The sequence below is a fragment of the Eulemur rufifrons genome, chromosome 9, assembly GCF_041146395.1.
Source record: "Eulemur rufifrons isolate Redbay chromosome 9, OSU_ERuf_1, whole genome shotgun sequence".
Lineage (NCBI taxonomy): Eukaryota > Metazoa > Chordata > Mammalia > Primates > Lemuridae > Eulemur > Eulemur rufifrons.
This window is the reverse complement of record NC_090991.1, coordinates 33404658-33465605: the sequence shown is the minus strand read 5'-3', so window position 1 is coordinate 33465605 and position 60948 is coordinate 33404658. Positions and strand designations below refer to the sequence as shown.

Below are 60948 nucleotides of genomic sequence, written 5' to 3'. Positions count from 1 at the left end.
TAAAAGGTGAGTATCTGCGTGCGGTGGCTCACACCAGTAGTCCCAACTACTGGGGAGGCTTAGGTGGGAGGATGCTCGAGCGTAGGTGGTCAAGACCAGCCTGGGCAATATAGCTCGAACCCCGTCTCTAAAAAAAAGGCAGGGGGATATTCTGGAGATACATTTAGGTGTTTAAGCTGGTACCCCAAAGTGTCTGGGGGGTTCAGGGGGATATGGAAATGTCCCTGGAAGTCAGAGGGTTGATATAGATGATGGGGTGGAGTGGAAAAGAGATCGTTATGTCTAGCCCCCTGCCTCCATGCGGGTTCTCCTCCTTCCGTAGGGAAGAACATCTTCTGGATCGGAAAGGGAAGGGCGAGACGCAGCCCCGTGGCCTTGGGCCCCTACTGCGGCAGTCAACACGTACTAATGACGCCAGTTCCCAACCCGGGGAGGGCCGCTCCGCTGCCATCCCGCCCCCACCCCCCGCTCCGCCCGAACATTGCGCAGGCGCAGGGCCGGGCTGCAGCCGGCGAACGCGCCCTCTCGTGGCGGACTGACCAGTCGCACCCTTTGTTGTCAGGCTGGGGGCGGGGAAGGGGATGCGGGAGAAAGACGTAGGTGGAGTCTGGGAGGCAGATGCGGAATCAGATCACAACGACGACAGTCCTTTTCCTTTGTCCCTCACGACAACGTATGGATGCAGATAAAGAACATACGGCCCTCAGGCATCAAGAGACTTAGGGAGACAGGTTCCTAGAGACTGAAGTGGAATGAGACAGAATTGACGGAATTCACTCATTCATTCATTCAGCAAATATTCACCGGAATGGGGAGAGACAGGGACAAAGTACCAGAGGGTTAAATTTAGGCACTGATGGGCAGAGATGGCAAAGAAGCGAGGAGAGAGAACCAGCTCGCTCAGGGCAGGCTGGGTGGCAGGATAAGGCAGCTGCAATGGCAGCTCCGCCTGAGATAAGGCCGGGAGGGGCGGGGAGACCTGACCCCCAGTTCCCCCAGACAGACCTCCAGCTGGGGCAATTTGAGCACCAGGAGGTACACTTGTTGTAAAGGATTGAAGCCATCAAATATATTTAAACCACAAATTCATCATTATACTACTAGTGGGGAAAAAAACCTGAATTGGTTACAGTCTGGAGGATGCCAGGGAATCAGCTTATTTTGAAACTGACAAATATAGAAAAAGAATCAAGCATTTATCTCATCTTTCCTATGTGAACTATACCACTCAGTAACCAAATAGTGAGGAGCAGTTTCTCTGTCTAGAATTATTCTAGCTAATAAAGGAAGGAATGATTGAATTTTGAATATCACCGTTTTGGAGGAAAAAAAAAAAAAGCTAAGACCCCAGAAATACACGATGTGTCTCCAGATGGAAGAACACCACCACCACCTATGAAGTGGTCTCGCCAAAGACAGTCGAACCTAAACCTGATCAGGCTTCCAGATCCAACTACAATTTACAGGCAATAACAAGGTACAGGAAATACAGAGGTCGGAGGAACCTGTTAAAGAGCATCCTAGACATGCAATCAGCAAAATCCAGACTATGGAAAACTACAGAAGAAATGATCTGGTTCCTTCAGAGAGAGAGAGAGAAGTGAGAGAGACGGATGGGGAAACCTATAGATTTGAAGAGATTTAAAAGAGACCTATCAATTAGCTGCAATGTGTGTACCTTATTTGGATCCTTATTTAAACAAATACATTGTTAAAAAATGACATTTATGAGAAATTGGAAATCTGAACACTGAAACTTAGATATTAAGGAGTTATTGATGATGCTCATATGTGATTATGTTAAAAAAAGAGTCATTTTTTAAAGATACACACTGAAATACTGACAGATAAAATTAAATGAGAGGGAAAATTGGGGGGATATAGATGAAACTAGATTGGCCTTGAGTTGATAACTGTTGAATCTGGGTGATGAATACATGGGGACTCATTATATTATCCCATATACTTTTTTTTTTTTTTTTTTGAGACACAGTCTCGCTCTGTTGCCCAGGCTACAGTGCCGTGGTGTCAGCCTAGCTTGCAGCAACCTCAAACTCCTGGGCTGAAGTGATCCTCCTGCCTCAGCCTCCTGAGGGGCTGGGACTACAAGGCATGCACCACCATGCCTGCTCGGCTAATTTTTTTTTTTTTTTTTTCAGTTGCTCGGCTAATTTTCTTTTCTATTTTTAGTAGAGATAGGGTCTCACTCTTGTTCAGGCTGATCTGGAACTCCTGACCTCAAGCAATCCTCCAGCCTCAGCCTCCCAGAGTGGTAGGATTACAGGCATGAGCCACTGTGCCTGGCTTATTCATATACTTCTAAAATTTTTTTCAAAGTAAGAAGTTTAAAGACCTATGATACCCCCTTCCAGGTCCCAAGGCATAGAAGATGCTGCGTGTTACAGCAGCAGGTTGCAGTAAAGACAGCTTGGAGTAGGGAATGTCCTCCTGTGGGCTAGGGGCCTAAGAAGGCTTTTTGGGGACTTCCAGCTGGCTCCTGGGACAGTCCCTGGCTCCCCTGAATTGGGAAGGATCAGAGGAGGAGGTGGCTGCAGCTTTTCCATTAAGGAAGGCTGGTCTCCATGTGCCTGATGACTCTGGGTACAGGCATTGTTACCTTAAGACAGCTGAGGGTGTGAGTGGGTGGCTCCAAAAATAGCAGGGGAGGCAGAAAGGGGGAGGGAGGGAAGTCACACGGAGAAGCTCAGGGGTGAGGCCTGGGCAGCTGCCCCGGCTCTGGCTCCTCTGCCTGCTCCCCTAGAGCCCTCTGACGCACCCCCTGCTCTGGAACCTTTCTTCCCCCCTCCCTCCCTCCATCTCTGAGACTGCAGAGACATGCCAAGGTGATTCTGGGACAAATACCACCTTGTCTGAGAACCTGCGTGGACGCTGACTCTAGGATTTGGTGGCTCTCCAGGGATGGGTGGGACAGTCAGGTGGGGAGAGAGCGAAGAAAGGACAAGGACTAAGTAACCTTGCCACCAGTTACCCTAGTCTGTAGGCCAACAACAATACCACTCCGTGGTGCTGTGTGGCTGGGTCTCACACAGGGGCTGGGGGGTCACCCAGGGGCCGGGTCTCACACAGGGGCTGGGGGGTCACCCAGCTTGGCCTAGGAGAAGGAGGGCAGGAGAAAGGCTTCAGAGAGAAGAGGGATGTCTGTGTAGGGTCTGGAAGGGTGACTGGAAGTTTGCTGCTTAGATGAAGGCAGGACGGGAACCCCAGGCAGAGGGAACAGCTGGGCAGAGGCTGGAGGCTGGACCTTGCCCTCAGGCTGGACCCAAGGCAGGTCCCAGCCATCCTTGCCTGGGGCGTTTGGTTGTGGGGGCGAGGGGGCAGCACCCTTGGTCTCCAGGCCCTTGAGGAATGCTCGCACGGGCACCAAGGATGTGGGAACCCTGGCAACCGTGCTCCCTGGGCAGAGCACCCCTCTGCCTGCCCTGAGTGGGAGACCCTGGGAGAGGAGGGCACCCCACCCCGTTCACACTTGCACCAAGATCCTTGGCAGACTCAGGAAGGAAGGGGAAGTGGTGCCCACGAGTACGTTGACGGTTGGTGCTGATTGCGTGGGCACCGGGCTAAGCACTTCACGTGCATTCAGCTGCTCAGCAACGTGGCCCTGAGGGGGCTACTCACCCTGTGCCTCGATGTTACCCTCTGTAAAATGGGGACAATAATGATACCTGCTCATGGAACTGCTGTGAAATTCCTCATGCTGACCAAAGACCAAGCACTATTCTTGCCAGTGTGTAGCTGTGGCCAAGGTGACAAGTGTGCCCGCCTCCAGGCCCGTGTGCTTAGCCCCGACTCCATGGGCCAGAGAGGGCACCTCATCCGCTCACCTTTCTCTACCCAGCTGCTCCTGTCCAGGGCGGTCTCTCTTCCCAGACCTACATGCTGAGGGTGCTTGGTCTGGGGGTGAGGGCTGAGTGAACTGCACGCTCATTTGCTGTGAAGGAAGCTGTCATCCAGCCGCTACACCTGCTAGTCACCAGGCCCTGTGCCAGGTGACTAGTAGGCGTAGGGACATGAAGATAATAAGATCCCAGTCTCCAAGGAGCTGGGAGCACCGATACCACTTCACGGTGCTGTGTGGCTGGGTCTCACACAGGGGCTGGGGGGTCACCCAGGGGCCGGGTCTCACGCAGGGGCTGGGGGGTCACCCAGCTTGGCCTAGGAGAAGGAGGGCAGGAGAAAGGCTTCAGAGAGAATAGGGATGTCTGTGCAGGGTCTGGAAGGGTGACTGGAAGTTTGCTGCTTAGATGAAGGCGGGACGGGAACCCCAGGCAGAGGGAACAGCTGGGCAGAGGCTGGAGACTTCAGAGGGCCTGTCACACCAGGGAGGGGCAGAGCAAGGCTGGCGGGAGCCTGAGGTGGGTGTAGGGGTGGGGGGCGGGCAGAGGTGGGGTTCCAGACAGGAGGGTGGGTACAGGAAGAGTTGGAAAGGACGTGAGCTGAAGGGGAATGCACGACTGAGGTAGCCAGGTTGGGGGTTTAGAAAACGTACCGTGGCAGCCGGAGGGGATGACCGGAGGACATTGTGTGTGAAGAGGGTGTCCTCCCCAGATTCAGTGCTGCTCGGGCGGGCATGGGGCCCAGCTGCTCAGGGACTCCTCCTCTCCCTCCCTCCCGCCCTCCTCCCTGCCCCTGTCTCTGTCACTCACAGGCAGGGCCAGGCCGGCCCAGCCATGGCAGCCACGCTAACCTGGATCCCTCTCCTTGTGGGCAAGTTGGGGCCTTCCTCATGGGGGAGGTCCAGGATGAGGGAGGGGATTTGCAGTGGTGAGACGGAAGCAAGGAGGGTCCTCAGAGGAGGGTTCTGGGGTGGGTGAGGCAGGGGCCGGCAGGGGGTCCAGGCTGGGAGCGGGGCTCTGGGATGTGGGATGGGAGGTGTGGGGCTGGGAGCTCCGAGGGCTGGAGGTCCTAGGGCCCGGTGGGCCTGCCAGCCCAGGCCCAGAGGGTTGTGGGCCCTTTAATGGGCTGGCAGCCGCTGCTTCTGCCTGGGCCCAGGCTAAATTTGGCCCTGAGAGGGAGGGTGGGGCTGGCGGGCAGGTCCTCTGGTTCTCTTGGGGCTTAGGGTCCCCTTGGCTCAGCTCCTATTGGCCCTTGGGGCTGGCCCTGCTCCTCCTGGATGTTAGGGGAGGTAGAAGGGTGTTTCTGGGTCCCAGAATGGCTACCCCCTCCTCTGTAGGCTCCTGCCCATCCACCTCTCCTCCAGCCTCTCGGACACTCAGCGTGGGGTTCTTTTCCAAGTGTCCTTCACACACATGCAGACCAACATCAGTCCCTGCCCACTGTGGCCCTTACTTGAGCCTAAATTGAGGCGTGGGAAGGTTTTCGTGGGGGCGGCTGCCCCACAGATCCAAGCCAAAGGGAAGTCTGGGTCTTGTCACCGATGGCAATGTCCAGCGCGGCCAGGCCTGCCCCCCCACTGCGTGCTCCCGGCCATTCCAGGGAGCCAGCAAAGGAGCCTCCTTCTCCGAGTCCCAGAGGGGCACCAAGGACTTGGAGGAGAAGGCACTGAGGCTGGTCTGTGTGTTTGGGACTTGTGGGGTCCCCACAGGTCTCCTGGCAGGACTGGGGGGCACCAAGGCCCAGCAGACCACCCTACACCCCCTTGTGGGCCGAGTCTTTGTGCACACCTTGGATCACTCGACCTTTCTGCGCCTTCCCGAGGACGTCGGTGAGAGGGGCCTGACGGGCACCGGGAGGGCTGGGCTGTGCCTTTCGGGGCTCCTGTTGTGACTCGGATCCCCTCTCCTCTCTTCTGCCAGCTGTCCCCCCTACCGTCCGCATCACCTACCATGCCCACCTGCAGGGACACCCAGACCTGCCCCGGTGGCTGCGCTACACCCAGCGCACCCCCCGCCACCCTGGCTTCCTCTACGGCACTGCTACCCCAGAAGATCGCGGGCGCCAGGTCATTGAGGTGCCATCAGGGACCCTCAAAAGCTCACGGGGGTGGGGCGGAGGGAATCAGCTGTGGCCTCTTAGGAGCAGCCCTGCTGGCTGGGATTGAGTGTTCCTTCGTGGTCATTTGCATATCATTTACATGCCTCTCATGTGGCGTGGCATCTCAGTCCTCACCTACCAGGCTCCAGCTATGCCAGGTTTCTCTCCCCATCCCACCTCTTAGCTCTCCTTCCCATGCCCCAGGTCACAGCCTACAATCGGGACAGCTTCGACACCACTCAGCAGACGCTGGTGCTGGTGATTGGGGACCCAGAAGGTACTTCCTGCCCTGCCCCACCCCTTCCCCCGTAACACCAGTCTTGAGGGATCTGGACTGGGCTTCCAGGCCCCGGAGCTGGGGACAGCCTGTGGGGCCTTGGGCAAGTCAGTGAGGCTGTGGGTGTTGGGGAAGGGTTGTTGGGGCTGGCAGGTGATGTACCGGGCCTTGGAGGGCAGGAAGGGGTATGGTGGTGTGGGGGGTGTGGGGAGGAGCTTGGGCGAGGCTTGGGAAGGATCTAGGGGGCAGAGCTGGGGGCTGGGTGATGCCTGAGGTGCCCACCTGGCCTTCCCAGGTCCCCTGCTGCCGTACCAAGCTGAGTTCCTGGTTCGCAGCCATGATGTGGAGGAGGTGCTGCCCTCGACGCCTGCCAGCCGCTTCCTCACAGCCCTGGGGGGGCTCTGGGAGCCAGGGGAGCTCCAGCTGCTCAACATCACTTCTGCCTTGGACCGGGGGGGCCGTGTCCCACTTCCCATTGAGGGCCGCAAGGAAGGGTAGGTGTGCAACCCAGGAGGGCTTCCTGAAAAAGCTTGCTTTTTGTCTGGGCGGTGGGCGTAGAGCAGGGTCTCCCTAATTTCCATGTGGGGCTTTACCATGACCACCTCCACCTCCCGGCTTCACACTTCTGTCCACCCCCCTCCAGCCGCACCCCCATCTCCTTCCTGTCCTTGCTGAGCCCAAGCCCTGGTAACCCGGAACTGGCTACTTCCTGGTGCCCTGTGAGGACATAGAAGATCCGTCCATCAAAGAACATTCTTTGGGGGCTGAGGCCCCCCCAGAGCACAGAAGAGTGGGGTGCTCTGTGCACTCTCACCGTAACCCCAGATCTTAGGGGCCCTGCGACCTCTCCTGCCAGGCCCCAGCTGTACCACATTTCTTGCCTAAACCCCCTCCCAGGCCTCCTCCCCTCTCCCATCTCCAGGTCACAGCCTGCAATCAGGGCGGCTTCAACACAACTGGCAGAGGGATGCTTGGTGTCCCCTGCCCCAGCTCTGCTGACAGTGGCTTCTCTCTGGGCCCAGGGTGTACATCAAGGTGGGCTCTGCCTCGCCCTTCTCTACCTGCCTGAAGATGGTGGCATCCCCCGACAGCCATGCCCGCTGCGCCCAGGGCCAGCCTCCACTTCTGTCCTGCTATGACACCTTGGCACCCTACTTCCGCGTTGACTGGTGCAATGTGTCCCTGGTGAGGAGAGACCCTGGTTCCGGGGGTGGGGGGGGAATAGTTCCCATCACAGTCCCCCCTCCCTCCACACTGCTTCCCACTCCAGTCTCTAATTTGTCTAGTCCCCGCTTCTCTGATGATCTGTCTAGGCCTCAATCAGTCGGTGGTCTTGGTCTTGGCCTTTCTCACACAGCCTGAAGTTCTACCTTCTCCCACAAGAGGGCGACAGAGTCTGCACTCCACCCGTGGGGTCTCAAGCTCCCGGCGTCCCACATCTGCCCAGCCCAACATCTAAAACAATCAGTCACATCCTCTGGGCCGGTTCCCAAACCCTTTCCCCACCAAGGGCCTCTGCGTGACAGCTCTGTCTGCTTCCTTCTAAGGTGCCTCCTAGCAAACTCGCCCGCAGCCAGGAGCTGATAGCCCTCATATTATAACTCAGGGATGCTCACTGCGGCTCTGGGATACTGAGCTGAGGCACCCGGGGTCCCACTGCTAGTGTCCTCTGTTCCTGTGAATTACTGACAGAGCAGGAACTTACTCGGGGTTGACAGCCAGGGCCGGGTAATTGACAACATTCTTAAGCACCTGCTAGGCACTGTCCAATCAACATGTTTTATCCTCACAATCACTCCAGCAGGCAGATGCCACTATTACCTACTTTACAGGTGAGGAAACTGAGGCACTTAGAAGTAATTCATCCCAGCTAAGCGCTTGTCTGAATCGGGATTCGAGCCCAGGAAGTCAGACCCCAGGGCTGTGCGCTAACCACTGTGCTGCCCTGCCTCTCCGGGACTTTGTCTCTCCAGCCCCCTAGTCCAGTGCTTGTCCAGCTAGGTCACACGAGATGAGCGAAAGCAGGAGGAGCCCTGTGGTTGAATGAGGTGATAGGTAGGATGTCCCTGGAACCCCTGCCCTGTCCCCTGGGGGCCTCTGTGTCCAGCCAGCCACCCCTGGGCTCTCTGTGCAGGTGGATAAGTCGGTGCCAGAGCCTGCAGATGAGGCCCCAACCCCAGGCGACGGGATCCTGGAGCATGACCCATTCTTCTGCCCACCCACCGAGGCCCCGGCCCGTGACTTCCTGGTGGACGCTCTGGTCACCCTCCTGGTGCCCCTGCTGGTGGCCCTGCTGCTCACCTTGCTGCTGGCCTACATCATGTGCTGCCGGCGCGAGGGACGGTGCGTGCGTGGACAGAGGGCGGGAAGGCACCTTCTGATGCTCACACCCATGGGACACCCTATGGCACCTGTGCTGCATGGGGACCCAGGCCCCTCAGGCAGTGGGGTTCCCAGGCAGAAAGGAGTGTGGGGCCCCTTTCTAGGCAGCTCGGGGCTGGGGACCCACCTGGCCTGGCACCAGGAGGAGGTTGTGGGTAATCACACACAAACCACCGCACACGCTTGAGTCCCGGGGGTACCCTGGGCAAAGCCCAGAGCTGGGCTAACCTTCTCCCTCGCTCTTCCACAGGCTGAAGAGAGACCTGGCCACCTCCGAGTGAGTAGGGGAGCTGGGGGCTGGGTGGGGGTCCGCCCAGACGGCCAAACTGGGCCCTCCAACCTCCACGGGCAGCACAGACAAAGCAGATTACTCTGGGAAGATGAGCCAGCCTTGACCTCTGAGCCCTAGCCCTAGCCTGGTTGGTTGCTGGGCCTGACCTATCCTGACCTTGCTTTCTTATTTGCTGATTCCCATAGAAGAGTCTTTTGTATCACAGGAGAAGGGTACCTGATGCCACCCTGTGGGAAGGAGAAGCAACTTAAGAGGCTCCCAGCATGTGTGCGCGCACACACACACACACACACACACACGCACACGCACCCCATTATGAGTCAGACACCCGGGGTCCAGGCCAGCACACAATTGCTCCATCATCCTTTCTGGCCTCAGATCCTCCCCCTGCAGGAGGACGCGGTTGGACTAGCTGTGTCCGTGGATGCTTCCAGCACTGCCAGCCCTTCCCAAATCCGTCTCTCTTATTTTGCCGCAGGAGTCCCCTACCCCTCCTCTGCACCCCCAGTCCCCTTCCTCTGCTACTCCCCTGATCCCCAGATTCCAGGAGGCAGGTGTGAAATAAGTCAGGCTCCTTTTATTCCCACTGCACTGAGCCTGTGGCGGGCCTGGCGCCCCTGACCACTTGCTGGCCTGCCCCGTTAATTGCAGCGGCCTTTGGCCACTCGGCAAGCCCTCTTGAAAAGCCGTTTGTGCCCCTGTTTGGAGCCCAATGGCGACCCGCGCCGTCCAGAGCGGCGCTGCCCAGACCGGCGCTGCCCAGACCGGCGCTGCCCAGACCTCCGCTGCTGCCGCCGCCTTCTGTTGACCTTGAGCTTGGACTTGGAGGCCCGATTCTTGCCCATGCAGAAGGAGCCCGAGGCCCCCTTGCCAGTCACCTGCTTTAGCATGCCCGTGTCCACCAGCCCCTTGAGCACGCGCTTGAAGTAACAGGTGTTGCGTGCTACGTTGTAGCCCATGGTGGCAACAGCCTTCTTCAGGGTGACCAGGGACACACGTTTGCGTGCTCCCTTGTCTGCCACGGTCTTCAGGATTATCTTGGATATGGTGGGCTTCCGGTGGGATTTGGAACCGGTTCGGCGCCCAGCCTCACTCTTGCTAGAGACCCCTGACACGCTGGCCTGCCGGCCTCCACCCGCAGCAGTGTTTGAGGCCAGGGGCGCAGATGTAGGCGGCTGCGAAGTGTCTTTCTGCATCTCTCCCTGTGGTAGGTGAAGGGAGTTGGGTGCAAGGACCTCCAGGATGGCGGCTGGAAATGCTCTGCGCTGCTCCTCAGCGTGTGTGGGGGGAGATGCGACCCTGATCTGGTTCCCTCGGAGGTTTCCTCGTAGAGCTCCGGCCCACGCCTTCCCCTGGGTGGCCAGAGGGAGGACCGAGGATGATCACCCACGGTTGGCCTCAGCAGACTTGTGCTGCGGGTACAGGGGGTGGCAAGGTTATCTCTGTGGTGACCTCAGGGGGACATTGTGAGGCCACCAGAATCCTGTCGGGGTCACAGTGGCCCCTTTGTTTCCTCCTGGGAGGGGTGGACAGGAGATGCCAGATGGTGTGGGCATCTGACATGCCAGGTGTCCTGGGAGGGGGAGCTGTGGCTGTGTGGGCCAGATGGGTGGGTGCTCCTGGTGTGTGCGTGTGCGTATGTGCATGTGCTCGAGCCAATCTCGGGGTGTTCTGGGCCCCCAGTGTTAAACCCACCATTTTGACCCCACCGTTTCGACCCATCATTGGGTTTTGGGTTGAGGAAGGCAAACATTTTATTTTATTTTATTTATTTTTTTTTTTTTTGAGATAGAGTCTCACTCTGTTGCCCAGGCTAGAGTGAGTGCCGTGGCGTCAGCCTAGCTCACAGCAACCTCAAACTCCTGAGCTCAAGCGATCCTCCTGTCTCAGCCTCCCGAGTAGCTGGGACTACAGGCATGCACCACCATGCCCGGCTAATTTTTTCTATATATATTTTTAGCTGTCCATATAATTTCTTTCTATTTTTAGTAGAGATGGGGTCTCGCTCTTGCTCAGGCTGGTCTCGAACTCCTGAGCTCAAATGATCCGCCCACCTCGGCCTCCCAGAGTGCTAGGATTACAGGCGTGAGCCACCGCGCCCGGCCGGAAGGCAAACATTTTAGACATCAGAATTACAGCAACATTTATGGAATTTGGTGGGGAATACATTTTCCAGAGTGAACAGAGATGTAATTCCTTGATCTATGTTAAATCAATTTCATTACTTGAGCAACTTTCTACACAAAGCATTTAAAAGGCTCTGCATTTATTTTCTATTTTCATGTTTATTTTATAGAATTTTTCCCCATTGGGATCTGAGATTTTTCATGTAAATTTCACAAGTTGATTCCTTATTTTGCGGGGGCCACTGCCCAAATTTAATCCATCGTACCTACCGCTACGGAGGTTATTCTCTTGTGACTGATATTTCTGCCAGGTTCTGCTTTCCTGGGTCAATTTTGTAGCTCAGATGTTATCAGGAAAATCTGCTTCCTCCATCAATTTGAAATCAATAACCAATTTACCATGTGCAATGTTTGCCTTAGTTGGTTTGGATTTCGTGTTGATTTATTTCTACAAAACCCCATTTTTTCCGCTTGTTCCACGTCTGCCATTTTTTCAAATTTATCCGCAAGGGTGATTCTGCCGCCTGTTTTTCACCCAGATCAGATTTTACTGGTCACAGAATCCTCCAGGCCCCGACGACCCTCTCCCGTGGGTCTGTGCGCCAGAGGCGGTGCTTGCCGGGTGCCGGTGGCGCGCTGGGTGTGGGTGAGCCCAGGCCACGCGTGTGCACGTGCGTGTGCGGGAAGGCGGCCTGTTCGTGCGTCTGCCTGAGTGCTGATGTGGAAGGACTGCGGGGAAGGGACCGCGGGGTCTGGCTTTGGCTCTTGCTCTAGGGAAACAGCCCGTGAACGTTTTTCCACCTGTGTGTTGCCAGAGTAATGAGACCCAGATGTGGGGCTGGGGGTGAGCAGAGGGCGCACTGCCTGGGGCCCTTCCCCGCTGGGGCATCACCTGCCCGGCTGTCTCCGTCTCCGCGTCCACACACCGGTGTCCCGCTTTCCCCTCAGTCTCCCCTTGCCTGGGAACGGAAAATGGTGTTTTGGGCAACCCAGCTTGCCAAATTCCAGACTCAAGAGCTCATCTTGACCCGCCCCCGGCCCCAGACAATGACTCCACGTCTTCCCACTGGCCAGACAGGACTTGGTCCCACCCGCCCCAAGGAGTGCGGCCTATTCAGCGTGAAGCTGGGAAGTCTTTTCTGTGATCTAACCGGCCAGTCTCTAAGTGGAGTCCGTGTCCGCTGACTGAGACCTGGACACAGGTGGGGACCACGTCCCTACCCCATCTAATCAGTAACAGAGTGGCAAGTGGGGTCGTTTCAGCCCTGCCTGGGGCCCCAGCCCCTCTAAGAAAACCCAATTTGATTGTTTATCGTGAAAAGTCTCAGCTCTGTCTGACCTGGCAGCCAGGTAGTCTGGGAGAATGTCACCAGGCTGGGCCAACTCATATGGGTGGGTTCGTGGACAAGGGGCTTGGAAACACCCTTCCACTGGAGGCCAAGTTCACCAGTAGGCTCGCTATAGTAAAATAACACTGAAGATGAAAATAGCAACTGAAGGTTCCCAGGGATAATACCTACCACTTGCTATAAGCTTGACCAGGAGACGTTCTAAGTGCTTTTCCTATACTAACTCATCCAATTCACACAACTGCATTATAGTTGGGGAAACCGAGGCTCAGAGAGGTTAAGTAATTTGCCCAAGGTCACACAGCCAGGAAGCAGGGAAATCCAGATTCAAACTCAAAGCAAGTCTTTATGTTTAACTACTGTGCTACCCTGCCTGTCGGAATGAACTAAAGCTTGCCCCTGGACAGCAGAGAGTAAGTCCCCGGAAACGTCCAAAGACAGTGAGGCTGAGCCTTTTGAGGAGGAACTGGATCTAATGCTCAGAAAGGACTCTCTGTGGGTGGGGCCACTTAGTGCTGCTGGGACTTCCAGCCCCTTGGAAAATCTCAGGGTGGAGCTCAGTGCCCGGCGTCTAGGAGCCCTGGTCTGAAACAAGCCCAGGGAGACAAGGCTCTGTGTTGGGAACTGTCGGTGCTAGGGGTGGGCTGGGGTGGGGCCAGGAGGGGGTCAGGATATAAAGAGAGTGGAGGACACGCCTGAGAAGCCAAAGGATGAGATGCTCATGGCCTGGCAGGATATGGGGAGGGCGTTCCTGGAAGGGGAGACAGCTCGGGCAAACTGAGGAGGTGAGAAAGGGTAAAGGGGAAAGCAAGCTGACCCAGGGACATAGGGGCAGGAGCGGGGGTGGGGTGGGGAGAAGGGTTAGATGCTCTGTGGTTGGAGAAAGTATCGAGGGAGGAAGCTGAGTGCTAGAAGGGACGGAGAGGGTCACCGGAATATAAAAACAGAATACTGTATTAAGCCCAGCAAATGCTGGATTCTGGAAAAATATATCCACTGTGGATATCTATTCGTGTCTTGGTATCACATGAGCACTTACCGTTGCTGGGCACAGTTCTAAACCTCGAGGCACATTTTCTCATTTCATCTTCACAGCAATCCTAGGAGGTAGGTGTTATTATCCCCATTTTACAGTTGAGGAAACTGAGGCACAGAGTGGTTAAGCCACTTGCCAAGGACACACAGCTTTGAATCCAGGCTGTCTGCACCCAGAGCCCGTGTCTCAATCACTGGGCACAGAGCAGGCACCATAGAACTTCCTGTTTGTTCCCTGCGCTCTCGTCACGTGTTTGACTGGTGGGGAGGACAGCAGGGTGGCTCCTAAGCAGTGCCAGGCTGGACCCTGGGGCGACTGACTCCTAGAGCTGATGGCCCCCGACCCTGTGCCTCCAGCATCCAGATGGTTCACCACTGCGCCATCCACGGGAACGCAGAGGAGCTGCGGCAGATGGCGGGCAACCGAGACGTGCCCCGGCCACTCTCCACCCTGCCCATGTTCAACGTGCGCACAGGCGAGAGGCTGCCCCCGCGCGTGGACAGCGCCCAGGTGCCCCTCATCCTGGACCAGCACTGAGGGCCCGGCCAGGTGGGTTCAGTGGACACTGCCACCCTCATTTCTGGGAATGAGGTGACCTCTGTCTCAAGGCTGGGGCAAATGGTGGGGTATGGGGGGGTCGGGGGAAGGGGCACATGGACCTGCCTGCCCCTCTGAGGCAGCTGTGGGGGTGCCCAGCAGTGCCAGGGCTATGCCCCCAATGCCAAGCACTTAGGGGTGGAGGGTCAGGGTGGGGAAAACAGGAGGACCAGGGACTGGCCCTCTCAGCCCTCCACTGTCCCTCCCCCAGCTGTTCCAGGTCCAGCCCTGGCCTCACCCTCCCTTCTCTGTCCACTCAGGGAGCAGCCACGACCCCTGGCCGGCCGCATCCCACCTGCTGGTTCCAGCTCCTGGCCCAGCAGGACCCAGGCTCTGAGCAAGCAGAGAGGTGGGTGGGGCGCGGTGACGGTGTTCAGGGTCAGGACGCATGGAATAAATACCTGCTGCTCTGCCTATCTATTGCTGCCTTGGTTTCCCTTTCCGCCTTCTGGGAGTCCCCAGAGGCAGCCAGGGGCTGCCAGCCTTTGGACCCTTGGCATCTTGCTCTTTTCTCAAATCCTCTGGAAGGAGGAGGGAAGGACCTGCTCTATGTGGCCCTCACGTGAACTTGATTGCGAGGGATTACTGGATCAGTCTCCCCGTTTTACAGACAAGGAAACTGAGGCCTAAGGAGAGTAAGTGACTTATCCTAGGTCACAGAGCAAGCAAGTGGCGGAGCTTGGGTGCAAACCGGCCTGTGTGCTTCCACAGTGCCTTCTGGAGGACTGAGGGCTCTGGAAGCAGGAGATCCAGGCTCTCAGTGGGAGATTATTTATAGCTGATGCCTGTCGAGGTCCCCTGGAGGGAGAGACCCTTTGTGCCTGTGTTGGGAGAGAAGCCAGTCTAGGTATGGAGAGAGAGAGAGGATGGAACGTGGGACGCTGAATGCCCTGGGCACGAGGGCTCCCCTCCTTGTGGGCTCCCCTAGAGACAGGGCTGGGGTCCAGGGAACACCGCACAGCCCGGAGCCCTGCTGAGCAGAGAGGGCCGGCTCTGCCCATTCACCGCCAGCCTGGCCGGGCGCAGTCTCACATTTCCCCGCTCCCATGTGGGGACAGGCTGCAGATAGAGCCCGAGAGGGGACCCAGAGGAGGGACACACGGCCAGGCCCCTGCCCAGCCCTACTCTGGGTGGCAGCTCCAAGAGAATCCAAAAAGGGGCCAGCCACCCACTCCCTGGGCCTCTTCATCCCCCTTCTTCTGCAGGGAGCCCCAGCCCCCGAAAGCCACACAACTCCCCTCTTAGGGCGCTTTTGGTCTGTGCCTCAGAGAGGCCTTCCCTGTGCCCCTGCGGCCCCGGGCTCAGCTGCCCCCACAGCCCTCCTTGCCCTCTGGGAGGGTGTGCTCCCTCTGGGTTCACCTGTTCCCATCCTCTTCCCACACCGGAGTGCAGGATTCCGGCTGCCCCCAGGAGGCGCAGCGCCTGCACACAGTAGGTGCTCAGGAAAGTCCCGAAGGAAAGCAGGAAGGGACGCTTGCTCAGAGTTCTTCAGGAGGGTGCTGCCCCTGCTCCTCTCAGGGCAGAGGCGAGCAAGGCCTTTGCTAAAGCACCTTCCACTGCCTCCTGGTCCTCCTGGCCGTGCCGGGACGCCACAGGCACCGGCTGGTTACTGATTCGGGCAGAGGCGCAGTGAATGTGCTCAGCAAACACTGGGGCGGCTGCTCTTTGGGTGCCCACCCTCTAACCAAACGGGTTGACTGAAGGTGCTTCTGACATCTCATTTGCCATTTTCTCCTTTTTCCTGGTGGAAGCCAGGAGTTGCACGGAGTCTGCTCAGACTGGAGGCTGGAGCAGGCAGCCAGCTGTCTGGGTGGGTCCTCCCTGGTCCCTGCCCCGCCCCACCCCCCCAGGCCTCCTCTGAGCTCTTCCTGTGCCGGACAGGGACAGGGACAAGAGGGGGCGAGGCTAGCATCTCGCCTCCCTCTGCTTCCCGGCTCTGCCTTGGGGTCTTGGCAACGCCTTCCTCCCTGCTCAGCTCCAAGGAGCACACGGGAGCCTGGCTGCCGGCCTGAAAGGAAGTGGCCCAGACAAGTAGCGGGGAGGATGGCGTGCCTGCAGAGGACACAGAGCCGTGCCTGGGCACACGCGCTCCCGGCCCCGGCACAGACACACTCAGGCCCCCCTGCTCACTGGGCAGGGTTCCACCCGGCAGTCACGCCCCACCCCCCATAGCCTATGATAAACAGCAGCAGCCCCCCACACCTCCATCCCTACCCTGGGACAAGGGCACACTCTGTTCCACAAGTCCCACCATGGCACTGCCCACGCAGCCCCCACCTTCATCCTAAATGGTTCCCACGAGTGGCCTGGCTCTCCAGACATTTCCTCAGCATCTCTCCGTCCACCAGACCTGGGGACACAGGGCACCCCTACAGCTGGCCTCAGCCCTTGGACTCACAGTTCCCCGGAGCAGGACTCAGCCAGCTGACAGCTTACTCATAAGACGATAATCACAACTGCCTTGGGGCTGTTGGAAGAATTAGTGGGAACGGGGCTCTCTGGCAGCTCCCAGGAATGGAGACGTTACCACATGCGGGCACTCACACCATCCCGCCAAGGCCAGAGGTCCGTGGGGTCTCCTTGCCCCCTAAGATCCAGACTAAATAGGCTCCATTTCCATCTGCACCTTGTGAAAAGTTCACTCTGTCCCTGTAAATTTGGGGTGGAGGCCTAAATGCGTACGGTCCTTGGCACGGATCTGCCACCTGCTGCTGCTACGCTGTGCAGGACGGCAGCCACCAGCCACACGTGGCCCCGGAACACTCGCTGCATGGTTAGTCCACGCTGAGATGTGCCGTCAGCTCCAGGATGCAATGATCTTACTCTGGGACACATTGGGTTAAATAAAAGACATCATTAACATTAGTTTTACCTATTTCTTTTGATTTTTTTAAATGTTAGAAAATGGAAGGTTACATAATGTGGCTGTCTTTGTATGTTTATCAGGCAGTGCCGGTTGCATGGCTCCTCCCTTCTCCCCACCCCGACCAGCTCACGCCCACGGCTCAGCCCCTTCTCTTGCTGTCTGCAGAGCACCAGGCCTCTGCACGCGGGGTGCACCGCACAGCAGCGAGTTCACCTGGAACTTGAACACGTGGCCTCCTTGTTCTAAAATGTGCTCCGGTCCCCACCATGGTTCTCAGCCACCTCTTCCTCTCTTCTCTGTCCCTTCTCCTGGAGCACCCCCTTCCCAATTCCTCCCATTGTCTTTTGCAGAGAAAATCCCCTTTCTCCGCACCGGCACACACCCAAACCCACCTCCCTCCTGGCTTTGCCTTCCACAGCCTCTGCGAAGTGTTGAACTCGCCACATGCGTTAGGACCCAGCACCCTCCTGGACAGGGGCCCTCCCTCTCCCAAGCTCTTGCCTCCGGTCCGGCGACATGCCCTCCGCCTGACTTGGAGCCCTCTGGAGCACAACGGAGGAAGGGGACAGGGAGACACAGCCTGTCCCCAGCACCAGGGCTCCCGCTGGGTCAGGGACTTCAGGACGGCAGTGTCCTCCCACACCCAGCCTCTCCTCGTCTTTCCCACACTCCTCCGTGCTCACCCCCATCCGCCTCCGTTCACACAGACAGATTCTCCTCTGCCTTCTGTCATGCTTGTGACACATGTGTCCCAGATGCCATGATCCACGGGTGCTCATCGTTCACACAGCATCACTTCCACTGCCGTAGGCGTGCGGGGAAGCTGCCCTCACAGACGCCCGCCGCCCCCAACACACGCAAACACACGCTCACACGCGCCCCGGTGTAGGCCCCCTGTGAACACAGATGCGTTTGTTCACAGGTGGGGGGCACGTTTTCCTCCTCACAGGCACCCCCAGGAGACCCACGCGGGGACCACTCGGCGGCACTCACCTCTCTCCCCAGACGCCATCGCGCAGGCCTCCTCGTATGGGCACTGGCCCTGTGAGCAGCCACCCCGTCTGCCACGCGACCCCACGCGCCACACACTGCCCCTCGTCCCCCCACACGCCGAGGCACCCAGCCCGGTGCCCTCCCTCGACCTCTCCTCGCCTCCGCCCCACCCAGCTCCGTCCCTCCGCGACAGTCTTGGAGGGTTAAGCTGCTGAGGGCAAAAGATGGAGGGAAACTCCACCACATTCCAGCTGTAGAAAATCCTGCCAGGACCTGGGCTCCCAAAGAGCAGCAAAAACAAAAAATCCAAACGAAGCCTCCTCCCTTTCTAGAATTTTCCATCTGGATTTGACTGAAAACTCAGCCACAGGAACATGGTCCTTCTCCTCACAGAGGAGACAAAGGTGAGCCCGGCAGAGCGGCGCTGGGAACAGCAGGCTCTGTGCCACTGCGCAGGGGGCAGCGAGGGTCTCGGGGAGCCGGCCTGGGCGGCCGTATTTAGGGCAGCTGTGATGTCAGCGGAAAGGAGGGCTTGAGCCGGGATCGTGGCACAATGGCCCCTTTGTCCCCCTCTACTCCTGTCCTTCACAGGCACCGAAACCACATGCCAACCCACACCACGTGACACAGATGTGAAGCCGCACTCAGGGCACTGACACACAGGCTGTCACCGCCGCTGCCCCGACCCTCGGGCGTGCGCCCACCCACAGGCACACGTGTGCACACCCACACTCACACACCTGAGTGCAGATTTGTACGTATGTGGTGAGAAGCAGACTCACTCCTGTGTGTAGGACTATGCTGCCCAATCCGGTGGCCTCTGTCCCACATGTAGCTAGTAAGATTAATTGCAATAAAATTCAATAAAAGTAGAAATCGCATTCCTCAGTCGCACTAGTCGCATTTCAAGGGCTCCATGGCGGCGGTTGGCTGGTGGCTCCCACCCTGGACAGCACAGCTGCGGGACACCTTTGCTGCTGCAGAAAGCGCTGGCCTGAGCCCCGCACCGCCGCTGGCTCCCGCGTGGGCTGGTTTTCACCTGCTCTTCCTCGCACACTTGCTCACCTCTGTGTCCAAGGCACACGCAGCACCACACTCTCGCCTGAGGGACGACCCAGCTCGCTTTCTCTCTCTTTACGGTGACGGTGACGGTGACGGTCTCCGGGATGCAGGGCCAAGGTCAGCTTTGTAGGAATTTGGAAGGGCTGAGCTCAGCTGGGTTGGACGGGGGGATGGGGGATGGTGAGACACTTGAGCACTGGGCAAGCAGAGAGCAGGGATATCGTTTTAGGCACAGGACAGGGCATCCAGAAAGGCCTGGAAGTGGGGAAATGTGGTGCCTTTGTGGGAACTGAGGTCACCCTTTTTGGTTGGCATGACAGATGAGGACAGAGAGGGGACAGTGAGCCCGGATGGTGAGCAGTGTCCAGGGAGAGGCTTGGGTGGCTCAGCATGTTTCTGGATCCTCTAGTGGGGCAGGTGGGGATGGGGCCTGGACAGCCAGGGTCCCTCCCAGGGGCCCGGGGGCCCAGGTAGGTGGGGGTTACCTGCACAGTGTGTCAGGCAGCCATCACAGGCACTCCATGCATTAATCCACAGAGCAGTGGTCACAACATGACTTCGGTCAATTTGCGTATGAATAAGCCTTCATTTGTCTGCCGTAATTTCTTCTGCTCTGGACTAATTCCCTTTCCAGTGTCCTAAGTGTGGCAGAAGTGCTAATGATGAATTATTAAGGGCCATAATGAATAGCCATGAATACTTTCTGACAGCCATGGCGTCAGCACTGCCGAAGGACGGCATCCACACTGTCCCTCTCTCTGTAGACCTCAGGGAGGAACACGGGCTTTCCCTCCCAGTCTCAGGGTGCCGGGTTTGCTCTAGGCTTCTGATGCTTTGGATTCTCTGTCCCCTGCTGACCATACACCATTGTCCCCATTCCCTGAGATTGGGGAACCAACTGTCACCTTCCCTCTGGGGGCCTCAGGTTCTCAGGCAGGCAGGGAGGGGCAGCCAGAGGGGGAGCGAAAAGAGAGAGGAGGGAGAAGAAAGAATTTGAGAAGAAAGAAGGAAAAGGAAAAGGAGTGGGCAGAAGGCAGGGGCTGAGCCCCCCAGGCCACCCCTCCCGGGGGTCTCAGAAGGCCAAGAGGGACCCAGGCCATGCTGGGCAAGGCCTGGCCTCTGTCCTTCCCAAGAGCACCCTGTGAGCCCCTGAACCACAGCTCTCCAACTCACTGCCAGGGAGCTGGGCTCCCCACCGGGCTCAGCAGACCCCCTCTCAAGCTGTAAGGCTTGCTGCTCCTTCGGCAGGAGCTCACGGGGGCGAGAGGGAGCAGAGGCCAGATGGCCTCCACGTTTGTCCAAGGAGGGGCCTTGTCCTCCTCACCAGCTCTGTGTCCCTGACCCTCCCAGCACCCCGAGGCTCCCGGTGCCCATGTGCATTGTCCCCCACCACCCCCAGTTCTGCAGGGTGCCCACGGCAGAGGGGAGTCGAGGGGAGAGTGGGTGTGAGGTCTGGGCAACCCAGGATCTGAAGGGAAGGGTGCGTGTGTGTGTGCACGTGTGCGTTGCTGCACCCGTGGGCTGCCTGTGTGGCATCGCAGGGGAGACGAGGATTTGGGAGACATGCAAGAATGGCAAGAGACAGAAGAACAAAAGAGGAAAGGAAAAAGTTTAAGGCATAAGAAAGGCAAGAGGAAAGGGGGGCTATGGAGGGATCTAGAAGAGAAGGGGGAGAGTAAATGGGAGGCAAGCCCACCCCCCAACAAGCCCCCTCCCCCGACTCCAAGGAAGGAAATTAGGAGACCACAGCAGATAAGTTTGGGTCATTTCCACATGCTTTATTCCAGCAATCAAAATAATTAAAAACATCTCAAATTATTATACACATACAAAATAGGTACAGAGTCTCTTGCTTCCTCCCACCCCTAGGGGGAAAAACTGCTTTGTGCTTCGGGGAGTTGTCTCTGAAACCCAGCCGAGAGAGGACGCAGGACAGACCAGGAGCCAGGCGGTGAGGGTGGGATGCAGCTGCAGGAGGAGAGGGTTTCAGAGGAGAGAGAGGTGGGGAGAGCAGAGGCCTGAGAAGCCAGAGGCAGTGGAGAGAGGGTGGAGAGCTGGAGCCTCGGCACCCGCCCCCCATGTTAAATAGCACCTTTAGAAAATTCACGAGTCCCCATCCACAAAAAAAAAAAAAAAAGAAAAATATCAAGGAATAAAAATAGACTTTGAACAAAAAGGAACATTTGCTGGCCTGGGGGGGCATCTCCACTTTTATAGCACCAATGATTCCCTCCCCACCCCGCCCCGTCACAGAGATGTAGCACCTTTGATATAAAACGAGGCGGCTTCCAACCTGCCCCCATCCCCGCCCCCACGCAGTTGCCCCGGTGACACATAAAGACAAGAACGAGGTAGTCTTTCAGCAACACAATTACACAAGGAACAGAACAATCTCTCCCACCCAGCCCTGCGGCACGAGGGATCGACACGCTTTCCCCAAATCCGATGTTTCTGCTCTGTCGTGGCCCCTCCTGACTCTCCTCCAAACCTGGTTGGGGGTCGGTGGCTCCCCGGGCATGGCCCCCTCAAAAAACGAAGAGGGGTGTGTTGCAGGGGCCGTGGGGATGCCAGGTGGCAAGGCTTCTTTGGCAGTCTGAGAACTCCAGGTCCCCCCAGGGCTTGGGGGTGCTGGGTGGGCTGGGGGTGGGGCCACTGGGGTGTTTCGGCATTGCCTTTGGTTGATGGGCAGACAATGCATTGTTTCCTGTGTCTTTCGGGGAGACTTAGATTTGGGGAGCAGTGGCGGGGAGGCCCCAAGGTGGGGTGGAGAAAGGAGCAGAAAGGGCAGCGTTGGGGGATCATAAAGCCCAACGGGCAGAAAAGGACTTACCCCCTCGTGGGTCTTCAAGCAAGTGGACCAAGCTTCCTTTTTTAAAAAGTTATTTATTTATTCTTTTTTTTTTTTTTTTGGTAAGGTTGAATGCACTTTTGGTTTTTGGTCATGTTCGGTTGGTCAGAGATAAAAACTAAGTTTGAGAGATGAATGCAAAGGAAAAAAATATTTTCCAAAGTCCATGTGAAATTGTCTCCCATTTTTTGGCTTTTTGGGGGGTTCAGTTTGGGTTGTTTGTCTGTTTCTGGGGAGGGGGGAAAGTGGATTGGGTGGGAGGGAGCCAGATTGGGGTGGAGGGAGTTTACAGGAAGCAGACAGGGCCAACGTCGACTCCGAATTCCTGGTCTGGGGCGCCAACGTCCAAGGGGGCCACATCGATGATGGGCAGGCGGGAGGTCTTGGTGGTTTTGTATTCGATCACTGTCTTGCCCCAGGCTCCGGTGTGACTCTGGGGTGAGGCGGAGGCAAGGGGAGGGGGGCGTTACCAGGTGGCAGCCACGGAGAGCAGGCACTGCCCAAAGAGCCAGAGCCCAGAGAGGGGTCCCTGCCCGGGGCCTCGGGGGACTCACCGTGCAGCCGTCGGTGGTGACACTGTAGGTGAAGCGGCTGTTGCCCTCGGCCCGGATCTCGATCTCGTTGGAGCCCTGGAGGAGCAGGGCCTTCTTGAGGTTGCCGGTCTGCTGGTCCATGTAGGCCACGCTGTTCTTGCAGTGGTAGGTGATGTTCTGGGAGGCCTCGGTGGACATCAGGCGCAAGAAGGTCAGCTGGATGGCCACATCGGCAGGGTCGGAGTCCTTGCCACCGTACTCGAACTGTGGAGGAGGGCGCAGAGTGAGGAGTTGATGGCCATGCGGGAGCCTCCAGTCCTGGCCTCCCTGCCCGGGTTCTCCTGAGAGCAGCCCAGTGAACCCCTACATCAAGAAGGGGCATCGTGTGCCCACAGGCACCCTGTGTCTGAGCCAGTGTCTAGGACCCAGGACCCCTGCCCCCAGCTCAGCTCCATCCAGAACACTTAGCCGAGATGGAGTCCACCCCAGGCTTTCATGCCCCTTCCTGGCACTGGGCTAGCCCACCTCCTGACAGTGGCTCTAGGGTCCAGCTCACGCACCTGGAATCCACTGTTCATGCTCTCGCCAAACCAGACGTGCCTCTTGTCCTTGGGGTTCTTGCTGATGTACCAGTTCTTCTGGGCCACGTTGGGATGAGTGGGGTACACGCAGGTCTCACCAGTCTCCATGTTGCAGAAGACCTTGATGGCGTCCAGGTTGCAGCCTTGGTTGGGGTCAATCCAGTACTCTCCTGAGGTAGGGCGGGCAAGGGGGAGTCAGGGGGATGGGCAGCCAGCACCATACGGGAGGTGGGGCATGTGTGGGCATGGGACCCTGGCATAGGGACCCTGGCACGGCAGGAGGAGGAGGAAGGGGGCAGCCAGGGCAGGCCCTCACCGCTCTTCCAGTCAGAGTGGCACATCTTGAGGTCACGGCAGGTGCGGGCGGGGTTCTTGCGGCTGCCCTCGGGGCTCCGGATGTTCTCAATCTGCTGGCTCAGGCTCTTCAGGGTGGTGTCCACCTCGAGATCCCGGTCACGGACCACATTGGCATCATCGGCCCGGTAGTAGCGGCCAGAATCCTGAGCCTTCTCTTGAGGTGGCTGAGGCAGGAAGCTGAAGTCGTAACCGCCGCTGGGAGGACCAGGAGGACCAGGGGGCCCGGGAGGGCCGGGGGGACCCTGCACAGAGGAGGAGGAGAGTGGGGATTACCGGCGTCCGAGAGCTCTGGGGCTGGAGGGCTGTGAGGCAGAGGGGCTGAGGGGCTACGTACAACAGGACCAGCATCACCAGTGCGACCGCGAGGACCAGGGGGCCCGATGGGGCCGGGGAGACCGTTGAGTCCATCTTTGCCAGCAGCACCAGCAGAGCCAGGGGGACCCTGGAGGGGGAGACTGGTTAGAGGAAGCCCACCAGCAAGCCTGAGGCAACCCCAACTCCGGCAGAGAAGCCCACCACCCTCCCTGCTGGCCCGGGCTCATTCCCGGGGCTGGGCCAGCAGACATTGCGTGGGAGGAAGGAGCGGGGCGTGGGGAGGCTGAGGCTGGATCACACTTCTTGTTCAGGACCCTTCTTCCTTTCGCCCGTGCCCTGTCCAGAGAGGCGAGCGATGCCCGGGTCCCAGGCAAAGGGCCCCGGGGCCCAGGAAGAGGAGATCAGTTGAAGGTATGACGTACTCGGGGACCGGCAGGACCAGAAGCTCCAGAGGGACCTTGTTCACCAGGAGAGCCCTGAAGGACAGAGACAAAGGCAGTTCAGGCCCAGTGTGGGTCAAATGCAGCTGGGAGCTGGCTGGGGAGGCAAGGGGCAGTCCAAGCCGCCTCATTATCCTGGAAATCTAGCCCCGGGGTGTCCTTAGGCTGATACCCCCCATTCCCTCTCTGTGCACCCCTCGCCCTCTCAGAAGAGACTTGGAAATGCCCATAAATCTTTAGACCCCAGTCCCTACTAGGGAGGAGTCAGAATGACTACCCAGAGGGGGAAACTGAGGCAAAGGCTCCCCCCGACCATCACACACACAGCACGGGGACTGGGGAGAGGCTGAGCATACTCACAGGAGGGCCAGGGGGACCCTGGAGGCCGGAGAAGCCACGGTGACCCTTTATGCCTCTTTCGCCCTGTTCGCCTGTCTCACCCTTGTCACCACGGGGGCCTTGGGGTCCCTAGAAGAGACGAGGGGACAGGCTGTCAGGTGGAAGTTCTGCCAGCACCGGACAGGACACTGTCGACATCCTCACAAGGGTTCTGAGGGCAGGGGAGACACAGCAGGGTACTTACAGCGGGGCCACGGGCACCAGCGGGGCCAACAGGACCAGCAGGACCGGCAGGACCCTGGGGACAGCAAGGAGAGTGTTAGGGCCTGGCCAGGGGAGGCCGAGGCTGGGGTCCCGCACGGCTTGAGCTGTGGGATGAGACCAACTGGACCCTCTCTCCCCACATCCTTCCCACTGTGGCATCTCCCCTGGCCCCAGGTAACCTCCCCAGAGCTGGGCCAACTCCACTCCTCGGGGGAGATGGGGTGCTGGCTGGGACGAGGGCCTCGAGGCTGAGCTGTAGCTCAATTTTCTCGGGGAGGCTGAGGGCCTGGCCGTCTTGCAAGACCTCCCTGCTTCCCCAGCCTGGGGGAAGTCAGACGTCCATCCCTGGGCCTCTAGGCCAGGCCAGAAGCAGGGAGCTGCGCCCAGCTACTTACAGTCTCACCACGATCGCCGCTCTTGCCAGCAGGGCCAACGGGGCCGGGGGCACCAGGAGCGCCGGGAGCGCCAGGGGGTCCAGAGGGGCCTGTCTCACCGCGGTCACCCTGGGATGGGAGAACAGGGGGTGCAGGTCAGCCGTGGCCAAAGGCCGGGCTGGGTGGGGAAGCGGTGGGCAGGGCTGTGGCCCCTGGTGTGGCCATTTACCTTGGGGCCAGGAGCTCCGTCTCGTCCGGGGGAGCCTTCGGCACCGGGAGCTCCCTGCGGGGGAAAGAAGAGCGGAGAGTCAGCAGGGGAGGGAGGCGCAGGCCAAGGCCAAAATGGCCCTGCCGAGGGCACTGGCACGGGGGCTGGGGACTGCTCACCTCACGTCCAGATTCACCAGGGGGTCCAGCCAATCCAGGGGGGCCCATGGGACCGGGGGGACCACGTTCGCCACTTGCTCCAGAAGGACCTTGTTTGCCGGGTTCACCCTAAGGGAGAAGAAAGCGTCAGGCCAGGGCTGGGGTGAGGGAGGGCCCTAGAGCCTCCCAGGTCGTCTCCACTGAATCTGAGCTCCTTGGTGCCCCATCCCCACCCTGTGCCCTCCAAGTCCTGTGATGGTTTTGCTTGGGGTCCCCAAAGGTGAGGGGGCACTCACAGAGGGGCCAGGAAGACCGGGGAAGCCTCTTTCTCCTCTCTGACCAGGCAGGCCGACCACACCACGCTGTCCGGCAATACCCTGAGGTCCGGGAGTACCAGGAGCGCCCTGTGGGAGGCAGACGACAGTGAGGTGACTTACATCAGCACAGGGGACAACCCCTAGCTCAGGACGCCTGAGAAGCTGCAGAGATCTGAGCTGGCACTTACAGCAGGCCCGTCAGCACCAGGGGAGCCTTTCTCGCCAGCGGGGCCAGGAGGACCAGGGGGACCAACTTCGCCGGGACGTCCAGCGGGGCCAGTCTCACCACGGGGACCTTTGGAGCCTTCTTTGCCAGAGGGGCCAGGTGGGCCGGGGGGTCCAGCATTTCCCTGGATTGGGAGAGAGGGGATGTCAGACTCCAGTGGGTTCTAGAGCACCACCGAGGCCTCAGTTGTCCCCTTGACAGCCTGAGCCTGCCGCCCCTGACCCAGAGCAGTGGCCTCCACCATAGAGACTTACAGAGGGGCCGGGGGGACCAACGCGGCCAGCAGCACCAGGGAAACCAGTAGCACCCTAGCAGAAGAGAACACAGGGGCAGTCAGAGGGAGGACAGCTAACTCACCTGACCTGGCTGCCCTCACCGCCGGACGCCGGCTGGGGACAGACTCAGCAGAGAGGCGGGTGATACTCACAGGGGGACCAGCGCTGCCACGAGCACCTTTGGGTCCAGGAGCACCAACGTTACCCTGGAGGAGAGCAGAGAGGCGTCAGGCCTGGGCTGGTCCAGGGTCCCGGCCTGCAGCATCTCAGGGCCCAGACGATGAGCTACTCACAACGGGGCCAGGGGGTCCAGCGGGTCCAGCAGGGCCAGGGGGACCGGCATCGCCTTTAGCACCAGCATCACCAGGTTCGCCTTTAGCACCAGGCTGGCCGTCAGCACCCTGGGGGCAGAGGGAGGTGGTGAGTGAGGGAGGGAGGCGGGCAGCTCTGCGGGCTGGGGGAGGTGCACGGACTAGAGGCCGGAAGATAGGAAAAAACCCCTCTCCACCCTCTCCCCTGACTCAGGCTGACGCCTCTGTCCTCATTCAGGCCCTCAAGGTCCCTGGTCCCAGGTGGTGATGGGAGATGAAAGGGGTCTTGGTACTCACAGGGGGTCCAGCGAAGCCAGCAGGGCCGGGGGGACCAGGCTCACCGCGGTCTCCCTAGAAGCAAAGGAGGCAAATCGAGAGATGCCGTGACGTGGAGGAAGGTGGGATGGGTGGAATGGTGCGCCGGGGGTGGGGCAGAGTCAGGGCCAGAGGTCAAGGGGAAGGGAGAGAAGGGCCAAGTGTGGGGTCTTAACTGGGTGTTCTGTACTTACAGGGGCGCCACGAGCTCCAGTGGGACCAGCAGGACCGCTGGGGCCAGTTTCACCCTGAGAGGGAGGGATGAGAGACTCAGGGTCAGGGTTGTGCCCTGGTACTCCTGGCGGGTGACCTCAGGAGAGCCTCCCCCTCCTTCCTGGTCCCTCCAGCTTCCTGGGTCACCAGCTTGGTTTGGCAGGACCTCCCCCACTCTAGGCTTGCTGGGGAAGCTGTGTGTTAGGGAAGAAGGTGGGAGGTGGCCACCTCACCTTGTCACCAGCGGCACCAGCAGGGCCAGGAGGACCGATGGGGCCAGTCAGACCACGGACGCCATCTTTGCCAGGAGAACCGTCAGCACCTTTGGGACCAGCATCGCCCTAAAGACATGGAAAAGCCTGAGACTTCCAGTGTGGGGCGAGGAGGTGACCTACAGTGTTCTACTTATGTCTGGGACCACTTGAGGTCCTTTTCCCCAGAAAGGATTCTGGGGCTTCTAGGTTAGGAGGCCCCTGACTTGTGTAGCAGGATGAACAGGGAGCCTCCACCAAGGAGATGCCTCCACCTCTCATCACCATGGTAACTAACGGGGAGAGAAAGGCCTGGACCGCAGGTAGAGGATTCATCAGCACAGAGGCCAGAGAGAAGAAGAGGGAATTCAGAAGAGGGAAAGATCCAGGGAGAAGGAGAGACGCTGAGGGATCTAGAGCCAGGAGAGAAACGGGAGCATGAAGGGCTCAGGAGAGCGGGAGGCTGAACTTACTCTGTCGCCCTTGGGGCCGGGAAGACCAGCTGCACCACGTTCACCAGGCATTCCCTGAAGGCCAGGGGCGCCCTGGCTCCCAGGGGCTCCAGGGGCACCAGCATCACCCTATGTGACAACAAAGAAGACTGGAGTGAGGCCTGGGGTCTCTGGCGTGGGTCATAGCCCCAAGCCCCCTCTCGCAGGCTTGGTTCCAAGGCCAAAGACAGGCACCAGCTACGAGGGAAGACCCATAGCCCAGACTTGAGCCTGCATGTGGGCCCCCACCCTGGTCTTGCCTCCCGCCCTCCTGCATCTCCATGGCTTGGTCACAGCCAGCCATCCCCGCTGCAGGAGGGGCAAGACCTGGTCCCCAGGCTGCTTGCTGGAGACCCTGTCGTGCTGGCCTCACCTTAGCACCATCGTTGCCAGGAGCACCATTGGCCCCGCGGGGACCAGCAGGACCAGGGGGACCCTGCACACCACGCTCGCCGGGGAAACCTCTCTCTCCCTAGAAGAGAACGACAGGGCATGTGACAGCTGCTCCAGAGACAGGGCCAAGCACAAGGCATCTTACGGGAACACTGCAAGGGGTTCTACTTACTCTTGCTCCAGAGGGGCCGGGGGCACCAAGGTCTCCAGGAACACCCTGAAGGATAGGGAGGAACAGGCAGTGAGCAAACTCCACCTGGGGCCACCCCACTAGAAAGAACTCCTGTCCCTCCTCCTGGGGCCTGGCCCTCGGGGACCATGATTAGAAAGGGACACTCTCTCAGCACTGAACTGGGATTATCCTGCACAGCCCTCTATTCCTCCTTGGGGTGTGACAAAGGCCCCTCTCCCCAAACTTTGTACCAAGAGTTGTGATCAGAAGGGCGGAGGCAAGTCACAGAGTATTCCAGCAGCTCTGGAAAAAAGTCACCCAGACTAGAGCCATGCAGCATCCTGCTTCCCTCTGTGTAGCTCCCTTCATGATAGGAAGTTCTTCCTGGTGTCTAACCTTGATCCCTCTAGTTGATGGTTGTCTGATTAGCTAGGAGCAGGGGCCTGTCCCTCTGTGTGCCCTGCATCCCCCACCCTTCTGGGTGGTGGCTAACTCTTACCTGTTCACCAGGTTTGCCTGCTTCACCGGGAGGACCAGCGGGGCCAGGGAGACCCTGCAGGTGGGAAATGGGGAGGAAAGAGGGAGGGTTTAGGGTCTGGAAGGGAACAAAGAGGCGTTTCTGTGCCCCCACCCTCCCCCAGCACCCTGACAGCCATGAGACCTCACCTGGAAGCCGGGGGAGCCGGCAGGGCCTTGTTCACCTCTCTCTCCAGCGGGACCCTGTGTGGAGAGAATGCTGTGGTCACAGCAAGGCCGAGAGGAGGGACAGGGGGTGTCTGCCTATCAGGGACACTTACAGCAGGGCCGGGGGCTCCCTGAGCTCCAGCTTCTCCGTCTTTGCCAGCAGGACCCTGCGGGGGAGAGTAAGGAAGAGCTCGGTGGGGAGGCCCAGCGCAGCTGGAGGCAGGGCAGGTGGCAGGGCAGGTGGTGGGGCCGGGGACAAAGCCAGGGCGGCTCCTGGTGCCCTGCTGAGGGGCTGTGGCCTCTTGCATCCCTCCTGTGTGGAGGGGGATATGTCAGGGGCAGGGGCAGGGGCAGGAAGGGACAGGGACCAAAAGGAGATACTTACAACAGCGCCAGGGGGTCCGGGAACACCTCGCTCTCCAGCCTTGCCGGGCTCTCCCTGCGGAGGAAGGGTTAGGCTTCAGGGAGCTGAAGTGAGACACTGGGGCCTCCTGGGTCCCTCCTGTTTACTTTAAGTGGAATTTGGGGGGGACTTTGTTTTCCAAAGACTCTGCAGGCCCCTGGGGATGCTTTTGCTGGCTTTTCTTGCTTGGCCCCTTAGCCTGTTCCTGAGCCCTCTCCTCCCAAGATGCCCCTTCAGGCTCCTTCTCCCATCAGCCTCTCCCCATCCTCCTCCCTGTCCTGTGCCTGCTGTGACCTGCACTGCAATGGATTCTCACCTCCTCTGGTATCTCCTTCGGAACCTCAAAGAATCCCCCAAGATTTGGGGGTGACTACCATATGAAAGGCCCATCCGATCCCCATGTGTGGGGGGAGTGCCACCGACAATGCCCACCCCCAGGGACAGGGCAAGGATCCTGGAGCCTGGAGAAGTGTCTCATTTTGCGGATAAGGAGACTGAGACCCAGAAAGGGACAGTAAGTCACTGAGCCCAGAGCCCAGGACTCTCGCTCGCCTCCCAGCAGTGTCCGTCCCGGCTCTGCGTCGCTGCTCACTGACTACTCACAGCAGCACCTTTGGGTCCAGGGAATCCCATCACACCAGCCTGACCACGGGCACCAGGGGGGCCTGGGGGTCCGGGACGACCGTCTTGACCAGCGGGACCCTGCAGACGGGAGACACGAAGGCGGTGGTGAGGACAGAGGGAAGGCAGAGAGGAGAGCGGGAGGGGCGCGGGGGCAGTGATACTTACAGGGGGGCCAGTTTTGCCATCGGGACCAGGGCTGCCGGGGCTGCCAGTCAGACCCTAGAGGGGAGCAGGGAGGTGTGAGTCGGGCGGGGGAGGAGGCAGAGGGAGGAGCGGGGAGGACTCCAGAGGGCAGATTCCTGGGCCTGCTCCAGAACACTTCATCCCAGACCCCACGCAGGACGGTCCGGGGTCTGGCTGAGCCGGGCCGAAGGGCTGGGGTCTCACCTTGGCGCCGGGCAGGCCAGCTTCACCGGGGCGGCCAGCTTCACCAGGGGAACCTTTGGGGCCAGCAGGGCCAGGAGAACCACGTTCGCCAGCGGGACCCTGGTTGGGGGGAAGTCACAGGAAGAATTAGGGTCTCAAGTCTGGGCCTTTCCCATGGGCCAGCCTCTTATTTCTTCTGGGGAGACGGGGCAGCTGGTTCAGGTGGGCTTTGAGGGCCGTTAGTGGGGGTGGGACAGTCCAGGTGAGGCCAAGTGTGAAACAAGAGACACACACATCTGCAGCCACAGCCCGGAGCACTAATGACTAGGGCTGGGGGTGACTGCGTGGGAAGAGGAAGGTGACGCCCAGGGAGCGGCAGGGTCAGCCTCCCAGCCTCAGAGAGACGTTACCTTTGGACCAGCAACACCATCTGCGCCAGGGAAACCACGGCTACCAGGTCCACCCTGCGGGAGGAGAGGCCAGTGAGCTCAGGGACACATTGGTGGCAGAGAAGGAGGGAGGGGTGGCTAGGGGGCACTTACACGCTCGCCAGGGGGTCCAGGCAGGCCAGCGGGTCCGGGTTCACCTCGGGCTCCACGCTTTCCTTCTTCGCCAGCAGGGCCAGGGGGACCTTGAACACCAGCAGGGCCCTGGAGGGGGCAAAGTGGGGGGCGACCTGTGTTGAGGGCCCATCCTGATGCCAGCCCTGGAGCCAGCCAGAGGCTGGGCCTCCAGTGCCAGGGGCTCCCCCAGAAGACTAGGGGCTCCCATTCCTCCCTGGAGCTCCCTCAAGGAGCCCCCAGGGCAGGGCGGGCTGGGCTGCAGGGAGGGTGCCACGGGACTTACGGGCTCTCCCTTGGCACCAGCGTCTCCTTTGTTGCCGGGAGCACCAGGTTCACCCTGCGAGGGACAGAAGACAAGCCGAGAGTCGGGGGGTGCTCAGTTGGCCTACATCTTCCACTCTCCAAAAGAGGGCCACACTGGAGCCAGTGCACGGGGTGGCAGAAGGGAGAGGTTTGTACTTACGCTGTTACCCTTGGGACCAGGAGGGCCGCTGGGGCCCTGGGGACCAGAGGGGCCTCGGGCACCAGGGAAGCCAGGAGCACCAGCAATACCAGGAGCGCCCTGAGGGAGGCAGAACAGACAGCTGAGCCCAGGAGCAGAGGGCACGGAGCAGGGGGAGAGCGGGCTCCAGGGCAGGACTGACACCTGGCCGGATACTTACATTGGCACCTTTAGCACCAGGCTGTCCATCAGCACCAGGGTTTCCCTGTGCCACAGAGAAAGGATGGTGAGTGACAGGTAGGAACTCTGAGGTTGGCAAGTGGCACAGGGGACACTGAGAAGAAGACACTTACAGCAGGGCCAGCAGCACCAGCAGGGCCAGGGGGGCCGGGCTCACCACGCACACCCTGGGGACCTTCGGAGCCTCGGGCTCCTTGGGGACCAGCTTCACCCTGGATCAGAAGGAAGGACGTGTCAGAAGCCACCCCAGGGAACCCAACCTTATCTCTGGATGGCAGGAGGAAGGGGAGACAGCAGCAGGAGACCAAGAATCAGGACTCTAAGATCAGAGGACAAAGGTGTTGGAGGATGGGCTCCTCTCTTGCCACTCTGGGTCCCTCCAGTTTGGGGAGCGGGGAGACACCCGCCCCTTGGCCTGTGCAGGTCATGCCCAGAGAAGGGGAGGGTCTCACCTTAGCACCAACAGCACCAGGGAAGCCAGGAGGACCAGCGGGACCAGTGGGACCCTGTGAATGAAATGGGGATGTCAGCAAGAAGGAAGGCGCAGCTTCAAGTCACACCTGGGACAGAAGAAGTCCTGGGGTTCAGACCAACATGGGCCTCCTCCCCTCCATGTCAGCCCTGAGAGCTGACACTGAGACCCCTCCCCACTCCCAGGCACGAGGTCCAGGGGTCACACTCACAGGGGGGCCAGCAGCACCAGTAGCACCATCATTTCCACGAGCACCCTGCAGGAGAGAGGGGAAGCCTCGGTTATGTCTGCTGAGTGCTGGACAGTCCCTGCAGCTTCTGGGGAACCCCTTCTGGAGCCCAGGGATCCCCCAAGGGGCTAGAAGTACTTACAGCAGGGCCAGGGGCTCCAGGGCGACCTCTCTCACCAGGCAGACCACGGGGACCCTGCCAATCAAACGAAGAGAAGTCAAATGAGAGGGGAGACAGCCGCTTCCCCCAGCCTCCATCTTGCCCCTGCCCCCTGCCCCCCCCTTCCCTCTGGAACCGGGCACACTCACCATCTGACCAGGGGCTCCATTTTCACCAGGGCTGCCAGGCTCACCCTACAGAGCAGAGAAGACAGTGAGGAATTCCTTCATGTGGGACAGATGGAGGACCACGCCATTCAGACAGCCTCTTACCTTGGGACCGGCAGGACCAGCATCTCCCTTGGCACCATCCAAACCACTGAAACCCTGAGATAGGAAGGAGGAACAAGGTGAGACCCTTCGGAGTGGAGGACCACCTTGACATCCACCCAGACCTGAGAAAGAGCCTTGGGAAGTCACCACTGCCATCCCCATCTCCGAACTAGACTAAACCCCACTGGCCCAAGATCTCACCCAATCCCTTTATAGGGACTTCTTTGCCAGGGAGAGAAGTGTTTTTGGATGTCAACTCTATATCCCTTGGGACTTCTGTAGCTGCCACCCGCCAGGATGCATACCAGGATCCTTTGGGGAAGGGGCTGGAAAGGTGGGATGCTGGGGACTTTGGGATCTTAGATGACTCAAAGGGGACTTACTCTGTGTCCCTTCATTCCAGGAAGGCCAGCTGTTCCGGGTAATCCCCGAGCACCCTGGAGAGAAAAGGAAAGGAAAACAAGGAAGGGCCATTAGAATGCACCACTGTGGCCCCAGCTCCCAGATGAAGCCCCAGTGCTGCGAAGCCCGGGGTCCAGCCGCAGCCCCTGCTCACCTGAGGCCCAGGAGGCCCACGTTCACCAGGACGGCCAGGTTTTCCAGCTTCTCCCTGTGAGGAAGAGAAAAGGCCATGATGCCCACATGCTCTGGGGCTGTAAAAAGTGGGCAAGGTCTCTGTCTTCTTGGGATTGTTGCAAGTCAGGTTTAGGAGCCCAGAATCTTATCTTTGAGTCTAGAGCTCAGTTTAAATTTGCTGTGAAACCTTTGTTTGGTGAAATCTGAGTCCCTCCAAGGGAATTTCTGTTGATTTCTGTCACCAGCATTTTAATCTCACCATCTGTACACCAGTTTACCCTGAGGGACCAGTGGGGATTGCTTTAAGGTGGCTGGGGTGAGGGAAGGAACAGTCTTCCTGTTGGGGAGCTGGGGGAACACACCCCACTAAGGGTGAAGGTCATTGTTCAAGGGCAGTGCCATGCATCAGGGAGAACTTGCCCTCCTGCCTCTGGGCATCACCCCCAAAGGTGGTGGGGGCACTGGAATGGCCATTATGTGATGCAACCATGGCGTCCATGGGGTCACATGGTATCTTCTCGTTGGGGCTACTTACATCATCTCCGTTCTTGCCAGGGGGGCCAGGGGGACCACGGGGACCCATGGGACCCTAGAGAAGATAGGAGAGGTGGTTAGAATCCCCAGGATAAGGAAAGAAGAAAGGGAAGGCTGGGGCTGGAAGGAGTTGAGGAAGACCCAGGGTTGGGGGGGTCCTTCAATAGGAGAAGCTGTGTTTGTAGAGGGAGTATCTGTATAGAGAGTGCTTACTGAGGCTCCAGGCTCGCCAGGCTCACCAGGGGGACCTTGGAAACCTTGGGGACCCTGGAGAACAAGGAGAGAGGTGTGGGGTTAGAAGGGAAGGCCATCCTTTTCCTATCACACCAAGAGATCTATGAGTACCTTCCCTTCCCTTGTCCCAATCTTCCCTCCAAAAGACCAAAGCCCAAGGAGATACACGAAGACCTCTCAGATACTCACAGGTGCACCAGGGGGGCCAGGGAGACCACGAGGACCAGAGGGACCCTAGAGAAGGAGAAGAAAAAGGGACCATGGTGATTCCCTTTGCAGAAAAGCACAACATGGTCTAGTCTTGTGACCTCCCATTTGTGCCTGTTGGGACCACTTAGTTGTCCTACTTCCTCTTGGGACGCTAAGGTCCCAGAAGTGGTCTTTACTGCCCAAGCCATCTATGCCAGCCCCGTATGTCAACACTGGCCAGTCTCCTCTGGAGCCACATCTACTTCTCCTCCATCACTCGCGCTCCCCCTGGTGGCTCACCATGGGGCCAGGCACGGAAATTCCGGTTGATTTCTCATCATAGCCGTAAGACATCTGGGGAGCAAAGTTCTAGAAAAAAACAAGGGTCAGACAGAAGATCACTGATAATGGAAAAAGCTGATATCATGTTCTTCCTGATGTGATGTACAATAACACTGGACAACAATACTGCTTGTGAAATAGTCCCAGCAAAAATGCATCGCCTGAATCTAATCAGACAATCCCAAATTGAGGAACAGGCTACAAAACAACAGGCCTCTATAGGACAACTGGACTCTTCAGAAACTTTCAGTGTTGTGAAAAACAAAGAAAGTCTGAGGAATACTCCACATTCATGGAAACTAAAGCGACGTTACAATTAGCTACAATTCATTATCCTGGATGGGACCATGGGTCAGGAGAAAAAATTCTATAAAGTACATTATTGGGACATTTTTGAACTTTGAATATGGACTGTACATTAGCTAACAGTATTGGATCAATGTTAAATTTCCTAAATTTAATTATTGTGCTATGGTCACTCAAGAGAATGCTCTTGTTCTTAGGAAAAACACTGAAATATTTAGGAGCAAAGGGGCATGATATCAGCAACTTACTCTTAAAAGGATCAGAAAAAAAATAATGATGTGTACACATAAACAGAGGCTCAAAGGAAATGTGACAAACTGTGAAGGGTATGTGAGAGTTCTTTGCACTACTCTTGCAACTTTTCTGTAAGTTTTAAGTTATGCAAAATGTTAAATTATGCCATCTGGCAAAAACCAAAAACAAAACAGGGGAGAGAGGACACACAAGGCCTCCCATGGGTGTCCCGACCCTCCACTTACTCCTCCGAGGCCAGGGGGTCCGGGAGGTCCGGGGGGTCCGGGAGGTCCGGGAAGTCCAGGCTGTCCGGGGATGCCATCTCGGCCAGGGGGGCCTGCGGGTCCCTGCAGGGGAGAGGGCGGGCCAGGGTGAGCGCTGGCCAGGAGCCACGCCCACGTGCAGCCCCCCACAGCCGAGAGAGCGCAAGGCTTACCCTTGGGCCTCGGGGGCCAGTGTCTCCCTTGGGTCCCTATGAGGTTGGGGAAGAAGAAACAAAAAGAGGCTGAGTTAGAGAAGGGAGGACGGTAAAGAGTCACGGGAAGGTTGGTAAAAGTCGAGGACAGAGGATTACCTCGACTCCTGTGGTTTCTTGGTCCGTAACTGACTCTAGGGTGACAAGAGATGCGGGTCAGAGGCAGGGTTTGCTACAAGACGCAGGGCGCAGGAGCGCCCCGACCTCCCCCACCCCAGCCCCGGAGCTGAGCTGTACCTGCGCCGTCGGGGCAGACAGGACAGCACTCGCCTTCGGGGGGTTCGACGCCGGGGCAGTTCTTGGATTCGTCACAGATTACGTCATCGCACAACACTTTGCCGTCGTCGCAGACACAGATCCGGCAGGGCTCAGGTTTCCACACTTCCCGGTCATGGTACCTGAGGCCGTTCTGTACGCAGGTGACTGGTGGGACTGGGGCAAGTGGGGAAGGGGTGGGCTGTCAGCAGCGCCCGAGACCCCCGCCTTGGGGCTCCAGGGACCCCAACCCTATCTGTCCTTCCCCTCTGTCTAAGACACACACTTAGATTTTCCACTTCCCTCCCCTCCCCCCTTTTCCCATATCCTTAAAAGCTCGTCTGCTCCTCATCAGCCCCAGTGACAGCGCCGAGGCTCCCGGCCAGGGCGGCTGTAACTCTTTCCAGTTCCCAGGAATTTAAACAAAGCTTTAGGCCGCGGTTGCTTCCAACTCCAACCTCAGCCCATTGGCGCTGAAGCCAAGTGAAATAAAAAGCCGTGGGGGGGAGGAGGAGGGAGAGAAGAGGAGGGGCCCCATCGGGAGAGAGGCTCGCAGGGAGCGGTGGGAGGAGAGAAGGGCGGCCCAGATGTCAGTCCGCCCCCGTTCGTCGGGCAGGTGGGATGGCGTGGGCGGGGCTACGACAATGGGCGGGGCTGATTGGAGTGGGGTCCCGCCCAGAGACTTGAAATATACCTTGAAAGTAGGGTACGCCCTGACTTCCAGCGCCCAGACATCTTAAAAGCCTGCTCTCGGGGCTACCCCCAGCCCCCTCAAAGCCATCCAATGCCTCTTGGTCACTTCTTAGCCAAAGAACCAAAAAGTCCGCAAATAGTGATGGTTACTTAGCCACGCCCACCGCGCTAGCAGCTACCCGCACGGCCACGAGGTGGCGGGCAACGCTAAGCGATGGGGACGGGGCGGGGCCAAGTTCGCCGGACTTGTCATTTCTTTTAGAGGCAGGGGCTATCCCATCCCCAGCTCTGTGTCCCAGATCTAGAGGTGGGGTCCACGCCTGGCAATAGCCAGGCCTTCCCGCTCCAGCTCCCGCGCCGGGAAGCTAGGGACGGCGAGGCGCAGTGCTCAGTGCGGATCAGCAGGGGGCGCAAGGACCCCGCCCTGCCCGGTCCGCGCCAAAGTTCTCATCTCCAGCCCGCCCCCTCTCCGCGCCCCCTCCCCCCCAGACCAGCATCCCCGCAGCCCCGGGAACGCTGTCTCGCCTGCAGAGAGGGCAAACAATCTTTCCTTATGAATCATCCCACTGCCTTCCTGATCGCTTTTACAGCTTGAGCTCCAAATCCCCAGCTCGGCGCCCCCATCACATCTTCGACGTACTTTCCCCCTCCCCGCGCCCAGATCCCCACTTTCCCGGTTGCGCGCTCGGGACTCTCAGGTACCAACTCAACGCCGTGCTCCATCTTCACCCCCCACTCCTGGGAGCGTTCATCACCCGCGCCCCAGGGTGAGCTCCCTGCTCGCCCAGGTCGTTAAGGAAGAGCCTTCGCCATCTCCCTTCCATCCCCGAGTCTCCGGAGCGTCCCGAGTCTGTTTAAGCCGCAGCCCCGGGACCAAGCGCAGGGCGCGATACCAAGTAGCCCTGAACTCCCAGAAGTTTGGGACTTACTGTCTTCGTCTTGGCCCTGGACTTGGCCTTCCTCTGGGACGACTTGGCCTTCCTCTTGGCCGTGCGTCAGGAAGGCGGTGGCCGCTAAGAGGAGCAGGAGCCGGAGGTCCACAAAGCTGAACATGTCTAGACCCTAGACATGTAGACTCTTTGCGGCTGGGGTGGGGGTTAGCGTCCGCTCATGCGTGGCCTCACACTCCGCGTGCCTCCTGCTCCGACCCCGAGGAGAAACTCCCGTCTGCTCCGACGACTGGCCAGGGCCCCTTTTATACCATCCCAGTGGAGGGCAGGGAGGAACCCTGCCCCTCGGAGAGGGGGAGCCGGCCGCCCGTCCCCCAGCCAATCAGAGCTGCCTGGCCCGGCCCCCAATTTGGGAGTTGGAACGGAGAAGAGAGGAGGAGGGAAGGGAAGGGAAGGGAATCCACCCCACATCTCCCCCCTTCGCGGTGCTGCCTCCCCAGCCCCCTCCCCAGCCCAGCCTGGGCCAGAGGTGCTGCCGCCGGGGTGCAGCTGGGTCCTCAGTATAGCGTGGGCTAAAGCGTGGCCAGGGGTGTCCTTCTGCTTTCTCCCTGGGATCTCCAATCTGGAGGTGGAGTTGGGGAGCTGCGTGGGGAGCCTTCAAACTTGGAAAGGTTGGGGGTGATTGGGAGAGGGTCCTCCTGGCCACGCTTCATTCACTTTCCTGACATCCTTGGCAGAAGCTAAGGAATAGGTATAAAGAGGTCAGCTGGGGACCTCTCCCAAACAGGACGACCAGGGCATTAAAAATATGTGCTTGTTTGGGGGTGTCTTCTGGTGTGGCTGGGGTATGGGGCTTAGTAATATTTGGGGAACAATTTAGAGATTCCTTTATAGACATTAAAGACTCAGATACTTAGGAGGAGGGGTGCTGGCAAGGGGGCTTTTATTTTGAGGATGTCAATTCTTCTGCCATGCCTGAACTCCAAGAGAGACTCAAATGTCCCCCTCCAAACTCCAGGCCTGATTGAGAGAGATGGTGGGAGAGTGGGGGGCCGTGAGGCACAGGGTGAGAAACTTGACTAAGTGGTCTCCCCAGAAGGAAGCTTTGGCGGTGGGTGATGGGGCATCAGGGTGGGGAGGAGGATTGCTAGAGGCTCAGAGGTGTCAATGGGGGTTCCAATCCCCTACAAGCTTATTCCCCAAACTCTTCTACCCCAGAGTTGGGGAGTGAGTTTGTAGGGAGAGGTCTGTGATCACTGGTGACTTAGAAAAAGGTTTTGCGTCTGCCATGGCTGTGGCTAGGGGCTAGTTGGAGACCCTCCTACCCAGCACAGTCAAACCAGAGAGAACTTGGGTGGAGGTTACTTGGCCAGAGAGGGTGTCCTTCTGGGAGCTGCATAAAGCCCTTTTTCTGGTTGTACCTGGACTCAGGGCTGGGGATGTATGGGAGCGTTTGGCTGTCTGGGTGAAGCTTGCCTTTGGGGGTTTGGGATGGAATTGCACAGGGGGTTAAGCGACCTTATTGTAGAGCCTGTTTCCCACGGCCTCTCCTCTTCCCTGAAAATCCAGGTCATTGCTCTCTGCTCCTGGAACCAGGCGAGAATCATGTGTACTCTGAAAGGGGATGGGGACCCCAAAAACAGCAGGCTGTATTTGGGGAAGATGCCTCTAGAAGTCAGTGTCCTCCCTTCCCTCATGTCCTAAACCCCCAATAGTGCTCTGTCTCAAGCCCAATCTATCCAGGACCCTCATTCCGCCAAAGTGGGGGTCTCCTTGCAGTGCCCCATTCGTTCCTCTCCCCCCCCCCCCCGTGCAGCTCCCCAACCCCCATTGCTCCAGAGCTGCAAACGTGGAAGCGGGGAGTCCCGCCTCCCCCAAACCATCCAAGATTCCATTGCCTCCCCCCGCCCCTCTCCACGCCCTCCCCCAGCTGGTTTTGTGCAACGAAGGCAAAGGAAAAAAAAAGACCAAGGGAACAGAAGGGGAGGGAGCCACGTCGCCGGCCGTGGGCAGCCAGGATGAGCGGTGCGGGTGGGGCAGCGGAGGGAGACTGCAGGGGCTATAATTAAAGGGAAAATATAGAGTTTCCAGAGAGGCAGGGCTGGAGACGGCAATAGAGGGACGGGCCTTCATCAATTATCACGACCATGTGGCAGCAACTTGTGGCCCAGGAGCTGCCCCCGCCTAGTGCCAGCGACTGCAGGGCAGGACTGGGGGGCTGAGGTGCTGAGATGGCAGTTCCTGGACCCACCAAAGTCCTGTCCTCAGTGGGTCAGTTCCAAGGAGGCCCCTGTCCCTAATAGGGCACAAGGCACCTGTCCCTCAGAGGAAACAGATATTTGTAGTGGTGGCCTCAGGCGGGGTGTCACAGGCCTCGGTGTGAGGGTTGGTGGGACCTGCCCACCTCCCTGCTTGTTGAGTTTTGGTAGCAGAGGTAGCTCCTGCCTGCAGCCCCTCCCCGCGTGCTACCAGTCCCAGCTCTCCCTCGTCCACCTTAAAGAAGAGACGAAGCCACTGAGGTGTGAATTGGGGGTTGCTACATCACGGGCTTGGGGCTCCGAAGACTGTTTGGGACCCCTGGGATTGGGGCTTTGTGTGCGTGGTATGTGACGGCCACCACCCCAATGTCCAGTTCCAGGCCTTCATCCCAGAGGCTGAGGCAGACGGTTTCCAAGCATCCTTTACACGTGGCATAGGACTGAGGCTCAGGGCCTCTTCTGCTACTTTTCGACTTGAAACGCTTGGCGGACTCCCAGCCCGAAGATGTGTCTTTAATTTCAGCAGCATGACAGTGAGAGGAAGAATGTGCTTGGGGTCTCCTCCCAGCCTGGCTGGACCTCCCTGGCCAGGACTGAGGGCTGGAGACTGGGGGCGGGCGCTGGGAGGGAGGAGGAGGGAGCTTGGGCCCGGGAGGGGAGGAGATGCCACCTCATCTTTAGGAAACTCTGAAGCTCTGGCTTCTTGTGGAATGTAAGACTCTGTCCGGCACTTATAGTGGGGGGGGGGAACAAAAGCCAAAATCTCCTCCCCCCACCCCCAAGAAATGGTAAAGTCATCAGCAGTTAGGGAAAAAAAAATTCCTCAAGAAGAAAAACAGAAAGAGGAAAGTGCTGAGCTCTGAGTTCTCTCCCTCTCCAAATTTCCCCAAGTGCCCCCCCAAAGAAGGAGGGGAAAGGCCTGTGCTCTCTAGGTCCCCCCAGCCTCCAGAGCTCCTCAGGCCCCCAGTCTGGACTCCGTGGTGTGGGACAAGGGAGAAGAGCACAGCTGGAAGAGGTAGCCCAGGTGCTGGTGCACCTGGGGAGGCATGCTCCCCTGCCCCGCACATCCGGGTCACCCTTTCCCGCTGCTATGGTCCCCAGTGGAGATTCTGTTGCCTTTCCTCCCCATGCCGACCCTCCAGAATGCTTCTCTGCCTCCAGCCCTGGCCCCAGACTGGTGATGGAGAGAGGGTCCCCAGGAGAGGGCCGAGGAGAGAGAAGGGGGAGGGGTCTAAGAGAGAGGCTGCAGCAAAGGCCATGGGCATGAGGCTCTCCATGTGTCCCCATCACAGAGCCTGGCATGGCTCCTGTTGAGGGACCCTGGAGCAGAGTCTGGGGACAGACCCCAGGTGCGTGGGGGCCCCACCTCTTCCCTTTCCTTGGCATTGGACAGTCTGAGCCCATTGCAAAGTTCCTTAGCCTCCTGGTGCAGCTCTGCGCTTCTCATGCCTTAGCCTCCAGCCCAAGTCTTTAGCCTGCTGGGGTCTCCCTCCATCCCTCTCTCCCTCCCTCCATCCCTCCTTTCCAGGTCTAGGGAGAAGATGATGCATTCAGTTTTGTCCATGTTGCATGTTTGATGCCTGTGAGACATCCAGTTGGAAATATGGAGGAAGCCCTTGGGTGCCTGGGTAGGGAGTTCAGAGGAGAGACAAATGTGGACCCCACCCAGGATGTTGGTAACTGAACCTGTGGTGTGGACAGCGTTGTCTCTGGGGAAAGCATGGAGGGAGGAGGCTGAGGGGCTGGCTCCTCAGGCTTGGGTAGAGGAGGAGGAGCCCGCACAGGAGACAGGATAAGGGTGGCCAGAGAAGGAGGAGGGCGAGGAGGCCAGGGATGGATTGGGGTGTCCAGAATACAGAGGGATGAAATTGTTCTAGAAGGAGGGAGAGTTCTGTGCTACAGAGAACTAGTAGCGTGAGGCGTGAAACGTTCCCTGGATTTAGCAACATGGCAGTGATGGATGCCCTTAGTGTGAGCTGTTTTGGTGGAGAGAGGGACCAGGAAGCCAGACTGAGGTGGCCTGAGGAGGTGTGGGAGGCGGGAAAGTGGGGTCAGAGCACAGGGGACTCCAAGGAGGAGACCAACTGTGCCAGGAGTAGGGCAAACCCAAGCCACCTCCTCCTCCTTCTCTTTCTTTCCTTGCACCCCCCACCCCTGTCCTGTCTTCCTTTCTGTCCCTGCCGCCCTCCCCTTTCTCCTCCCTGTGACTTTGCTCCTCTCTCCATCCTGCCCCTCTCTGGAGCTCTTTTTCTCATTTGACTTTCTTGCTCTCCCTTCTTCTTTTCTCTTCTTCCCAAGTCACCTGAGCCCTGGACTAGCCACAACCAGGCCCTGCCTCCCCCTTACTCCAGCTCCTGAAGATGAGGCTTGCTTCCTAGTCCTGGCCAGAACCTGTCCTATTCTCTGGGACCCCCAGCCCTAGGGGCAGAGCAGCCCAGGAAGGAGCTGTGATGAGCTGACGAGAGAAGGGCTGGGTGTGGCCCAGGGTGACACCAGGACTGTCATGCCAGGGCTGCTCCCCAGGGCCCCTGCAGCCACCCCACCAGGTTCCAGCCAGGTCGCAGCTGAGAACGATGCACTGGCTGTGGGGTGTCTGGGGCTTGGGGACCCTGGGTCTCGCTGCCGCTCTGTGGTGGTGAGAAGTGAGGGGCGGCCCGTCTTCCCTGCTGGAGTGTGGGCTCCCCAGGCAGCACCTGTCAGCTTGGCCACTGCGTCTCTAGTCCCCCATGGGGTCCGGAGGCAGAGCAGCTGTTCCTTAAAGATTGGCCGAGTGAACCAATTGAATTTCCATTTACCCTTTTCTGTTTTGGTTCAATTCCATGCTTGTTTTATCCCATTTCCTTTCCTTGATGCCTCCCTGCCTTCCTTTTTTCTATTCCTTTACCTCTTCTCTTCCCATCCTCTCCCTTAACCTTTTTCCTTTTCGTGTGTTTTCCTTCCTTTTCTTAGTTCTCTTTCTCCCCTTCCTTCCTCTCCTCTGCCTCTGGCCCAATGTCCCACCCCCTCACCCCCACACTCTTTTTCCTCCCTCCCTCTGTTTCTCTCCTGTTCACTTCCGGTCTCTTCTTCACGATCCTGGTGCTCTGGTTGTCCGCCTGTCCCGGGGCCAGCAGGCTCTCCTGATGCTATGGGCGGGCGGGGTGGGAGGGGCTGGACAGGGGGCCAGGGCTTGCATCACAGCCAGAGGTCTGGTGCCGTGTTTGAGAGATGAATGCAAAGCTTCTTTTCAAGCCTGAATTTCTTCTTTAAAAGGGAGGGGGAATGAAGGGGCAGCCTCTGTGGGACGGAGATACCTGTCCCAATCCTGCCTTCCTTGCTCCACACCCCCCCACCCCCCTTCCCGCAGGTAAGCCTCAGCCACAGCCGGCTCCTGTCTTCCGCCCCTGCACCAGCCACCAGCTCTTCCCCCTGGCAAACCTGGGATTCTGGAGTTTCTGGGACGGGGGTTTGGGGGGGTCCCCATCTGCTTACTTGCACCAGTCCTGGGCAGAGAGCACCTTTGGACAGAGCCCAGCTTGGACACAGAAAGGATCCAATATGGATAACATGGCCCTGCCTTCTCCCCCCAAAGCCCCTGCCCCCATTTTGCTGAGTGGCCACATTCGTTTCCTGGTGTATTCATTCAACATATTTATACGCCACGCACTGTGCTGGGCACTGAGCAACACAGACCCTGTGCCTGCCCTCGTGGAGTGTACGTGTGGCACAGAGACAGACATTAATGACATCACATCAATAAACGTTCAACTGTAAAGGTTACAAGGGAGTGGCAGGCATGACAGAGGGTCTGCTCCAGTCCTGGGGCCCTTGGAAGCTTCCCTGGGTGGGTGGGTGGATGAGTGGAGACAACTTAGGTAGGGGTAGGAGGCAGGGTGGGCCCTGGTGGAACCACACGTGCCAACACTCAGGGGCAGGGGGCAGCATGGTAAGTTCTGGGGGGCCACAGAATCCAGAGAAGGCCAGCGCGGCTGGAGTGTCATCAGCCAAGGCTGGGCAGGCCATAGAAGCCACACCAGGGGTTTTGGTCTCTATCCTTTGAGCTGTGGGCCCCAGTAGAGGCACTGAAGCAGGGGAAGATCACGGTCAGGTCTGCCTTTGTGAAAGGTCCCTGTGGTCACTCGGGAGAGTAGGTGCTACTAGGGGAGAGCTGGGAGGAAGGGGAGGACCAGCCGAGACGTTCCCGCCCTCACCCAGGTCTGGACCAGGTCGATGGCAAAGGAAACAGAGAAGAGAGCAGACTCCAGAGCGCTTTGGGAGGCAGAATTTACAGGGGTGGGGGTGGCTGGAGAGGAACAGGGATGACCTCTGCGCTTCTGACAAGGACTCTGTTTGGGGAAGAAGACCCTGAGTTTCATGCCTGTAGCAGACCTTCCAGTTGATTCCATGCAATAAGAGGTTACTTCAGGCCGCCTGGGGCCAGCCCTGTGCTGGGCAGAGCTTTGGGGACAACAGCTCCGGCCCTCAGAGAGTTGAGAGCCAAGAAGAGCAATAAAATACTCACAAAAATGTGTCTCACCCAAGGCAGCACTGGCTGTGGGGTTTTCAGTGAGTTCCGTCATCTCCCTGAACTTCATTTCCCCAATCTGTGAAATGGGGTAGTCATAAGATCACCTTGCTGGCCTCTGTCTTGCTCAGTAAATGGAAGCTTCTGGAGACACAAAGCGTGCTGAGAATGCCAGTGGGAGATAAGGGACGCTTCACGGAGGAGGGTGGGCCGTGGGGTCCGAATGGGAGGGAAGGCGCCGCCAAGCCCGGCAGGCCCCACGCAGGCTGAGCGGCAGACGGACAAGGCAGAGGCAACATGGAAGATAAGTCTGGAAAGGGAGGCTGGGACCACCTGCTAGAGGCCCGGGGTTCTGGGGCTGGGGGGGAATTTGTGCTCAGCCTGGCGGCCATAAGAAGTCAGCAACTGGCTTTGAGCAGGGCATGGCTGTGATCCTTTTGCCAAGGACTTGCCCAGTGGGCTTATGCCCTGATGACAGCAGGACTCAAGTTAGAAGGCTGGGGCCCTTGGGGGGCAGGGGAAGGTTTGAGGAAAGTGGGGGGACTTGTGGGCACAGGGATCAGCAAGAAGGCAGGGCTCGGCAGCAGGCAAAGAGAGAGAACAGGTGACTCCCTCAAGATTGGGTGCAAGCTCTGTTGGATTCCAGAACTTTAGAGCCTCTAGGTGGAAATATCACAGAAATAAGAGATATTCAGTTGGAATGAAATTTGGAGTTTATCCTGTTCTCTCCTTGTACAGATGAGAAAACTAAGGCCCAGAGAAGGAAAGTGACAGCCTAAGGTCACCCAGCTGGGCTTAGGGGTCAGAGGTTAAGAAGAACCCTGCTGTATTTTGAGACCCTGGGTGGCAGGGGCTGGGGAGCCACCAGGGGCAAGGAAGCCACTGGGGACAGCAGGGCGGGGTGTCTCGAGGGAGACATGGGCACCCCATATAACACCCTAGGGGGGACAGCCCAAGAGAGTTGCTCCCCAACTCTCAGCGGAGCCATGTGGCCAGAGGGGGAAGGGAGCCTGGTGGGCAGGGAGGGACTGCCACATGGAAAAGGCTTGATAGGAACCATCTGGCCTGGGCTGGCGGAATGTGGGCTGCAGGGAGGGGAGGAGCAGGAGACGGGAAGGAGGCTGTGGTGGGCGGGTGGATGGCGGGTTGGGGCTGGGAGTGGCCCGACCCGGAGGCCCCTACCTTCCAGACTGCTGCAGCCCAGATGCCTTCGCTGCCTTCACAGCAGCGTGGCCTGGCCCGTCCAACCCGCTGACCTCATTCCCAGCTCCCCTCCCGCGCGAGCCCCCCCTTGCCTGCCACGTAGACCGAAGGCTTAGCTGCATCTTCTGCTGGAGGGAGGAACAGCAGAACACAGGCACCCTGAGCCAGAGCCCTGCCAGGACGGGCAGCCTGTGCAGAGCAGTTGTGGTCCTTGAGCCCCCAGACCACTCTGGGCCTCAGTTTCCCCTCCTCAAGCATGAGGCTCAGTAAATGGAGGGGGTTGGGGTCATGGGAGGAGCATGCCGATGAAGCCAGCTGGAGGGGCAGGGGTCAAGGGTGCTCTCTGAGGTCATCGCAGCCATCCCCCTGCCTCCCCAGGGCAGGAAGGTGCCAGCCTCAGACCCAGGCTGAGGGGTCTGGGGTAGGGGCAGGACATTTCTCCTCTTCTTACACTGTTCACAAGAAGCAGAGTCCCCCGATGGTCAGGGGAGGGGTCCTCTGTAAGACCTAGCCTTCCTGCCATGCTGTCTCCCCTCCCTCAGCCCCTCTCAGAGACCTCCCTTCAACCCTGTCTCCAGGCCCTGCCTCTGACCTGCTTCCCTCTCCTCCCTGCCCCCCAGGTCCCTGGTCTCCAGCTGCCCCAGCTGAACGGGGGGCCGTCCCTGCTGGCTCCCGAGACGTTCCGGGGCTGTGAGTCATCGGGAATGTCTGCTCTGGTTGCAGCTTCCCTCTCCTGCCACGGACCCTCTTTCCCCTCCTCCCGCAAGCTAAGGGCAGAGGGTGCCCCTCCTGGCAGGGGGCTCTGCAGGAGGGGAGGAACCCATGTGCCAGGCTGTGATGAGGCCTTGCTTCCCCACCACAGTCAGAAGGGGGCTTAGAGGACTTGTGTGCCCCCCACCCAGACTCCAGCTCCCCATTGCAGATGAATTTTCTGTCCTTTCTCCCATTTCCCAGGTGGAGAAACTGAGGCGGAGCAGGGAGGGGGCCCAGGCGCCACCCCTCTGTTTTAGGGCTCAGCTTTGCCAGACTAGGCGCTTGCCCAAGCCTCTTTCTGAAGGGCCCTCCCCACGTTCAAGGCTGGGTCTGGCAGAAAAGCTGGAGAGAGGCTCCGCTGCTGCCTCGGCTCCAAGGATGACACGTCCCGGCTGGGGTGGGGAGTCCACGTCTGCAGAAGGGGGAGGCCACGTGCCTGGACCCTTCCCACAGAGCCCCTGTGCCAAGCCTTGCCAGGCTGCCTCTGCCCCTCCCCCTCTCCCTTCCTTCCCCAGCAGCCCCGTCCTGCCTCCTCCCTGAAGCATGAAGAAGCAACTGGGTGGGGGGCAGGGGTGGCGGGGGGAAGGCCAGGAGAATTTCCCATCCCCATCCTCTCCTCCTCCAATGTGTCATTTCTCTTCCCATTGCTGAGCCTCAGTTTCCTCATCTGTAAAATAAAGGGCTGGACACAAAAAGTCCCCACCCACGGTCGCTGTAGGATTCTGTCTCTTCCCAGTCACAGAGACAGACTCTCAGGCGCGCATACAGACACTCACCCGCACACTGACCCTCTGTCACACACACACACACACACACACACACACTCACACACGTTTGCATGCACACGTGGCTCTCTGCCTATCATGGGTGCAGCAGACCCCCACAATTCCTGTTTCCCTCTTCCTGAGAGCCCCCTATTTCTTCCTTCATTCCTATCATACCACCCCCCCCCCTTCGCCACCTCTTTACATCTTCCTACTCCTGGTTCTCCTCCTCCTGAGGTCACTGGCAGGGCAAGAGCAAAGAGCAGAGGGACGTGGGATTTGAACTTCAGAGTGTCAGACCTCTGCCCCGCCGAAGACCACTCCCACCACCCCCTGGGGCTCTTGGCTCCTTCTGAGGTTTTGGGTGGGAGGGAGTCTCAGAAGAATAGAGCCGAGAAAGGCTGTTCTTTCCACCCTGCTGAGGACCTGCGGAAGGATGCCCCTCGCTTCTCTTTCCTGAATATCATTAACATTCACTTTCGGAAACATCTGTCCCACTGACATCCTGAGACCTCCTTTTAAGTGTGATCATTTTAGCAGCTTGCCCTGGCTGTTGCCCCAGGTTGCACCCTTCTAGGAACTTCTGCTTAAGGGAGACTGGTCAGAACTCAGAGAGGACTGTTCCAGGGGATGAGATATCTGCTGGCCAGAAGAGGCGTGGGAATCGGGCAGCAGAGCACACCCTTCAGCCCCGGCCGACTGGCGAGCAACAGCAAACGATTGTACCAGGCTCTGCCGTAAGCACTTCACGCATTTGTACTCCTCCAGAAGCCCTCTGAGGTGGGTGCTACTATTGTCTCCAGTTTCAGAGGAGGAAAGAGAGGCACAGAGAGGTTGAGTCAGTTGCCTGAAGCCACAAAGCTAGGAAGTGGCCCAGCTGGGATTCAAACTCAGGCAGCCTGGCTCCAGAGCCTGCATGCTTATCTGCTGCTCTGGTCAGGTCCAAGACACCCAGGATGGGTGCCAAGGGCTGCCCTGCCGCCTAGTCTAGAGAGGAGGCTGTTTGCACAAACGGGCTCCTACCCGTGTGTGTGCACGGGAAGGATCGCAGCGGGACGTGGCTGGAAACTGACCACAGGCACCATCAGTAGTTGGAAAGATCTCGGCAGAGCTGCCTCCCTCCCATTTGCGGAGAACTATCGTGCGCTGACCGCAGCACACGTCATCTCATTTTAGCCTCACAACAGCGCTGGGAGGGCGGTCGTAATACCACTGTTGTACAGCTGGAGGCTCAGAAGGGCCGAGGCTTGCCCAGGGCCCCCGTCCTAGAGCTCAGCGAGAAGCCAGGTGCCCCGACGGCCGGCTCAGGGTTCTCTTCACCACCCCTCATGCTCCCTATTTGCAAACTCCTGTCAGCTAGGCACACACAGCCGCGTGCAACAGACTGTGTACAACGCTGGAGGGAACGACAGCTCTCAGTCGTGTCTGAAGTGGCGCTTTGCTCCTTCTCACTGCCAGTCCCCCAGAGGGTCTTATGCCCATTCTGTAGCAAAGGGAAGCCCCTTGCTGGGGATCCCCCAACCAGGAAGTGGTGAAGCTGTAACTAGGCTCCATACCTGCCTGTCCCTACCACACGGCCTGTCACCCTCACTGTCATCCAGCCCAGAAGCAGCCCCTGCACACACCGCATCCCCACTGAGCGCACATACACGTAACAGACACAGGAAAACCACACTCGGGCTGCCCCTGCGCGACACAGGCTGAGGGCTGTTTGCTGTTTCCCGCGTGCCAGGCTCTGCCGTTAAGGGCCATATGGGTGTTCGCTTGATGAAAGGCCACAATGATCCTGTGACGTGGGTTCTGTTAATATTCTTATCCTCATTTTACAGATGAGGAACTGAGGCTCAGAGAGGGTAAGTAATTTGCTCAAGGTCACACAGCTAGGCGGTTGCAGGGCTGAGGTTTGAATGCAGGTCTCACCACCATGCTATAGCCCATCCTGTAATAGTGACTGGGTGCCACTCATTCAGTCAGTCAGCAACCATTACGGATGCCCTCTGTGCCCAACCCGGTGCAGGCCCCAGGCACGGATCTGTCCTGCCCTACTACCTGCCCAGCCCAGCACACGCCGCACGGTAGATGGGTGCTGTGCCCGCTCTCGCTCTCCTTCTTTTCCAGAGAGCCTCCTCCCCAGCAAGCACTGGACACCTAGTGAGGGGGAACACCCAGGTAGTGCCTGAATGCGGAGTGCAAGGGAGCTGCCAGCTGGGCCCGGGCAGGGGAAGGTAGTCGCGGGGAGCATGGGAGGGAGGGACGGCTCCCGCGTCGGCCTCCATTTTGGTTGTGCTCACATCTGTATCTCTCCATCTCAGATCTTCTCTCCATCCTCTGTCTCCCTGTGTGCATCCACCTGTCTGTCTCCTGTCTTTCCCTGTCCCTTCACTGCCATCAGCCCCTGTGGGGACAACAGGTCAGGGCGTTGTCACCTACAAACAGAGTGGACATCCCCATCTGAGCAGGGGCTCTGTCAACTCTGTCCCAGGACCCTTCATAGTGGCCTTCTCTCCACAAAGGACCACAGGACTCTCCTCAAGCTTTCCTCACAGGCTCTCCTTGTCCCCGAATACTAATTTATTTTCTTTTCCTTTTTTTTTTTTTTTTCTTTGAGACAGAGTCTCTGTCACCTGGGCTAGAGTGCCATGGCATCAGCCTAGCTCACAGCAACCTCAAACTCCTGGGCTCAAGTGACCCTACTGCCTCAGTCTCCCAAGTAGCTGGGACTACAGGCATGAGCCACCACACCCAGCTGATTTTTCTATTTTTAGTAGAGAAGGGGTCTCACTCTTGCTCAGGCTGGTCTCAAACTCATGACTTCGAGAGATCCTCCCGCATCAGCCTCCCGGAGTGGTAGGATTACAGGCGTGAGCCACCACACCCAACCCCAAATACCGATTTCTAAGCCCAGGCACCACCAGTCTGCAGGTCTGGGCCTTGTCTCCATCAGACTGGGGAAGAACTGTGTCCCTCCCATCAGACAGGGGGCTCCTTAAAGGTACGAGCTCTATCTCCTCACTCAGACAGAGAGCTCTCTGAGGGCAGAGACTGTGTGTCCCACACCACATTGGGTTCCTCGAGGGTGTAACGTGGGTTTCTCCATCAGACTAGGGGTAGGGCCCGTGTCTCCTCCTTCCTCTGGACTCTCCTGGCCTCCAGCTTGGGCTCTGCATGAGGAAGTATTTAGCAGGAGGCTGACTCACTTCCCACCCTCCCTCTCTCCCTCTAGACCTATTCAAAATTCAGTGCTTTCCTGTCTACCCCACTCCAGTGGCCCAGTTTCCTTCAGTCCCTCTTTAGTCCTGTCCCCCTCCTTCCCAGATGGGTCTTTACTTCTCTGGGGCAGCTGGGAATAAGGAAAGACAAGAATATGAATATCAATGTTCCACAGAGAAGCCTGCAGGCAGGGATGCTGCTCAGCCACCAACATCCTGAGCTCAAATCCTACCCGAGATCAAAGCTCAGCCTCTTCCAGGAAGACTTCCTGGGCTAGCACAGCCCACCTGCCTTTCTCCTCGGCTCTGGACATGTTCAAAGCTCATCTGTCTGATGGTTTCTCAATGCTATTTTTTTTAAATAACCTTTTTATTTTGGTTTAGTAATTTTAGATTTATAGAAAATTTGCAAAGAGAGTACAGAAATTTCCCAAATACCACTTATCCAGTTCCCCTAATGTTAACATCTTACATCATCATGGTATATTTGTCAAAAGTGAGAAGCCAACAGGGTACAGGACTATCAGCTAACCTCCAGATTTTATTCAGATTTCACTAGTTTTTCTACCAAGGCGCTTTTTCTATTCTGGGATTCCACCACGGTGCATTTGGTGTTCACGTCTCCTTGGTCTCCTCTGGCTCTTGACAGTGGCTCAGGCTTTCCTTGTTTTTCATGACTTTGACAGTTCTGAGGAGTACTGCTCTGGTATTCTGTAGAATGTCTTAATGTTATTTTATAGCCTTTCCTCAAAGGAAACCTTCTGTAGTGTCCTACTGCATGATCAGCTAAAAATGGAGTGGCCCTGGTCACAGCTGTGAGGGGAGAAGGTGCCAGATGAGCCAGGCCACCTGAATATGAATCTCCCTGGGACCCCCTGGAGCCCAACTTCATGATATTTATGTTGAAGGTTGTTGAAGATGTCTATTCCCCATGTCCTGTTCGCGAGAGTGCCCAAAGTGAGTAACTCTCTGTAGCAAAGAAAATCTTCTATTATGACCCAAATGAAGTAAAAAACCTGCACCAAGTCAGTAGTATCAGGTGATTCATCCAAAGCAATTGAATAATATATATTTTCTTTTTGAAGTATTGCATGAAGTTGTTCTGTTAAGTTGAAGGCCAATTCATGCTGCCGATTGCTTATGGTTCTCCTTGAAAGAGGCAGTTGTTTGTACTTTGAAACGTTATGTGGGTCTAAGCATTCTATAATTTCAACAATGCATCTTTCACAATTTCTGCATCACTGGATGGCTTCCCTTTTTTTTTTCCTGAGTATATTAGCTACTTTATAAATTGTTTCAGTGGCATTATTTCCAGGTCTTATTGTCTCACTCTTGCTCAGACTGGTCTCAAACTCCTGACCTTGAGCAATCCTCCTGCCTCGGCCTCCCTGAGTGCTAGGATTACAGGCATGAGCCACCGGGCCCAGCCTGCAATACAACTTTTTGCGGCTCTCCCTCTGATTTAAAATATCTGTGGTCCTTATGAGTGTTATAATGCTGATGAGCATAGAATTTCTTTAATGTTGATATTGCAGTATCACAAAGCAAGCAAATCATAACTTTAGCAGAAACAAGATAATATTGCAATTCCCAATCCTCATTAAAAAAATCTGTTTTCTTCCTTCAACGTTCTCTTGGTCTTCTTTGACATGATGGGCTGTTAAGCAGATAGAATTTAAAAATACGGTCTAGCTGTGCAACTATTCACAAATTCCACTTCAAACACAAACATAGTGCACCACGATCAAAAGCTGATAACAGACTGGTGTACTCGACCCTCATAAACTCTCGCCAACCAGCCTTGTTCGGTAGTGGCACCAGTCAGGTGGGGGAACTTAGAACTAATCATGAGGGTAGCAGCCATCAATTTAGCCCTTATGGTTTACTAATGTTCTAATCGTGCCAGTCAATCTGGGAGGATTATTTCATTGAAACTTATTTTATTCTTTGGTATTTTATATATGTTCATTTTAAAAATAAAATAAAAATATAAAAGATGAACAAAAATGTATTAATAAAAATAAAAGGATTTGTTCTGTAATATTTGGGTTCCGTCAAAAGGCCGCACTTAAGGACCTAGAAGCCCACATGTGGCCTTAGGGCCGCAGGTTCCCCACCCCTGTCCTAGACGATGGCAGTGGACTCTGACAAATGCAACCAAGTACCAGCCCCAGTTGCAGCTGCCGAACCAGGTGTGGTATCTTTGCTAAAGCAGATTAACCGACTCAAGTGCACAGCATGTGGTCACTGATCTGGAAAATGCATTATTTTCATCCCCACTAGGAAGGAGAAGCAGAAACAATTTGCATGCACTTGGGATGGACAGCAGTGTACATTTAAGGTCTTGTCCCAGGCTCTATTAACTCTCCCACCCTCTGTCATAATACAGTCTGAAAAGACCCGGATCGTTTGGATGTTTTATACAATAGCACATCGATCTGTTCTTTTGATAACATCTTGTTAATTGGATCAGAAGAGCAAGTGATAGGAGGCTTGATAAGACACGTGCATTCCAGTGGGTGAGCAGGGAACAACCCTACAAAGATTTAGGTGCTCGAAGCATCAGTGAGATCTTCAGGGATTTGGTAGCCTAGACATCCCCTCCAAAGAAAAGGAGACATTATTGCACCACAAATAAGAAAGCACATCTGGTAGGCCTTCTTGAACTCTGGAGAAAACATGCTCTACTCTCAGGAATATGTTTATGGGTGACATGAAAGGCTGCCAAATTTGAGTGAGACCCAGAGCAGGAAAGAGCTCGGCAACAGTTCCAGGTGTGGTACAAGTGGCCCTGTCCCTTGGACCCTAAGACCCACAGATCTTACGGTATTGGAGGTATTTGTAGCATCAAAAAGTACTTTGGCACCCCAATAGCAGAATCCCAATGCAGGCTTCTAGGGTTTTGGAGAAAGGTTGTCTGCATTGGAGAATTATACACTATTCAAAAAAGAGTTTCTGGTATGCTATGGGACCCCAGTAGAACCAGAACACCCAACCAGGGAACATCAGGTGACTATGCGACCAGAGCTGCCCATCACGACCTGAGTCCTGAAAGATGCTCCATGTTTCCATGAGTCTCCTGCAGACTGAGCTGCCCAGACTTCTGGTCGTTACATTGTCCTGGATCTCTCTTGGATGTCCCCTTATGTACCTATAAGTGTTCCTCTTGATCAACATGTCACTTGGCCAAGAAAAAGAGCTTCCAGCCGTAGGTGGCCAGAGACCAGAGTAACAGGACACATCCCCCTCCTGCATTTCATGATTCAGGCACAGACTTAATGGCTATAGAATTTTCCTAAGGTGTGATCCATGGACTGGTGGAGGATCCTCAAGCTGTAAAAGTGGTCCTCAGACGTTGGAGGTTTCCAAGGAAAAAAGAAGGAATTGCTGTACTCATAAATTTAAAATGCAAAATTGATTAAGATTCTCACAACAATCCCATTTTATTCTTAATAACTGTCACATTCCTCAACATTGTGCATGTGCTAATTTGAATTTGGTTGATCTGTCTTGGCAGTTTGTCTCAAGCAATATATTTTCATGTCACTTATGGGGTTTTGGTTATTACTTTTGTGATGTGTAATATCTTCAATATAAATAATAAGCCAATGATTCAAAAGTGCTTAATTAAAGCTTAAGTGGAGTGATGAAAATAGTAACCCAAATACTACAGCTGAGAATAGTGTTTTGAAAGTAAATATGTAGCAAACAAGAATCTAGTTCAAAAAAACGTAAATCTCTAAGAACTGGGACACGTCTGATGATTTCACACAAGCAGCTAAAAAAGAAAAGTGTAAAAAGTGGGTATGATGTTGAATATCTGTAACCAGACTTCGCTGGACGGGTGATCCATTCCATGTTAATCCCCAGTGTGTTGTATGTTATGAAACTTTGTCAAATAGTGGCACAAAGCCATCAAGCTTTTCACATCATTTTCAAACAAAGCTCAGTGACCTTTCTGGGAAACCATCAGAGACTTTTTTTTTTTTTCAGAACACGAGCAAAATAAGCTCTCCAGGACAAAATTGATGGATTTTTTTTTCCCCCCACTAAAGGCAGGAAGAAAAACAAAACTACAGAGGCAGCATTTAAGATTGCACTCCTCTTAATAAAACACAGATACAAAGTAACACTGAGAAACTTGTAACACAGCTGTGTTATTAATATTAATGACACACGTTCCTCTCAGAATAAAGAACCAACTTTTGGCTAATTTCCTTTATCAAACAACAGTGTTAGATATCACATAATATCAATCGCATACATTATGAGAAAAGAGTTTGATTTTAATAAATTCTGCTATCTTATACTCCTCATTAAAAAATATAAATTTTTGTCCCTCTAAGGTTAGGCTTGGACTATCCACAGACATTGAATGTATTGTCATCTGAGCACACGAAGGTCTTAAAACTGGTCTCCTGTGGCCTAATCAATTACTGGAGGAAATGGTTTTATCTCATCTCTCTTTTCAAAAACTCACGGAGGCCCATGTGTGTGAAGTTGGATAAAAATCAATGATGTGCAGAGTCCAAACGCACTGAGTGTATGTGCGGTTCATATATGGGAGAAAAGTGTTTGATAACTTTTAATTTTATCACTAAAAACCCATGTTTCAAGGCTGGGTGTGGTGGCTCATACCTGTAATCCTAGCACTCTGGGAGGCGAGGCGGGAGGATTGCTTGAGGTCAGGAGTTCCAGACCAGCCTGAGCAAGAGTGAGACCCCAACTCTACTAAAAAAGAGAAAGAATATTAGCCAGGCATCTAAAAATAGAAAAAATTAGCTGGATATGGTAGCACATGCCTGTAGTCCCAGCTACATGGGAGGCTGAGGCAGGAGGATCACTTGAGCCCAGGAGTTTGAGGTTGCTGTGAGCTAGGCTGATGCCACAGCACTCTAGCCTGGGCAACAGTGTGAGACTCTGTCTCAAAACCAAAAAACCCAAAAATCCGTGTTTCAGGAAAAGGGATTCTCTGCTTAGTGATTTTTTTTGTGTGTGTGTCAATCACGGTATGAATTGAAAAGATGGCTTGGCAATCACTGACAAGTGAATGCCAGCTACTTTTGCAATCCAGAAGGGCACCCCTCCAGAGATTAAATAAATTGTGCCTGAGAGCCAATCCATACATGTTACCTGATATTTCTTCAACATTTTGACACTGTCATTTATTGTTCTCCACTATCGCTTCTCCCCTTCTCTCATAGTAATAATATTCCTGATTTTTAGCTGGATACATGACCACCCAGATTAAAAACTACATTTCCCATCCTTCCTTTCAGTAGCTGTGGTCATGTGACTGTTATGGCCAATGGGATTTGAGCAGAAGTATGACTTTCAGGCCTTGATAGAAAGGGGACACTCCATGGCTCTCCAAATTTCTCCAACTACTGCTTGGAACCTCATGTAGTGGCGAGCTGCCTTGGAGCATGCAGATGAGGGCAAGACCTAAGGGTAGCAGAATAATAAAATAGGAAATTGGGTCCCCTAAACAAACTAATGGAGAGCCATTTTTCCAGCCCTGGACCATCTGTCTTTGGACTATTAGATGAGAGAGAAATAAACTGCTGTGTTTTTAAAGCTACTGCTATTTTGGATCCCTGTAATGAATGGCTGAACCTAAATCCTACCTAATACAGAGTTGTAGGAAATAGTGTAAACTGTGTGATCCAATCCCACTCGCTGAGGATATTCTTTTCAGTATGCTGTGCAAAGACACAGGCAAGAAGCTTGAGATTCTATTTTTCCACCCTGAGATACTCTAGCCATGGAGGGAAAAGGTTCCCAAAGGAAGTTTTGAAAACAGAGCTGAGACAAAACTACATTTTCATGTCATCGAGAAGCCTGCTCGGGACCACTTCTCAGATCGTGAGTGGCCTGCTTAGATGGCAATATAGTCAACATCTGTATTGCCCAGACGTCACCAAACAATTGCAGTGTTTACTGTCAAGTACCATGTTGGCGGAATTTCTTAAAATCAAAAGGCAGTACGACTGCTCCATTATGAGAGTTTGATTCTTTCTCAACACTTGGTGATTTTGTTTCTGAGCAGGAGAAAGGAATCAATGACATATTATTAAGACTATTTAAAAACCGCATCCAAACATTACATCAGAACTTAAAGAATTCTTTCCGGAGTCAAATTCAACCAAAGAAAAGATGATGGCTCCAATGGCCACTCTCTCTCTCTCTGAAGTACTCAGTCTTCTAGCTTTTGGAAGCTTTGTACCTATGAACGTAGCGTCCAAGAGAAGGGGAAGTCGACTTTAGGAAGAAACAGCTCTGTGATTTCTGGATTCTTGTTTGGTCTGAATCCAGAACTGTCTGACAGAGCCACCAAACATTTGCTGCCATTTCTAATGACCTATAATTGTGGTTTGGGATTTTTCTAACTCAGTACAAATAAGGAGTAAGAAAAGAAACTGACAGGATGTGAAAACTCTTCGTGGCTCCTTATTGTCACCCGGGGCACAGATACACCCGTGAAAATGTTCAGAAGGTATTATCTCCCTCAGTGAGATGTGACAATTATCCTTCATGTTACTTCTTACACAGCTGCGTTTTTTATTACTTTAGAAATACAATGTGCTTTTTCAATTTGCTTAAACTTGGTGGTGGGTGGTGAGCTCCACGCCCATTGCCCGTTGCTAATGTTGAGTGTAAGAAACACTTCCCTGCTGTCCGGGCTGCATTCCACAACAGATAAAGAAATCCCTGCAGGGAATCCAGGGAGGCCCCTAAGATCCCGCAGCCCTGCTTGTCCAGCGAGCCCCACTGGGCGGGCTGGCCTGGTGGCTCACCAGCTTCTGCTCACACCAAGTCCAGTGAGGGAGGTCCTAGCGTTCCCATTTTGCAGATGAGGACCCAGAAGCCCAGACAGCTTCTCCCTAAAGCTACCCAGCTTGTAGGGAGGGGCTGGGGAAGGAAGCCAAGACTCTTCATGCCCCCGCACGCCCTCCCAAGGCTCTTTCTCCCACATTTAGATGTCTGCAAAACAACCTAAGCTACAGAATAATAATGGCTTTGGTTTACTTAGAACTTAGTACTGGGCCCTGGGCTTATGTTGTCTCAATCTTCACAACCACCCTATGAGATATATGGATCATTAGCTCCACTTTACAGATGAGGAAACTGAGGTTCAGAAAGGTTAAGTAACTCCCCGTTTGTCGCATTGCCGGTGAGTGGCAACATCTGCTTCAAACTGAGGTCTGACAGCCAAGCTGGGCTTTTAACTCCCACGACAACAGGCCATCGAATGGGGCTTGGACTTCTCCCCGTAAAATCTCTCCATCCAGGGGCTCTCTCCCAGCTGCTGTCTCTTTCCTCCTGCCAGCCTTCCTTCTCCTCTCCCTGCCCCTCCCCTCGCTCCTATCCAGCTCTTTCTCCAAAGGCAGCAGCCAGGGTGGTCCCCCTAGGGCGTGCCTCATTATTCCTCCCGCTGGCTCGGTCCCCTCGCCCTGGGGAGGACCTGAGCCCCCACCCGCCCCCAGGCCCTGCCTCCCGCTAGCTCGTGGCTGGCGAACCTGCGGGCAGCTGCGTCCCCGCTGGTGCTTTCTATCCGCGGGCCCTTCCAGCCGCCCACCCGCCTTGTCCCGCGAGCTCCCTTCCCGGGCCTCCAACGCCCCGGGGCGTCCAGCCCAGAGTGGATCCTGCCCTCCTCCACCTGAACAGCCTCCTCTCCACCTACTGTCCCTCCCCCACTCTCTCTTGGGCGTCTCTGGCTCCTGTCACCCTTCAAAGTCTCACCTTGGGTCCCCTGCAGGAAGCCGCCCCTGACCGCCCCCATCTCGGTCCCCAGGGCTCCTCCTGGCGCCCGCGCTCTGATCCACTCTGAGAGGCTCCGGCGCCCAGCACGGTGCCTGGCCCTGGCGGGGAGCGGGTGCTCAGCGCCTTCTTTGACACCCTGGGCTCCGGGCTCAGACTTCCAGTTCAAATCCCAGCCGCTCCTGTTCCCAGCGATGCGACTGACCGTGGATAGGCAAATTACCTCCCTTCTCTGTGCCTCAGCTTCCTCATCTCTAAAATGGGATAATAAATCTTTTTCATAAGATTGTTGAGCACCTAAGGTACTTAGAACAGTGCCTGGTGGAAGTAAACATGTAGTATATATTAGATAATATATATAATTATTGTTCACCATTTTTTTTTTTTTTTGAGACAGAGTCTCACTCTGTTGCCTGTGCTAGAGTAAGTGCCGCGTGGCGTCAGCCTAGCTCACAGCAACCTCAAACTCTTGAGCTCAAGCGATCCTCCTGCCTCAGGCTCCCAAGTAGCTGGGACTACAGGCATGCGCCACCATGCCCGGCTAATTTTTCTATATATATTTTTAGCTGTCCATATAATTTCTTTCTATTTTTAGTAGGGACGGGGTCTTGCTCTTGCTCAGGCTGGTCTCGAACTCCTGAGCTCAAACGATCCTCCTGCCTCAGCCTCCCAGAGTGCTAGGATTACAGGCGTGAGCCACTGAGCCCGGCCTATTGTTCATCTTATTTGTGTTGTTAGTTTACTGTTTCCTGTTCACACCTCTTCTGCTAAACATGGGCTTCTTGGGCAGGGGGACAGCCTAGTCCTTCCTCAATTATTGACTCCTGAGGGCCCAGCCCAGTGCACGCTGTGGAGTGCCCTCGTGTCCTAACCCAGGAAACAAGTATTCTACTGCTCAGCTCCCCTGCCCCACCCCAGCGGCATCTGAGCCCTGACCGTGTTCTCAGCCCTCTTTCCTCTCCCTAGGGACTCGTGTGCCTTTGAAAGTCTGACCCCCTCCCCACTCACACAAGGGCAGTCTCTTAATCCAGGGGAGGATCCTGTCTTCCACATCTCCCATCCTAGCCCCCATCTCAGAAATTCCAAAACTGGAGAAGCTCTAGCAAAAGCTCTGGACTTGGAGAGAGGAAACTTTTTCCCTAATCCTGACTCTGCCACTGAATAGCTGTGTGACTTTGGGCAGGTTGCTTTACCTCTCTGAGGCTTACTTTTCACTCCTGTAAAATGAGAATAATCCCAGCCCTGCCTCCCTCATAGGGTTGTCCTCATGCTTAATTGCACGGCCTGGAGACGGGGTGCTTTGTAAACCAAGACAAGGTGAAGAAATGCAAGGCCTGGTACCATAGGGTTGGAAGGAGGACGAGGACCAGGAGCAGGCCTGTAGGCGGCTCTGGTCAGGGCTGTGCCAAGGGTGTGGACCCTGGGCAGCAAGCTGTTGTAAGGTGGGGTTGATTGAACATAAACATGGGTCCAAGCTTTGTCCAAAGTTACTCAAGGACTTCTGCTTGGTCACTGTCTCCCTGTCACCTGCTCACATCACTTCTCTAAAAGCACATTCAAAAGGCCCAGAGGGCCCTAAGAACTCCCGCTGAATCCCAGTGCCCGGGGGCCCTGCCAAGTCTGGCTGTCAGCTACAGCTCTCCCCGCCTGCCCCACCCTCTCAACTCCTGCCCAGCTGAATTAGGAATTTCCTAATATTAGTCATGATGCTTTTGGTTGCAAGTGCCAACAGCCTCGCTCAAAGTGGCTTAAACAGAAAATTAAAGCTATCTGGCTTATTTAACCAAAAAGCCAGTACAGCTGGATCAATGGGGTAAAGCGATAACACAAAGCCTCAGTTTCTCTCTCTCTTCTTTTTTTCTCCGAAATGGCTTTTTCTTTCCTGGATAGTTTGGCTCCATGTAGTGGAATCAGGCAGCCACCCTGGGCTTATTTTCTAAAAGCTAAGCAACCCCAGGAGAAAAACAGCCTCTTTCACAATAGTTTCAGGGGGAGAAAAATCCCAAGATTGACCCCTATTGGGCTGACTTAAGTCATGTGTCCTTCCCTAAACCAATGGCCACAGCCAGGCAGATAAAATATGCTGCTTGACTTGGGCTCATGCCCACACCAGCAACACGTGGATCAAGAGCAGGGGAGGGACAGTTCCCCCAAATAAAATCTGGATGCCGTTTCTGGAAGAAGGAGGAATGAATGCTAAGGCAGGCAGAAACAATGGATGTCCAAAACATTCCACCTCTTGGCTGCTAGCATATATACATACGCACACATACTTTTCTCATACACATAATTTTTATGAGCTTTGTTGTCACCATTTTTTTTTAATTTGGAAATCATTTCAAGTTTATAGAAAGTTTCCAAGAATAGCGCAAAGAACTTTTTTTTCTGAAGCATTTGAGAGTAAATTGCCAACATGATGTTCTCTTACCCCTTTCAGTGTGTAAATCCTACAAACAAGACATCCCTTTAAATAACCAGGATGCAAAATATGTAAAATAAAAAATATAGACACATTACCATAATTTATTCATATTTTGCCTTTGTCGCAATAATGACTGACTTTTGCAACAAAAAGACCCAATCCAGTATCTTACATTGCATCTGTCCTCCGTCTTTCCTTGATGTTCATGACTTTGTAAAATTTGAAGATTACAGGTCATGACTTTGTAGCATGTCCCTCAGTCTGGGTTTGTGTGATGCTTCCTCATGATGAGATTCAAGTTATGAATTTTGGGTAGGAATATCATAGAAGTGATGCTGTGTTCTCAGTGCACCTTATTGGGTGGTGCATGATTTCAATTTGTCCCATTACTGATGATGTTAACTTTGATCACTTGATTAAGGTGGTGTCTATCAGGTTTATCTACATAAAGTTATTCCTTTTACCATTACAATTTTTTTTTTTTTTTTGAGGCAGAGTCTCACTCTGTTGCCTAGGCTAGAGTGAGTGCCGTGGCATCAGCCTAGCTCACAGGAACCTCAAACTCCCGGGCTCAAGCA

The 60948-nt window shown here is 56.2% G+C and overlaps 3 protein-coding genes across 4 annotated transcripts; 1 reads left to right on the top strand and 2 right to left on the bottom strand.

The window, feature by feature from the left end:
* The first annotated feature begins 4651 nt into the window (after nt 1-4651).
* Nucleotides 4652-13963, top strand: SGCA (sarcoglycan alpha). 2 transcript variants are annotated; one of them, XM_069481222.1, is made up of 9 exons: nt 4652-4725; nt 5564-5683; nt 5775-5929; nt 6157-6229; nt 6525-6723; nt 7252-7414; nt 8364-8572; nt 8862-8888; nt 13771-13963. In XM_069481222.1, the coding sequence occupies exons 1-9, from the start codon at nt 4689-4691 to the stop codon at nt 13949-13951; spliced, it is 1164 nt and encodes a 387-aa protein (XP_069337323.1). In that variant the 5' UTR covers nt 4652-4688; the 3' UTR covers nt 13952-13963. The 2 variants fall into 2 exon arrangements, with proteins under 2 accessions (XP_069337323.1, XP_069337324.1); XM_069481223.1 differs by lacking the exons at nt 7252-7414; nt 8364-8572.
* Nucleotides 9545-10466, bottom strand: LOC138391964 (putative histone H1.9). The gene is given in 3 exon segments (XM_069482146.1): nt 9545-10015; nt 10017-10099; nt 10250-10466. Coding segments are annotated over 3 exon segments (771 nt in total).
* A 6726-nt stretch (nt 13964-20689) lies between the features above and the next one.
* On the bottom strand, nt 20690-37777 carry COL1A1 (collagen type I alpha 1 chain). The gene is made up of 51 exons (XM_069482403.1): nt 37536-37777; nt 35896-36090; nt 35758-35792; nt 35620-35655; nt 35429-35530; nt 34602-34670; nt 34302-34346; nt 34092-34145; nt 33880-33933; nt 33325-33378; nt 33152-33205; nt 32769-32822; nt 32646-32690; nt 32479-32532; nt 32319-32363; nt 32088-32141; nt 31749-31847; nt 31616-31660; nt 31417-31515; nt 31237-31290; nt 30933-31040; nt 30801-30854; nt 30412-30510; nt 30190-30243; nt 30004-30102; nt 29383-29436; nt 29111-29164; nt 28980-29033; nt 28813-28866; nt 28314-28358; nt 28122-28220; nt 27731-27838; nt 27240-27347; nt 26988-27041; nt 26776-26829; nt 26461-26568; nt 26320-26373; nt 26147-26200; nt 25855-26016; nt 25646-25753; nt 25371-25478; nt 25213-25266; nt 25005-25112; nt 24590-24643; nt 24367-24474; nt 23989-24042; nt 23586-23693; nt 23211-23493; nt 22874-23064; nt 22335-22577; nt 20690-22213 (listed from the first exon to the last, which is right to left on the bottom strand). Exons 1-51 carry the CDS (start codon nt 37657-37659, stop codon nt 22067-22069), a joined length of 4413 nt encoding a protein of 1470 aa, XP_069338504.1. The 5' UTR covers nt 37660-37777; the 3' UTR covers nt 20690-22066.
* Between the last annotated feature and the right edge of the window lie 23171 nt (nt 37778-60948).

Bases quoted from the DNA above. Each gene is read 5' to 3' on its own strand.
- SGCA (XM_069481222.1), top strand. From the start codon at position 4,689: ATGGCAGCCACGCTAACCTGGATCCCTCTCCTTGTGG. The intron at 5,684-5,774 runs GTGAGAGGGGCC...CTCTTCTGCCAG, and splicing joins GCGCCTTCCCGAGGACGTCG to CTGTCCCCCCTACCGTCCGC. The intron at 6,230-6,524 runs GTACTTCCTGCC...TGGCCTTCCCAG, and splicing joins GGTGATTGGGGACCCAGAAG to GTCCCCTGCTGCCGTACCAA.
- COL1A1 (XM_069482403.1), bottom strand. From the start codon at position 37,659: ATGTTCAGCTTTGTGGACCTCCGGCTCCTGCTCCTCTTAGCGGCCACC. The intron at 32,142-32,318 runs GTGAGTGTGACC...TTTCATTCACAG, and splicing joins CTGGTGCTGCTGGCCCCCCT to GGTCCCACTGGTCCCGCTGG. The intron at 27,839-28,121 runs GTGAGGCCAGCA...GTTGTCACATAG, and splicing joins CTGGCAACGATGGTGCTAAG to GGTGATGCTGGTGCCCCTGG.